This window comes from Nuphar pumila, chromosome 16 (assembly GCF_984573655.1).
Source record: "Nuphar pumila chromosome 16, dmNupPumi1.hap1.1, whole genome shotgun sequence".
Classification (NCBI taxonomy): Eukaryota; Viridiplantae; Streptophyta; class Magnoliopsida; order Nymphaeales; family Nymphaeaceae; genus Nuphar; species Nuphar pumila.
The window spans coordinates 63,874,579-63,945,837 of record NC_143264.1 but is presented as its reverse complement, the minus strand read 5'-3'; the positions used below and the strand labels follow the sequence as shown (position 1 = coordinate 63,945,837).

The 71,259-nt window shown below is 38.0% G+C and overlaps 2 protein-coding genes across 2 annotated transcripts; both read right to left on the bottom strand.

The window, feature by feature from the left end:
• Positions 1–25,599: 25,599 nt before the first annotated feature.
• LOC149813367 (uncharacterized) lies at positions 25,600–30,541 on the bottom strand. The gene is made up of 8 exons (XM_089990777.1): positions 30,452–30,541; positions 28,911–29,452; positions 27,313–27,442; positions 26,976–27,220; positions 26,685–26,888; positions 26,497–26,589; positions 26,283–26,390; positions 25,600–26,183 (listed from the first exon to the last, which is right to left on the bottom strand). The coding sequence occupies exons 2-8, from the start codon at positions 29,442–29,444 to the stop codon at positions 25,836–25,838; spliced, it is 1,662 nt and encodes a 553-aa protein (XP_089846903.1). The 5' UTR covers positions 29,445–29,452; positions 30,452–30,541; the 3' UTR covers positions 25,600–25,835.
• Positions 30,542–32,702: 2,161 nt separating this feature from the next.
• LOC149813366 (uncharacterized) lies at positions 32,703–70,613 on the bottom strand. Its single transcript, XM_089991261.1, has 8 exons — positions 70,485–70,613; positions 69,112–69,641; positions 34,581–34,713; positions 34,263–34,507; positions 33,968–34,171; positions 33,783–33,875; positions 33,569–33,676; positions 32,703–33,475 (listed from the first exon to the last, which is right to left on the bottom strand). Exons 2-8 carry the CDS (start codon positions 69,631–69,633, stop codon positions 33,029–33,031), a joined length of 1,752 nt encoding a protein of 583 aa, XP_089847387.1. The 5' UTR covers positions 69,634–69,641; positions 70,485–70,613; the 3' UTR covers positions 32,703–33,028.
• Positions 70,614–71,259: the final 646 nt, after the last annotated feature.

The window sequence follows — 71,259 nt, the reverse complement described above, 5'->3', positions numbered from 1 at the left end:
AAGTTAATGACCCATATTTATTTATTTTTTTTGTAGGCAAGCTGGAGTTAGGCAGACCCCCAATAGTTATACAACCATACTATTGGGTTTTGAACTTGCAACGTCCCAAAACGTGCACTAGCTGCTCCTACCAGACAAGTGGAGTCCCCCCTCCCCCTCCGAACTCTCTCTCCTTCTCTCTTTCTAACGAAGCCAACCCTTCTACTGGGGATAATGCCTCCCTCCAGCTAAAAGGAAAACCCCAAAAGCAAAGCTTTGGAGCTGCCCAACAGTACCGATGCCCATGGCTTTTTTTACTGTGGCTAACCATCTCAGGTCGGACCGCTCTTGGGCATAGTGGAGGGCTCTGGTCGTCCAAAAGAACCCTCTAGCTGGGCATCAATGTTACATGTCAGACCAATGGGGGCTCCATGTGGTTGGTAGGCGTTGTCAGTGCCTGTTTCCTTGTGGTGGGACATTGCAGGTTCAAAGCCCAGTGGTACGTTGAATGGTTCGGTCACCTTTCAAAAAAAAAATGTTACAATCCCGCATATACATCCCCGGGAAAAGCTATGAGCAACTACTCCTATAACGCCCCAAAAATTCAAACTTATAAACCTTTTCAAAAAGGTTAAAAGATTAAAAAAATCTTATTTTGTCATAGTTTTTAACAAATCAGCAGGAACATTTTTTTTTGAATAGAAGAGGCAAGTTGATAACTTTGAGCGCGTTAGCGTAAAAATCCATATTCACCAAACAAAAATAACTTGCAACCATTATAATAAGCCATTTGTATTAGAAATAACTTTAAAGTTGTACAAAATTAGGATTTCCAGAGGAAACCCTTGCCCAAAAACCTAAAAATTCAAAACGCGAGTTGCTAAAAGAAACAATGTGATCCTGAGATCATCTTGCAATCGTGTCATCGCCTGTCTCGCAACCGATTTATCACCTGTGCCCATAAAATGAGTCAGTTTCACGAAAAACTGGTAGGTGCATAAGTGAGACGACAGGAAACCGAATTAAGTGTTACGACAATGAAGCCATACAAGATACTTCAAGTACAAGGTTTTGATGACGAGCAAGTGGAATCAACTGCATTTCAGCTAAGGCTATGAAGAAATTGAAGAATTCGGTGAAGAATCTTTGAAGACTAGTATGCAAATGTTTAATTCATTAAAAGTCTTAGATTCTTGTAAGAGCCTTACTTAGAGTGCATATTTAGGTTGCATTTCACCTTAAAAGTTTTTAGAAAAACTTTTCTAAAAAGAACCCTTATGAAAATCTTTTTAGAAAACTCTTTTCTTAAATTTTCATGTTTATTAGTCGACCAATAGACTTACCAGTCGACTAATCCTTTCACGTCATATTTTCTAAAAAGTCATTTTTGTCAAATTAGTCGACCGAAGGTTTTATCAGTCGACTGGACAGAATGTCTGTTTTCTGGAAAATTAGCAGCAGTCGACTAATGGTTTTATCAGTCGACTGAACAGAACATGTGTTTTCTGAAAATTTAGCAGCAGTCGACTAATGCTTTTTATCAGTCGACCGAACAGAATGTTTATTTTTCAGAAGATTTTAGCAGCAGTCGACTAAAAGGTTTTTCAGTCTACTGATGATATTATCAGTCGACTAACTTTTCTCAAGTCGACTAAGTTTCAAAAGTTTAGATTTTCAAACGGCTCGATTAACAGATCAGTCGACCGACGATAACTGTCAGTTTACTAATAACTAACTATTAGTCGACTAACTGATGTTTCAGTCGACTAATTTTGTCGTTTTTCTGAAACTTCAAAAAAGGCGTATCTTTTCATTTTTCAAACGGTTTGATCGTTCGAAATGAACAGTTTTGATCAAGGTTGTTAAATGCGATGAGGCGAAGCGAGGCGTTGAGCCTGCGCTTCGCCTCTGAGGCGTACGCCTCTCACAACTGGAATGGAAGTGAAGCGGTGGGAGGGGAGGCAGTAAGAGAAGGAGCACCCGCTCAGCTGGTATGGAAGCGAGGGATATGCCGGTCGTCTGGTGGTCGGAGAAGACTGAGCAGCAGCTGCAGCACAGCAACTCCGGTGGTCGGTGGTCACAACTGGTCGGAGGTTGATGAGGGGCGCATCACAGCAACGCCTCAGTACCTTGAGCGTGCGCCTCGCCTCTGAGGCGTACGCTTCAGGTACTGAGGCGTACGCCTCTCACAACACTAGTTTTGATACCCTTTCATACCCTCAACGTATGAAAAACTTTAACTATAAATATGAGTGCATTGTACACTAAAAAACAACAAGAATTCAATCGATTTGAATCATTTACTTATTGATTTTCACTCCTATTCATTCAAGTATTTGTTTTCTCACTCACGTGATATTTTCACTTCAGTTTTTCACTCAAATCACTTTGAGAGATAGTGAATTCGTGAGTAGAGTATTTCAACAACCTCAAAAGCCAATTGCATCACATTTGCATTCAAAAGGAAGGCTCATAGGTTGTTTTGTAAGTTGTTACTTATTTTCTGTAAAAAGGACTCCTTGGTGTGATGGAGTTGTTTGCTTTCAGTAGGGTTGTTACTGAAAGTGGGACCAGTTTTGGTCTGTGTGATCTTGTAGTTTACAAGGTTGATAGTGGAAATCTCAAGCAGGTTTTGCTTGGGGACTAGATGTAGGTCGGGTTAGACCGAACCAGGATAAAATCTTGTGTTCTTTGTGTGTTTGCTTTGAGATTTGCAAAATCCTTCTATATTCCGCAGACAATTTTTAAAAGCACTATTCACCCCCCCTCTAGTGCTCGTTGCCTCGATCCTAGTGCACTTTCATTTGGTATCAGAGCACAAGTTTGTTATTACTTTGATTTGACCATCATCTAGCATGACAACTACAATATCTCAGCACAAAGAAGGAAGCTCCTCTGTTCGTCCTCCTCTCTTCGACGGAACAAACTATGGATACTGGAAAGTAAGAATGACAATATTCTTGCAATCCATGGATCTCGATATTTGGAGAGTTGTTTCAGAAAAGTACCAAACTCTATCAACGAATTTCAGCCGATGGACCGATGATGAAAAGAAGACTGCTTCACTGAATGCCAAAGCCATGAATGCATTATATTGTGGCGTTGACAAGGTAGAATTCAATCGCATCTCTCAATGCTCTACAGCAAATGAAATTTGGCATACTCTTCTAGTAACTCACGAAGGTACGTCAAAGGTAAAGGAATCTAAAATTGCTTCTTTAGTTCATAAATTTGAATTGTTCAAAATGAAGCAAAATGAATCTATATCGGACATGGTAACTAGAATGACCGATATAACTAACACTTTGAAATCTCTTGGAAAAGAATATTCACAAGTGAATTTAGTCAGAAAGATTCTAAGGTGTTTAACTCCTGAATGTGAGAGAAAAACCACTGCTATTGAAGAAGCAAATGATCTCAATACTCTCACTCTTGAAGACTTAGTTGGTAACCTAATGGCATATGAGGTCCAACTTCAAGACAGACAAGAAGAAGAGCCTAAAAAGAAATCTCTTGCTTTTAAGGCTACTTCTGACTCAGAAAATTCAAAAGAAAATGAAGATGAAGATATTGCCCTCATCACAAGGCAATTCAGAAGATTCATCAAAAAGAAAAGATTTCAAAGAAAGGTAAAGAAAACAGATTCTTCCATTCCCAATGAAGTCAAGTGCTTTAACTGCAAAAAAGGCATAACATATCAAGAAAGATTGTCCTCTTCTCAAAATCAAGCCCAAGGACCAATTCAAGAAGAAAAAGGCATTTCAAGCATGTTGGGATGATAGTGACTCCTCTTCCGATGAAGAATCAAATAAAGAAGTCGCCAACATGTGTTTTGTAGCACAAGAAGATTCGGTAAGTCAATTTGACTATGATGAGTTATTTGAAGCATTTAATGATTTATATGCTAAATTTAAGAGTCTTAGTTCTAAAAATAAAGAGTTAAAAACTGAAAATTTAACTCTTGACTCTCAAAATAAAGTGTTACTTCAAGAAATAGAAGATCTCAAGAAGGAAAATTCTTGCCAAGCACTTGAGATAAAAGAAATTGGAGTTAGAACCAATCTCTTACAAAAAGAAATATCTAGTCTTAAAGAAAAGTCAAATGATCTTCTTTCTATAGTGACCAAATTCACAAATGGTCAAGAGAATCTAGAAAAACTTCTTGGTTCTCAAAGATGCTCGGTTAATAAAACCGGATTGGGATATAGCTTCTTTGATACTCAAAATAGACCAAACTATGTGGTGAAAAATCAAAGACATTATTCCCAACCTTTTGTTCATAGAACTAAACTGTCTAGTTCTAATAGAAATGCATCTAGATATGATTATTCTAGACATGTTTATTCTAAATCCTTTTATAAAAAGAATATTTATTATGAAAGGAAACCAAAATCCAAATGGATATGGGTTCCTAAGACTAACTCTCATGGACCCGAAAATAGAAAGGGGTCAAATGCTCTTTTTTCTGATTTTGTTGTAGGTACACAACATAAGGAGCAAATGGATATTGGACAACGGCTGTTCCAAACATATGACTGGAAGGCCGGAGTTATTTTCCACCCTCCAAAATAAGGATGGAGGAACCGTCACCTTTGGTGACAATAACAAGGGAAAAGTGATAGGTATTGGTAATATTGGTAATCCAAAATTTTCCTTGATAGAAAATGTTCTTTTAGTATATGGTTTAATGCATAATTTAATATCTATCAGTCAATTATGTGATAAAGGTTTTCATGTTTCTTTTGAAAATGATTTATGCTTAATTTCTGATTTTCAATCTAAAAAGATCTTTTTTTAAAGGTAAAAAAAGAAACAATGCGTATGAACTATATCTAGATGAATTACCCTATTTTAATGAAAAATGTCTTATTGTTTCAAATGAAATTCAATGGTTATGGCACAAGAGACTTGGACATGTTAACTTTAAAATTATTTCAAAGTTATCCAAGAATGATCTTGTAAGAGGCCTACCTATAATACATATAAAAAGGATCACTTATGTGATGCTTGTCAAAGGGGTAAACAAATCAAGAGTTCTTTTAAAGCAAAAGATACAGTTTCAACAAAACGTCCTCTTGAACTTTTACATTTAGATCTATTTGGACCATCTAGAATTCAAAGTTTGAATGGTAGCAAGTATGCTTTTGTTATAGTAGATGATTATTCTCGGTTTACATGGGTGATTTTTCTAAAAAGAAAAAATGATGTTTTTTCAGAATTTTCTAAACTTTGTAGAAGAATTACAAATGAAAAATCTACATCTATTATTAAAATTCGTAGTGATCATGGTGGTGAATTTGAAAATGAATCTTTTCTAAAGTTTTGTGATTTACATGGTATATCTCACAACTTTGCTTTTCCTAGAGTGGCTCCACAAAATGGAGTTGTTGAAAGAAAGAATAGAACTTTGCAAGAATGTGCTAGAACCATGCTTCAAGATAAAAATTTACCAAAACACTTTTGGGCTGAAGCAATTAATACCGCATGTTATGTCTTAAATCGTGTTCTTATTCGAACAATTTTACATAAAACATGTTTTGAATTGTATTATGATCGTATACCAAAGATCTCATATTTCAAAATTTTTGGTAGTAAATGTTTCTTGTTAAATACCAAAGATAATCTTGATAAGTTTGATTCAAAATCAGATGAATCAATATTTCTTGGATATTCTTCTAGAAGTAAAGCATATCGTATTTTCAATAAAAGAACATCTTGTATTGAAGAATCTTTACATGTTGCATTTGATGAGAATTGTGAGCAGGTTATACCTCTAAGCGAAGGAGAAGAAGTAATACTTCAAGAAGAACCCTTGATAGAGAGTACTTCTCAAGAAAATATTCATCTTCAACCAGTTTGGAAAGTAGTTCCTAATCATCCACATGAACAAGTTATTGGTGAAATAAAGAGTGGTGTCCAAACTAGAAGGCAGTTAGAAAAAATATATTGCAAATGTTGCTTTCATATCTAAATTAGAACCAAAGAATATCAATGAGGCTTGTGTTGATGAATTTTGGCTTTTGGCCATGTCTGAAGAACTTAACCAATTTACTAGGAATGATGTTTGGGATCTAGTTGATAGACCAAAGGATCATCCGGTAATTGGAACAAGATGAGTCTTCCGAAATAAGCTGGATGAAAATGGTGAAGTCATTCGTAACAAAGCAAGGCTAGTGGCACAAGGTTATAATCAAGAAGAAGGCATAGATTTTGATGAAACCTATGCACCAGTGGCTCGATTAGAGTCAATTCGAATGATGCTTGCTTTTGCTAGTTACATGAACTTCAAGTTATATCAAATTGATGTTAAGAGTGCATTCTTAAATGGACACATCAATGAAGAAGTTTATGTAGAGCAACCTCCAGGCTTTGAAAATGAGAAATATCCAGAAAAAGTTTACAAATTGAAAAGAGCTTTGTATGGACTCAAACAAGCACCAAGAGCGTGGTATGAAAGACTACGAAATTTTCTAGAACAATCTGGTTTTTCCATTGGTCGGGTAGACTCCACTTTATTTATTAAAAATCTTAATTCAGATATTCTTATTGTGCAAATTTATGTTGATGACATAATATTTGGTTCTACTAATGATTCTCTCTGTAAAGAATTTGCTAAAGCTATGCAGGAAGAGTTTGAAATGAGCTTGATGGGCGAATTAAACTACTTCCTTGGACTTCAAATAAAGCAAACTAAAGAAGGAATCTTCATCAATCAGGCTAAGTATACAAAAGAACTTCTCAAGAGATTTGGGATGGACTCATCGAAATCAAGAATGAATCCTATGAGTACAACTACTTCTCTTGATAAAGATGAAAATGGTAAAAGTGTAGATACTAAGCTCTACAGAGGTATGATCGGATCTCTATTATACTTAACTGCTAGTCGACCTGATATTATGTTTAGTGTTTGTATATGTGCAAGATTTCAAGCTAATCCAAAGGAATCTCATTTAACTGCAGTAAAACAAATTCTTCGTTATTTGAAAGATACTTCAGATTTCGGTTTGTTTTACCCAAAATCATCTTCCTTTGATTTAGTTTTATATAGTGATGCAGATTTTGCAGGAAGTAAATCTGATCGCAAGAGTACTAGTGGAACTTGTCATTTCTTAGGAAATTCCTTAGTCTCTTGGTTTAGTAAAAAACAAAATTCAGTATCACTCTCAACAACTGAAGCAGAATATATAGCAGCTAGTTTAGCATGTTCACAAGTACTATGGATGAAACAAACCTTAAAAGATTTCGGTTTGAATTACTCCACAACAACTATTTATTGTGATAACACTAGTGCTATAAATCTTTCAAAAAATCCTATTCAGCACTCAAGAACTAAGCATATTGAAGTTATACATCATTTTTTAAGAGATCATGTGTTAAAAGGAGATATTTCGTTAAATTTTATTTCCACTAAAGAACAACATGCCGATATCTTCACTAAACCTCTTAAAAATGAAGATTTTATGAGAATTAGGAGAGAACTAGGTATTTGCTCGTTTTTGAATTTATAAAAATGCTGATTTTTGAATAAAATCTCAAAATCGCACTATATTAGTCGACCGATAAAATTCTAGTCGACTGGTGTTTTAAATTTTGGAATGTATCGCACCATATTAGTCGACCGATATATTTCTAGTCGACTGATGATATTTTTAGAATGAGTAGCACATTCCTAGTCGACCGATAAAGATTTAGTCGACTAAATTTTTTTAAATTTTTAAATGAAGGGACCCGATACCCCTTGGATTTTTAAAACACCCGTTCTTTTTAAAATAAGCATCGTTTCACTTCGTTTTCGTATCTTTTCGTTTTTCTTAAAAACGAAACCCTTAAAAACGAAAACCCCTTTTGGTCTCTTTCCTCTCTCTCTTCCGAAAAACCCTCGGAGTGCCGTTCGATCCCATTTTCGCTGGGATTTTTCTTGCCGTGACAAGGAGACGCCGGAGTCTTCTGGTTGTGATCTTGAAACGCCGGAATCCTCCTGCAGTAACTGGCGCATCTTCAAAACACGCCGGAACCCTCTTGTGTGACAGTGCATTGCCGGAATCCCCTTGTGGCCGACTTCTCACTCACCGTCAGCCATTGTATCCTCCTCTGGTTCTGTTTCACATCGCAGGACATCGTTCTACTTCTGCCGAAAATCATTTGGAAGCAGTTATTGTTTTTGGTAACTCTATTTTTTTTAACCATGCCTCGTACGAAGTCTGCATCTGCAAAAGGTTTAGGTTCTCATCCTCCTACACCTTCTTCAAGACATGGTTGTAATATTTTAAACTTGTATCTCTATTTTGCTTATGCTATTTCTGCCCTTACTCTTTTTTATTCTGACAAAGGGGGAGAAAAAGATGATAGCAATTACATTGCAGGAGATCTTGCATGAGAAATGCAAAATTAAGAGAAAAAGAAAGCTTTGAATGAATGTATTTCTAAATGCATGAAGAAATGATGAATGGAAATGCAAACCAATCAATATGTGATATATGTGCTTTAAATGTGCTAACTTTTAATGTTTTGCAGCATATTGATAGGGGGAGTAAAATCTCCATCTATGCATCTAAATGCTTCATCTTTGATTAAGTTTGTCATCATCAAAAAGGGGGAGATTGTTACGACAATGAAGCCATACATGATACTTCAAGTACAAGGTTTTGATGATGAGCAAGTGGAATCAACTGCATTTCAGCTAAGGCTATGAAGAAATTGAAGAATTCAGTGAAGAATCTTTAAAGACTAGTGTGCAAATGTTTAATTCATTAAAAGTCTTAGATTCTTGTAAGAGCCTTACTTAGAGTGCATATTTAGGTTGCATTTCACCTTAAAAGTCTTTATAAAAACTTTTCTAAAAAGAACCCTCATGAAAATCTTTTTAGAAAACTCTTTTCTTAAATTTTCATGTTTATTAGTCGACTAATAGACTTACCAGTCGACTAATCCTTTCGCGCCATATTTTCTAAAAAGTCATTTTTGTCAAATTAGTCGACCGAAGGTTTTATCAGTCGACTGGACAAAATGTCTGTTTTCTGGAAAATTAGCAGCAGTCGACTAATGGTTTTATCAGTCGACTGAACAAAACATGTGTTTTCTAAAAATTTAGCAGCAGTCGACTAATGCTTTTTATCAGTCGACCGAACAGAATGTTTGTTTTTCAGAAGATTTTAGCAGCAGTCGACTAAAAGTTTTTTCAGTCTACTGATGATATTATCAGTCGACTAACTTTTCTCAAGTCGACTAAGTTTCAAAAGTTCAGATTTTCAAACGGCTCGATTAACAGATCAGTCGACCGACGATAACTGTCAGTTTACTAATAACTAACTATTAGTCGACTAACTGATTTTTCAGTCGACTAATTTTGCCATTTTTCTGAAACTTCAAAAAAGGCGTATCTTTTCATTTTTTAAACGTTTTGATCGTTCGAAATGGACAATTTTGATACCCTTTCATACCCTCAACGTATGGAAAACTTTAACTATAAATATGAGTGCATTGTACACTAAAAAACAACAAGAATTCAATCGATTTGAATCATTTACTTATTGCTTTTCACTCCTATTCATTCAAGTATTTGTTTTCTCACTCACGTGATATTTTCACTTCAGTTTTTCGCTCAAATCACTTTGAGAGATAGTGAATTCGTGAGTAGAGTATTTCAACAACCTCAAAAGCCAATTGCATCACATTTGCATTCAAAAGGAAGGCTCATAGGTTGTTTTGTAAGTTGTTACTTATTTTCTGTAAAAAGGACTCCTTGGTGTGATGGAGTTGTTTGCTTTCAGTAGGGTTGTTACTGAAAGTGAGACCGGTTTTGGTCTGTGTGATCTTGTAGTTTACAAGGTTGATAGTGGAAATCTCAAGCAGGTTTTGCTTGGGGACTGGATGTAGGTCGGGTTAGACCGAACCAGGATAAAATCTTGTGTTCTTTGTGTGTTTGCTTTGAGATTTGCAAAATCCTTCTATATTCCGCAGACAATTTTTAAAAGCACTATTCACCCCCCCTCTAGTGCTCGTTGCCTCGATCCTAGTGCACTTTCATTAAGTACATTTGATTCAGCATGCTAAGCAGTTTAAAGCAGATAAGCAGTGTAACTGTCAAATATATCATAACGATTCATTCAATCATAAGTTGTGAACTACCAAGCAACTAGCAAGTCTTATGACCCATCAACTAGTATGGACAGAATTATGTTTCAATATTAACTAGCCTGCGGGTATGCGCAGACGCGAATCGTAGAAACAACTGAGACTAGTTCGGGCGTTTGTTATTCTATGTATTTTCAATAACCCGAATAGCTAGTTGAGTCCGCTTCTAAGGGGACTGCTTTTGACCAAGAGAGGATTTTTCAAAGGCAGTTACTTAGCAACGGATGCATCCAACTTCTACAGAAGTCCATGTGATCTACCACCTAGGATAATGTCTAGTAGTCCCATCCCCTAACTCCAATGACTAGGGAGGCCAAATGTATCTCTTCAACCAGAAACTTGGACAGTGACGTCAACCCCTCATCTGGGCATGTGGCCTCTAGATTTGCAGCGAAAACTTGAAGCATGTTTAGCAAGTGAGCGGTGCAGTGTAAGGAGGCATCTTCTGGGAACTCCTAAAACTCTCCCTTCACAAGGATCTTCTCTAGCGATTCCTTCACTGTGTTGATGATTTGAGTGAATTCGATCAATGCCTCAGACGTTGAACTCAGGCTCTTCGGCATCTCGTTCAATTCGGATAATTTCTCGCTGGGCTTGTCCCCGATCTTGGATATGATCTCTGGCAAGCATTTGCTTATCTGAGTTAATTGCCCGTTGTGTTTGTGAGAGAAGTGTGGGATTACGTAGAGGAAGTGGTAAACCGATTGTTGATGCTACACTTCAGCTTCTATCCCCATATGCAGCCACAGATCAAAAAGGGCATCCACAATCTCATCACCAAGATGAGCATACTATCAGCTGAGAGCGTGAGAGAGATGGTTGAGATTGAGAGGCTCACAGACTATACATACAATCCTGTCTACCCCAAGATGTTGGCTGAGTTGATGACTGAATGTGATGGATTCACAGAAGTGTTGATGGACTAAGCAGGAGATGAAGTGAGCATCAAAGGTTATGGGAGAGTTGAGGTTGGGCATCTTAGGGAGCGTCCTCGCCCACTTGTGGAGCAAGCCTTTGCAGTCAAGATGAGATTGGTTGCTTACTGGAGACAGTTACCCTGATGATAGTTGATGATTTGGCCCTTCACGTTAACTACAACATGAGGAAGCAGAAGCGGACCAGGTCATGCTGAACATGAACGTTTTTGCTCATGCTGACATTGTGGCCATCCGATTTGCATTTTAAAAAGCTCAGAAGTCAACAAAACCACGTGACATTCATCCAAAATGTGAACAGACGGCCACGATGTTAGCATGAGCAAAAACGCTCATGTCCAACATGAGCTGATCTGCGTCGTAAGGAAGCTGGTGAAAAGTGAATTTAAGGATATCATGAATGAGGTTCCGGGGAAAGATTTGGAGGGCATCCAGAGGATGTTGGAAGAGCCAGCTTCAAGAGGAAACTGTTTGGACATAATAAGTTTGGGTCCAACCCACAGGGTGACCCTGTTTGACAGCCATTAGTGGGCCACATAATGGGGTTAGTGGGTGGGAGTTACTTGAATGTGAAGAGACCACATTCACGTAATTGTCCATTTCTCCCATTATATAAGGGGTTAAGCTGCTACAAAGATGATGAGAGATTCGTAGTTGTAAGCCTACCCAAATTTCATATCCAATTTACGTGGTACAGGGTCCTGCTCACCGTCGACCTAAGGTCTGAGCTCATCGTGGGCGTCGACCGACTGAGGAGAACGTCGAATACCCTACACGCGCTCTATGGTGAATACAGGTACACTTTCTGTGTTTGTTTTACAAAAATCGCCAACATTGGGTTATGGGCCCACCATGCTTCCGCTGCGCATGCGGGGTGTGGGGCATTCCGACGTATTGCTGCGATTGTCACTGCAGGGCGACTATAACAGATTGAGCATGTCTGGCTCATCTGTATTCAGTACACGATCGCTGGTGACTGCTGCCATGGGGCACTGTCGCCGTGGGGCGACAACATTTTTTGGCATCACATCCATAAAAACCTCTATCGTTGGGCGATGGGGTTCTTCGCCGACGAAGTTGCCGTGGGGCGACAATCATCGTCGGCGATGGTCGTCGTGGGGGTGATAAACATCCCCGGTGGCAGATCAGATCCATATATAAAAAAAAGGAAGAATCGTTGTATTACATGTGAGCGTTGGACTGCAGGGAGGTTCTGCTAGCGTCAGAATCGCTGGAGGATGCGTCGCCGGTGGGAGGGTGTGATCGTCGGAGTGCCAGTGACAGAAAATTCGGAAAGGGGTCTGAAACCCCCCTTTTTTCCTTTTCTGGTTCCCATGGTCGTCGAGCTGAGGTTTCGGCCGATGGTTTCTCTCAGGGAAGAAGAGAACGCTGTGGATGACGGCGGCCTTGTCGGCGCCGCTGGATACCCGATGGCATCTCCAGTTTACCGACAGCTTCAACGGCTGTTATAAAAAAAAATCAAACCCTTACCTGTTTTCAGGGTGTCGTCGGAGGTGCGTCATTGGAGGAGGTGACCGTTGTCCGCTGGGCACTGACGTCAGTCATCGTAGGATGACGTGGGTCACCGTGGGGTGACAAAAAGGGGAGATGCTTTGCTTCTTCAGTCGATCGGGGATGATGGCGGTTCCGCCATGGTCGTCGGTAGGTAGGGTGTCGTTAGAGGTGCATCATCGGGGGAGGTGACTATCATCGGTTGGGCACTGGCGTCGGTCGTCGTACAACGACATGGGTCATTGTGGGGCGACGAAAAAAAAAGGAGAAACCCTTCGGTTTCTCAGTAAAACGCAAACAGAAACCCTCAGATTTCTGTTTCATTTTAATAAAGTTAGCAGGATCGGGTCCAGCTTTTTAACCCGGTAACAGGCCCGATCCAAACCCTTTTCAGGGTGGATCGGGTCTGCTATTTTTATTGGATCGGACCCAGACCCATAATGGTTCTGGGTCTGATCCAGGCCGGACCCAGGTCCACTTTGGACCGAGTGAGACCTGGGTCCATTTCGGACCGGGTTAGACCCAGATCCTATTTGGACCAGATTGGATCAATACTACTATAGGATTCAGGCACTATTTGGCCTGAACCGGATCAGGAACTGATTCAGCCCTTTTCAGGACCAGTTCAAAGCCATTTTGACCAATTCATTCCAGCTTTTCATCGATTCCGAGATGCTAAGACCATGTTTTCATAAATATAAGAAGATACAGGGATTTTGGCATACCGTTATATGGTTTTATGAACTTTTGTTCATATTTGGTACCGATTCATAGGGTTCAAAACCAGTTCAGATCCTTGGATGACCGGTTCGGAGCCGTTTCAGACTGGTTTGGGGTATTTTCTGACTGGTTCCTACATAAGGACCTCAAGTTTTACCCATATGAGCATGCTTTTGTTATTTTTTATGCTTTATAAAGTGTTTATTTTATATAATGCATGACTTATGCATGTTAATTCATGTGTTTTGTGTTTGGTTAAGTTGTACATGATGGTTTTAAGCATGAATTATGACTAAATTCATGATAGTTAGTTTATGTATACTAGTTGAAGCATGAACTTGTATTATGTCATGAATATACATGCATTAAAATGTGTGCATGGGCGTGCTCCATAATACGAATAGGTTTTTGGTAAAAGATCTTGATTGACCGATTCATGTAATCACCAAAGTGATCTGAGTCATGTTGATTAAGGATTCTTTGGACCGTATTAAGATTCATTATTATGATTGTATATGAATTTATGAAACATCGATTCTACCCAAAGGTTGGTTGTTGTATTCCAAATTTACATAGGGTGTGATAGTAGATGTATATTTCAGCCCATGAAGCATGTTCGTACCCAAAGGTACAATGCTGAATTGCCTCTGGTTACATGATCTATTAGTTTCACCAATTGAAGTCAATTCTTTGTGAATTGAAGAGACAAAGCAACTATGAGTATTGTCGTTTCCACCAAAGTGGATCGATAATGACTCAACTATGCTTGTCTCAGAAAAGGTGAAAATAAAGGGTCTCACTTTTACCTTTTCAACTTGAGTCTTAACTGAACAATAATAGTAATGACTTTTCATTTTCGTTCCTTGTTGTATCAGGTTCCTTCCTTATCGGCGTTTCTAGTAATATCTCCCTTTTAGACGGATCTAACTTTTCAGATTGAAAAGAAATTGTCTTATTCACGTTGAGTTATATGAATTTAGATCTGGCTCTTAGAATTGATGAACCTCTCACTCTTACAGAGCAGAGTACAACCGATCAAACGGCTGCCTCTGAGAAGTGAGAGCGCTTGAACAGACTTAGCATGTTGCTTTTACAATCTCGGGTGGCTAAGAATATTCGAGGTGTCATTTCTCACTATAGGACAGTGAAAGAATTTTTATGAGCCATTGAGGCTCAATTCATTACTTCTAATAAGACAAGGGCCAATACGCTCATGTCCAAATTAGTGTCTATGAAATATACTGGTGACAGTCACATCCGACAACACATTTTGAAAATAAGGAATATTGTGACTCCATTGAATGACATGAAGTTTATTATCTCTGACTTTTTATTGGTCCACCTAATCTTAACCTCATTACCAATTGAGTATGGACCCTTCAAAATCTCCTACAACACACATAATGATGAGTGGTCTTTTAATGATCTATTGGCCAAGTGTGTTGAAGAGGATGAGAGATTGAAGGGTGAAAGGGTGCCAAGTGCACATATGACCTCTCATAAGAATAAACAGAGGTCGAGGCCAAAGAAAAGCTCATTTAGGAAGAAGAATCAGAAGAAAGTCACTGAGGAGAATTCAAACTTTCAGGCGAAAGCTAAATCTCAGTCAGGAGGCTCTTCTATCAAATGTTTCTTTTGCAAAAGGAAGGGGCATAAGAAGGTGGATTGTTTGAAGTATAAGAAGTGACTAAAAAATAAAGGTAATAAGTCATTCATTTCTCATGAGTGCAATTTAATTCATATTCTATTACATAGTTGGTGGATTAATTCTGGTGCCACAGTACACATTGCCAACTCTTTGTAGGCATTTTTGAATAAGAGGGAACCAACAGAGTATGAGAGAAGCATCTTTTCTGAAAATAGGATGTGTTCGCATGTCAAGAACGTTGGGACCTACAAGATTGTGTTGGAGTCAGGATTCATATTGGATTTGGTCGATACATTTTATGTTTTATCCTATAGTCGGAACCTGATTTCAATTTCAAAACTTGATAAGTTTGATTTTGTATTTAAATTTAAAAATTCTAAACTTATTATTATGAAAAAATTCAATGAATATAGGTTTTGCATATATGTGTGATGGTTTGTATCGATTAAGAACCAAATTCCAAATTCAGAAATCTTACGCCATTGAAAACACAATGATTGGCAATAAACGTGGCCTAAAAGATGATCAATCATATATGCTTTGGCATCAAAGGTTAGGACATATCTCGAAAGAGAGTCTAAAGACTCGTGAAAGAGAAAATTCTTGGATCCCTTGATTTTACAAATATAGAGCCATGTGTTGACTGCATAAAGGCTAAGCAATCTAACATGTATAAGAAAGATGTCAAATACAATAATGGAAAGTTAGAAATAGTGCATACGGATGTGTGCGACCCTTTTTTACTATGTTATACGGGTGAAAAGTATTTTGTCACCTTTATAGATGATTACTCACGGTATATATATCTCTACTTATTATTTAAAAAATCAGAAGTCTTTTAGGCTTTTAAGGACTTCAAGAAAGAAGTGGAGAAACAGACTGATGCAGTTATTAAGGTTGTCAAGTCTGATAGAGGTGACGAATATTATGGTCGTTTTATTGAGATTGGACAAAAGGAAGGGTCATTAGCGTGATTTTTAAAAGAGAAAGGCATTGTACCTCAGTATACCATGCCTGGTAGTGCTTACCAGAATGGTGTAGCTGAAAGGAGAAACCGTACGATTAAAGAAATGGTTTGAGCGATGTTGAATCACTCAAATCTTATTTTGACCTTATGAGGTGAAGCTCATATGACAACAATGCATATTTTGAATAAGGTTTCTACAAAGACTGTTCAAAAGACTCCTTACGAGTTATGGACAGATAAAAAACCTTCTTTGTCATATATGCGCATATGGGGATGTCCGACAGAAGCTAAATTATATAACCCACATATAAAAGCCTTTGATCCTAGAACAACTAGTGGTTTCTTCATTGGTTATCCAGTGAGGTCAAAGGGCTTTAGGTTTTATTGTCCATCTCATATACCATAGATAGTGGAAACAGATAAAGCAAGATTTCTTGAAAATGATTCTGTTGGAATAGATGCGTATCAAAATATTGATTTTGAGAAAATACAAGATTCAGGTTTCACACCTGCTAAGGATAAAAACCCAATTTTTTCTATCATTATCCCTTCAGATAATGTAAGAGAAAGTCTGGTCAATGAACATCAATACCAACTAGATCCGGTTGTTGATGAGGATATACAACAACAACATGATACAGAGGCTCATTTTGAATCACCTGTATGGAGGTTCACCAGAATCAGAAAATCTGCTATCCATCTGAACTATGTGGTGTATTTACAAGATTCAAATGATTTCATAAACATTGATGAAGATCCCTTTACATTTACAAAAGTCATTGAAAGTGAAAGATTAACACATTAGATCAATGTCATGAAAGAAGAGCTTGCCTCTATGACAAAGAACCAAGTGTGAGATCTTATACCTCGACCTGATGGAGTTAGACCTGTTGGTTGTAAATGGGTCTATAAGACCAAAACAGACTCTAAAGATCATGTGGAGAGGTACAAGGCTAGGCTTGTTGCAAAATATTCTACACAGATAGAAGGCATTGATTATAATGAGACTTTTTCTCTTGTCTCAACTAAGGAATCATTGAGGATAATCATGATCCTCATAGCTCATTTTGATTTAGAGCTACATCAGATGGATGTGAAAACTGCCTTCCTGAATAGGGATCTGGATGAGGAGGTATACATGCAACAACCTCCTGGTTTCAGTATAGATGACTCGAATAACTTAGTTTGCAAATTGAATAAGTCAATTTAGCCAGTGATATAAGAAGTTCAATCAGGTAATTATGAATTTTGGATTCACTGAAAACATTGTTGATCAATGTATTTACATTAAGACTAGTGTGAGTAAGTTCATAATTTTTGTTTTATATGTTGACGATATTCTTCTTGCAACTAATGATTTGAGTCTATTACATTAAATAAAAGATTTTCTTTTCTCTCATTTCGATATAAAGGACATAGATGAGGCCACTTATGTCCTTGGAATCAAGATCCGTCGTAACAAAACTAAGGGTGTACTTGGCCTCTCTCAGAAATCCTATATCATTAAGGTTCTTAAAAGATATGGGATAAAGATTTGTTCTCCTGGTTCGACACCTATAGTGAAAAGGAATAAATTGAGCTTAAAGGACTGTCCTCAAGATGATATTGCAAAGGCTCAGATGAATGATATTCCATATGCTTCGGCAGTTCGGAGTTTGCAGTATGCGCAGACCTGCACTCGACCTAATATAACATTTGTTGTGAAAATGCTTGGTAGATATCAATCAAATCCAGGCATTGGGCACTGAAAGGCAGCAAAGAAGGTCATGCACTATTTACAATGAACAAAAGACTATATGTTGACCTACAGAAAAACTGACCACCTAGAGGTCGTTGGATACTATGATGTGAACTTAGGAGGGTATATTGATAGTAGAAAATCCACTACTGTATATATTTTCCTACTAGCGGGTGGTGCTGTCTCATGGAGAAGTGAAAAGCAGTCTACCACTGTTGCTCATACCATAGAGGCAGAATTTATTGCTCTATACGAGACTTCATCACAGGCCATTTAGATAAGAAACTTCATTATAGGTCTTGGTATTGTAGACTCTATTGAGAGACCACTAAAGATCTTTTGTGATAATGAAGCAGCCGTATCCTTTTCGAATAACAACAAGAGCTCAACATCGTGTCGACACATAGAGTTAAAATATTTTATTGTTAAAGAAAAGACTGAGAATCATCTGGTATGTATTGATACAATTGAGATGAAGGAAATGAATGTGGATCCTCTTACTAAAGGGCTAGCATCGGGATTATATTCTCAACATGTAAAGGGGATGGGTCTTTTTATTCCTTCTGATGTATGACAATATATTTTATGATCACATTTGTGTGTATTTGATTCTCTATAACTTTGCAGATTATTGATTTTGCATAAAAGATCTCTCATATGGGTTAGAGAGAATAACAAAATAACAATATTAAAGGACCAATAGAATAGGTAAGAGACCAACCTATTCATAAATGTAATTTCTACATGCCTAAACACTGAAGGTGAATTATAGTATAGTACATGAGAATATGACATTTCATAAAGGAGTGTTCATCTCCATGACTCATATGATTCATCCTTGTGATAAAGGGTGGCATGTGAACCCACATGAAGGATTAAATCGAGATAATAGTATACACCTCGATTTAGTACACTTTTGGTATCAACAGGTCAAGTAGGAGAATGTTGGACATAATAAGTTTGGGTCCAACCCATAGGGTGACCCGGTTTGACAGCCATTAGTGGGCTACATTAGTGGGTCACATAATAGGGTTAGTGGGTGGGAGTTACGTGAATGTGGAGAGACCATATTCACGTAACTGTCTATTTCTCTCATTATATAAGGGGGTAGGCTGCTACAAAGATGATGAGAGATTTGTAGTTGTAAGCCTACTCAAATTCCACATCCAGTTTACGTGGTACAGAGTCCTGCTCACCGTCGACCTAAGGCCTGAGCTCATCGTGGGCATCGACCGGCTGAGGAGAACGCTGAATACCCTGCATACGCTCTATGGCGAATACAAGTACGCTTTTTGTGTTTGTTTTACATAAATCGCCAACAGAAACATCTCAGTGAAAGCATTGAGCTCTTGAAGGAGGACAAGAATGTTGTCTCCACCATTGGTTGTCAGCCCAGTGATTGGACAACAAAGAGCACAAGCTGAGCCATCAATGACAGCCTGGTCTGCTTGGTTGATGATTTATTTCTTTGGAATCTGTTGCCTGATATTTATGTGCTCTCATTTGGTTGCCCATTGTATTATTGCTAATTTCTCATGTTTCTAGGGCTTGCATGATTGTTTAAGATAATTACCTGTACTTGTCATTGCATTTGGAAGTCTAAAAAAAATTAATATATATACTATAATGATCTGTATGAAATTATATGGATCTAATTTTTAAAAACTCACAGATGATCCTAGCATAAACTTAAAAGATCTAGATATTGAAACATCACTAAGATATTGTAGATTCACTTATCAGTACAATCATGTTTGCTACTTTTTAGACAATTAATGATCTCGAGTAGTTTCAATGACAAAGACGCAGAAAGTTTGATATTAGCATTGTCCCCAAGATACAATCAAACTACAATCCAGATGAGTTGCACTTCATTTTGTGTTCAAGATGACTTAAACCTTAACTGACTTTTTAGAGAAACTTCTTTTTGAACCGAGCCTACTTGATCCTATAAAAGAAATGGTTTAAAACCAATAGATCCAAATGGTTTTAATAAGAACTGGTTCTTGCTCGAGAAGACCATTGATTCAAAGAGAAACCTTGATTGAAACCAATAGTTTAAAAATAAGTTCAGGTCAAAACCAAAAAAGATGCAGGCAACATGTGCATTACCTAGACCTATCTAGTTGCAAATTTAGATTTTCAATTTGTATTATTTTATATCAATATACCTTTCTAATTTTGAGAAATTCTTGGTACAGTGAATCTATTACTATTGAGTTACAAGAACATATTAATCATTTGACTCACTCTTATTCCCAGAAAACTTTTTGTGTTCCTTTAACGAGATGGGTACCTATTATTGACAATTGTCATCTGAAAATTGTTCATTGAAAGTTTTATCATCTATCCCAATTTGATGGAGAAGCATATAAACATCTGAAAATTGTTCATTGCTAATCTTATACAATGTTTGTGAGAAACCTTACATTTCCAGCATCTTGTACAAAGTACTTTTCAAGTCCTTTATGTGTCTCTTTAGATGATTTTCATGTCCAGTGAACGCCAGATATTCAACTTATTATTACCTTCACATTTGAGAGGATTCAACTGATCGATGGTGACTAGGTTAGACTCGTCAAAAAAATCAAAAGTTCAACGATCTTGGATTTTCATCTTGATAGTATTAATCGACTTGGCCATAAAAAATCTTAGGGTTTTTTCCAAATCCATCCCTGCCTTATAAGCTAAAGGCAAATCGGTCCCTGCCTTATGGCTATTCTCAAAATAGTCCCCATCTTTCAAAAAGTTATGACATATTCAACCTTCCGTCATGTACCATCCATTTAACTGCGGTAAATGGTTGACCACAGTGGGTTAAGGCCAAAAAATTACTAAAACACCCTTAACTTTGCTTTTCTCCTATGTAGTTGCCACTCCATTGCCTCTCGCCCATTACCTGTCGTTCTCGGATGCAGTTACAACTTCTCCAGTTAAATATTTTCATTGCCATTTAACTGCTTCTCACAGGATTTTTGGGCATCTTCTCTAGCATTTGTATTTCTCCCCTTTGCCATTGTTTTTTAGTTTCTATAGCTGCACTATCAATCTTAAAATTTTGCTATCAGATTGGCAGCAAAGGAATTAAGATATACAACTAAGCGAGCGTGTTCTATTTAAAATCCCTTTTCCTTCACTGTTTGAAATCTATCTTACGACATGCGTTTGAAATTTAGATTCATTTCAAAATATGAACATCTTCAACTGCACAGCAGATTTTCTGCAAAGTCAAGAAAATCTCAGGTCTATTGTTCATTATGACGGAGTATCAATGCCAAATAAATCAGAATGTGGTTTCCCGACACTCCCCAATTCGTTTTTGAGTTCCTACAACCACCTGCAATCCAAAACATTAACTAAAAGGGCAAGGCTTGGGAAGTGCGAAGGTTGGGATATTGAGAACTTGTAGAATACAGTCCAAATTCAATCCTAATTTGGAGCAAGTCTGAATCTGAACAAGATTTGGTGTAGAACTTAATTTTGAATCTGAACAACAAATAATAGTAATGAGGATCAACAGAGAATGAAAAGGTTCTCCATTATTATTTTTACTTTAAGGGTAAAATAGGGATTCAGACAGACCTTAAAAACTTTCTATCACCTACATTAACCATGGTTAACCTCAAGGATCATACTTTAAACATAGGGAATCTACAAGGATGAGGGTCAACAACGACAACTCTTTAATGATGACATAAAAAGATGCCACTATTGACTGAGCAATAATGGTGACTTTAAATATCCCCGCAAATACCTTGGCCTCAAACAAATGTCGTCGTTATGGACATGCCTATAATGATGCCTTAAGATATAACTATTATAAGTATGTTTATAACAATGACATTATATGGCCGTTAACTATGTCACTGTTATAAACATACCTATATTGGTGACCTTAGCTATCACCGTTAGTGTGTTTATAATGATGATATTATATGGCCACTACGAGGATGATGGTCAAAAGTGGCGACACTTTAATGACGAAAATAAAAGTCACCGCTATTGATCAACTATGGCACACATGTTGTCGTTATAAACATACATATAACAACAACTTTATATATCTCGTTAAATATATGTCTTTAACAATGACATTATTTGGTTGTTAAATATTGATGTTAAAAACACTTTAACAACAATATTTAACGGTGGATAATCTCACCGTTAAAGATCAATAGCAATGATATAAATGTCGCTGTTATAAGGTTTTACTCTATAATGATGACCTTATATACCATCGTTATATAGTATACTTATAGACTCTATAACGACAACATTTATGTCGCATTATAGAGTAGATTACTCTATAACAACATCATCAATGTCACTGTTATTAAGTTTATAATTAGGGCTTGACGGGCCCTTTTGAATTTTCTTTTCGGTCTCTCTCTCTCTCTCTCTTGCTCTTCGACCTCCCTTATCGTTGCTCGGGTGATGACGTCGAACCACGGCCTCCCTCCTCCTTGCTCGGGTGATGCTGTTGGACCCCGAGCTCCCTCTTGAAGGTATCTCTCTCTCTTCTTCCTCCTCCTCTTCTTCCTTTTCTTCTCATTGCCGCATGTGTCAAACCTAGTGCTAGTTGGGTTCGACTCTGCAAGAGGAGGGAGATGGTAGATTGTTTGATGCATCTGAAGTATACTATTGTGATTTTTAACTAATTTTTGCTAAATATTTCTAAAACTAAGTTTGATTTGATCTTGAATATTTATATTTTAGGATTTAGTATGATAATGATGTGTATTACTTCACTATTTTCTCTTCTTCTTGGTTAGCATTACTTTTTTCATTTTCTTTGTAATTTTTATCCTTAGTTGATTTGATCGAAGTTTCAGGTTATCTACTTAGGTGAGTTAGTTTTTATTGCATTGATATGGTCGATTTGTTAACATTAGTTAGATCTTTATTTTTATGAATTTAAGGCACCATGATAGCTCCATATTATTAGATGAGATTTGATTATATGAATTTAGGGTACCAGAAGATGTAGTCGAAGCTTCAACAATTAAGAGAACAACTAGAGCGAGAAAAAGAAGACTGAGAGCGAGAGATAAAAGAAAATAGGAAGTTCAGAGAGTAGATGCAGACTTTCATAGATTCTCTCGGACAGAACCCCCATCCAAGATTTCTCTTATTTTCTTGTAGATAAGAACGCTAGATGTATATTTATTAGATGAACATGTCATAGTTTTTTATGTCATGTTATGTTTCAAGAACACATATTTGTTTATAGTTTCTTTTTTTGTTTGGCCTGTATTAAATCTTTTTATGTTGTAGTTAGTGTAAAACTAATTATATATATATATTAAATTGAAGTTGATATCCTCTTGAATGTGAAAAGATATTTTGTTAATATTATCTTTATGCTTTTTCAAATTCTCATATAAGTATAAGAAAAGACGAAAGCATTATCGTGCCTTCAATCGTATTGTGATTAAAATATTTGTAAATTGTCATACTGAATTCTTATACTGCTATTATCATCATTAATATTGTCATAATTGAATTGTTAGATTTGTAGTCATTCTTGAAATGTGTTTGTCGTACGTTTAGAGATGATGTAAGGAGGCATTTGAAGATGATGTATGTTTGTTTTTGAAGTGTATGTTTATATTGGAATATATATTTGAAGTTGAATGTTTGAGGGGGTTGGAGAGGATGAATGTTTGTGAAGGTTGGAAAAGTGTGTTTATTTTTTAAAGTGTATGTTTATATTTGAATGTATGTTTGAAGTTGAATGTTTGAGAAAGTTTGAGAGGATGAATGTTTGAGGAGGTTGGAGAAGTGTGTTTGTATTTTGAAGTGTATGTTTATATTTGAATGTATATTTGAAGTTCAATGTTTGAGGGGGTTGAAGAGCCTGAATGTTTGAGGAGGTTGGAGAAGTGTGTTTATTTTTTGAAGTGTATGTTTATATTTGAATGTATGTTTGACGACGTTGAATGCATGAAAGGGTTGGAGAAGATGAATATTTGAGGAGATTGAAAAAATGTGTTTGTTTTTTTGAAGTGTATCTTTATATTTGAATGTTTTGAGGAGGTTAGAGAAGTATATGTTTATATTTCAATGAATGCATGTTTGAGGATGTTTGAAGTGTATATTTGAATTGTATTTTCACTTTTTTTTAATGTAATGTAAAAAAAAAAAAACTAATATAAAATTTTATTTTTGCAAGTTTAATGCCTATTACGATGATATTTTTGTGTCACAGTTATAGGCTTTAACACTGTCACCGTTACAACCTATAACAACGACGTAATGGACACTGTCATAGCCTAAAACGATGATTTCTTGCCGTTATAAACTATAACAGTGAATTGATTCTCCCAATTACATGCTATAATGACAACACAAAAATATCACTATTGTAGATAAGGCATCGTTATAGGGTGAGTCACCGCTAATGGTGTTACCAGTTCCGGTGAGATTCGTTGCCAGTGTTGAGTCACATGTTAACGACAACCTATAAATGTCTTTGTTATTACTCAACTAAGGCCAAAAATTGACGGCCATTATTTGTCGTCGTTATATACCTATAGCGGCAAGAAACATCGCCGTTATTGACCCCTCATCCTTGTAGTGAATCTTTTGGAATTAGCCATAAAGCAAGGACAGAGTTGCCTTTAGCTTATAAGGGAGGGATGGATTTGGAAAAAACCCAAAATCTTAATACATTTAACTATCAAGTATTCTTGGCAGATAAACTAAGAACATGTGATCCAAACAATGTATGAAAATATCAAAGCAAATCATGATTTAAAGGATCTAAGTATTACAGAAAAAGATTTCAAATATCTTAATTTAATACGATCTTAAAATATGTAGACATTGGAAGGTCTCCAAAATCTCCTTGTAAGGCATGATCTTCATAATTGCCTTTATAAAAGTTAATGCCACCCGCCCATTTTTGGCCAAGTCACAATCCACACTTAACCAGTTTCTTGGACAGCCACGTTTTTTAAAAACCACAAAGCGTTGTGGTTTTTTAAAAACCACAAAGTCCGCTTAGCCATCTCAGGAACTCTTGAAAAGCAACGTTGCAACAGACCTATGTATTAAATGATAGTCGATCAAGATGTACTTTAAGACCTACTCTCAAGCATTAATTCTGGTGGTAGTTTAATTAAGAGCGAATGTGACCCTCTTTCAGTCTCCCTTACTCGCACATGTATACCACGCTCTGGCTTTAATCAGGATAGCAATCACACAAATCCATGGAATATAAGTTGCAGAAGAAAATGTGAGACTAAGGTCAGATGCATACCCTCAATAGAATAACCATTTATTAGTTTGTCTTTCTAGATGCTATCAGATAAGATAAAAGATGACATGGAAAAAAACAGAAACCAATAGTACTTTGACGTTGTTTGACATGGAAAGTATGAATCTAGAGCAAGTTTTGGAGGCCAGATCAGGTGCAATCACATTGCACATTTTTTATGTGCTGCTGCACCTGAACAGCCTCCATCTTTCCAGTATGGCTTCTGAGCTGTGGGCCCCAACAGCAGATGGTGAGTGTTCAATTCATAGTTAGGATTCAAGAGATGAACTCTTGATCTACACCGTTGTCCAATCAATTGCACTAAGGACCATAAAGATTCTAGTCTTAAATTCAAACACAACAAATGGTTTTTCACAAGATTAAGTAAAAAATGTACTAACAATAATGTTTGGGAAGAAAAAAGAAACGTCAAGACAGTTTCACCAGACACTTTATTTCTAAAACCAGAAACATAAATCTGAATGTTTTATACCACAAGTTTTACTAAACAGACAATGAAAGGAAGGTTTCACCAGACTAACACTTTAACTAAAATCAACAACAAAATCAAGGGGAAATGACAAGAAAAATGCCTTTAGAAGAGGATTTGAAAGACTTTAGACCTATGAAGGATTTTCAGACACGCGAACACAGTAAAATACACATGTATACAACCACTAACGAAAATACAGGGAACCCCAAGAATAGGTTCCATAGTCAATTGCAATATATGAAAAAACTAAATATCTACATAATAAAATATACAAAAGCACGATAAAATATAGATTGGTAATGGCTCAATAACTGGAATAATCCTGAACAGCAAGCATCCATACCCCAAAACAAACAAACAACCAATGAGTTATACCACAACCATGTCTGATCATTTGGTATTCTCATATACATATATTTTGCAAGTTTACCTTTTAAGCAAAGCGGCTGCCTTACAGGGCATTCGTCAAGATATCCATCATCTTTTGTATCTGCTGTTTCATTTTTTCATTCTCTTGCCGCAGCTGTTGGTTTTCTTGCCACATTTCTTTCATCTGCCTCTGTAGATCATTTATCCGTTGTTCTGCAATAGCTGCTCTTATTGCAGACCTAGCAGCTTCCCTTGCAGATTCAGCATGGCTTGGGGTTTGACCCCGAAAATCAGATGGGACAGGACCCAGTCCATATGTTAGTACACGGCCACGCTGATCTCCTCCCATAACTTCAGAGAAGATGTTTTCATGGGCTGTCTTGTCCTGTGATCCCACTGGAAGCTCAGACAACAGTTTGTTGAACTCAGCCTGCGGATAAGGTCAAGCCTTAATTTAAAAATATGAACTGCAACTAAAGTTTATAACAAATAAAAAAGGAGATGAGAAACACAGGGTCATAAAGCTTACAATTATTTCACTTGTCCTAGCATTCACAAATTCTCCACTCTTCTTCTTATGGGTCTTTATGAAAAACTCAACTTTGCTAGGCTCTGATCCGTCTCCTATTTGAGCCTTCTATCCTCATGAAAGAAAGTAAAAATTGATTAGTTTCATCTTCACCATTTAGTGGAATGAAATTACATGCAATGCTAACAAAATATGAGAACGAACCATTAGTTACCTCCTCCTCACGTATACGTGCATAGCTCTTTGTGCCTGTAGTGTGAAGACAAATTTGCTTTGCACGATTGGCCTTGTTTCTCTTGCTCAGCTTCTAAAATGTGGAACAAACACAAACTATCATACCTCCAAGCATGTGAAAATTACATCAAAACTTACCATTTCAACTAAAATATTCTCAGCACATACCACTCCCTCATCAGAGCTCCAAAAGCGTACGAGGGCCTCCCATTGGTACGGCAAAACCCGTTCATCACAGTCTGCCAATCGCTGCTCATCCGTCTCATGATTGTCATAATGCTCTTTCTTAAGTTTAGACTTCCAATTTTTCCATTTTGTTGACAAAGACATCATAACCCAACGCCTCATACAATAGTCAATTTCAAACTTTTCCTGCATTAAATGAAACTCAAAATCATGCATAATCATATGATAAAAAAAAAAGGTTAAAACTGAAGACAAAAAGCTTGCTATCTATACCAGAATAGCTTGCCACATCTCATTCTTATATATTTGTGGCATCATCCTCCAATCTTTGTAATTAAGTGGAGAAATGCACCCATTACGTGCTAATGTGCCCATGAAACTTGATAGTTTATTTGCATTATCACCAACTGCTTGCCCAAGTTTGTTGCATATTATTTTAATCTTTTGACCTTTTGGTAACATCAGTACATCCAAGGCTCGAGTAGGGCCTCGCTTCCTTCGTGGATTAAAAGCCAAATCTATTCATGAAAAAACATAAATTAAAAAACAAAACTATAAATAAGCATAGAAACATGCACTGCAAATGTGAGACATGGCATCTAAACTATACCTTTAGAATGTGCCTGCAATTTATCAGCTGACAAGGGTGTTACTGTTTGGGACAAGTGGAGTGGACTAGGTTGAGATTCCTCCACCAAGTTAGTGTTATCAGAAATCACATTGGACGCCTCTAGAACTGTCTGTTTGAGAGCCATTTAGTCAGTAATTCAAACAACAAATGTTTGAAATGCCAAGTACATATATACATAAAATTAGGTATACAAGATGCTTTAAGTCAATATATTTAAATAATACCATGTATTTCAGAAAAAGACGAGGATATTTCAGATAGCATTTAACTGTAAATAAGTCGCGATAAACCCATGCATATGGTAAGACCTACTTGAGACTGTGCATGCACTAGTTTAAATTATACACATATTAGCACCAAACTAATACACACTTACATACACATATACTAATAATTTGCTTTCTACAATTTAATAATTATAATAGTAGATCAGGCTCATTTTAATCCAAAAGCCATCACAATAATGACCAGAACTGAAAAATGTCTTCCTCTCCAATAACGTAGGTGAGTGGTAGAAGTATGATAATTATTGTTCCAATTCCAAGCATATCAATCCAAAGCAATATAGCTTGTTTATCACCATAAGGATAACCTAGCTTGTTTATCTCAATAAATGTCAATATTGTAACTTGGTAATCCTCAGCAGGTATTTCCTTGTGTGTGTGTGTGTGTGTAAATAAATAATTTGCATGTGGTACACACATGCATGTATCAAACATCCTCAGAAAGGAGGTGCATCTTTGAAGGGTCTGTTTGTGATGGCAGATACCAATTTTTTTTATACATTTAATAAGTTTCATGTTTACCAAAGCAATACAATGTAGTTATAATTTTTTTTATTATCTACTAACTGGTAGTGAAAGCAGATTGGCTACTTCAAGGCAAAAGCCCACCCTAAAAGATGATCATGAAGAACCTCAAGGATGTCAAATTTAACAAGAAACATTACAAGGCACGATCTGTACTCATTAGAATTTTTATGGTTAAGATAAAGCTAGGTTTCACCAATGGTACAATGACAAGAATGAACCAACATCACCCAAAGTTTTTAGATTTTGAAAGGAAAAAACTACATAACCATGGCTTCAATGCTTCATCCTACGAAGCAAGAGACTAATTCAACATTTGTGAACCTTGTGGACAAGTAGACTTGTATAATGTTGTGTCCAGTGCAGACTTGCAAATGAAAAGTATGTCCAAGAAATATGACAACAACAACAACAACTACGCCTTTATCCCAAAACAATTGGGGTCGGCGATATGAACCAAAAAAGAAAATCATTATGGGTCTTCCACATGAATCCTTCTCCTCCAATCATTTCTATCCAATGCCATGTCCTCGGTGAGGTTCAAAGCATTCATATCCTCTAAACTCTAACGACTTAACAATAGATATGGTTTTTATAAAGCACTTTTAAAATCCAACGTAAATTTTTTTCAGCATTAATAGCAGCAGTTTCAGAAAAGCATCCTTTTTTACGTACACATAGTGGCTCGTTGACTTGATAGAAGCAACAGAATGCCACTAAACGACTTCTTTGTTCTAGTGTTGGATGGAAAAGCAAGCAAGGTGTTACCATTTTACTCATTGTTGAAGGCTCTTGGCGGGTAGGGAAAGCAATCGATAAAGCATCAGCATTATCCTCATTACCACAGTAATTACTATCGTTGCCATCAGAACTGGCCTTGCTATCATCATTAACATCATCATCATGATCAGCCACATCAACAACACTATCATCACCACCAGCTTCCACACTGTGACCATAAGAGGGCCCACCAGATGAGCTTGAGGTAGCATCTACGGACCGAGTTTCATGTGTCAATGTTTCATCCATGACCTTGGTCCTCATAGCATCTCCAGCGATCTCCGATCTAATGCAGTCCTCACTTCCTTTTGCACTTGGGAGGGGGAAAGGACCTGCCTCCGCACGACCCTTCTTCCTAGGCGGCATGCTATCAGTCAAGAAGCATGGCTCAACATGCCCTACTGCATTGGCACGTGATTGTGCTCTGGTAACCCTGCTCTGGTAGCTGGATTTAGGACAAGGAACTGTGCAAGCGCCAGCACTCAAAGGTGAGGTTTGTAGGCAGCGCTTCTTACGGGCCATCAGACCACCTAAAACTAAAATGCTGCAGTTAGTAATCATATAAAAAGAAAAACTGAAATGCAAAATGAACTCTATCTACTTCATAAGCACATAAGTTATTGCACAAAAAGGTTCATGGATGAGGGACTTGTGAAGAAGCAGTAGAAACTGGTTCGTCTCAGAACTCGTGAGGATTAGAACATTGAAATATAACATAATTTGACATTCAATCGAATCTAAAAGTAGACATCGAAATTATCGAAATCAAACACCCCGATACGCGTTCATAACGAAGATCATCATCGAACTCTCATAAGCAAGTCGACCAGCTCTCGTAACAGAACAACCATACTATTGTACCAATCAAAGGCTACGTGTATCAAAAGTAGTAGCAAAATATCCCTGAAGAGAGTATCGACTGACTTGGGATTAACGCACAAAGACGGCGCATGTACAGGGAGATGTAGAGGCATTTAGCACAATAGAAATACTACACAAACAAATAACTTATCGTTGATAACTGATCCTTTTAGACAAAAGTTATCAACGATAACTAAGCCTATTATTTCTCCTACAGAACGACGTTCAATTCTTGTGAAGAAAAAGAAAAAGGGCAATGTGAATATGAAGAAATCTAATCAGAAATTAAGAAATAGAAGGGTGTTGGGGACCGATATTGGGATAAGGACGAAGGGTTCAGCATGACTAACACAGTATAACGATACCTGCCACGTGGTTCCTGGGAAAATGGATTAGTAACAAGTACCCGTCTTTCATTTGTAGGAAATCGAAAACCATGAACAGCAAGAGAGAGAGAGAGAGAGAGAGAGAGAGAGAGAGAGAGAGAGAGAGAGAGAGAGAGATCATCACCAACACGAACTGTACCCAAAACCATATTTCTTCCTCAAAACGACGGATCCCCAACAACTCGATTTACAGAAAAACACCCACTTTGGAGAGGAGGAAAACCCACAAAAACTGCAGAGGATAAGAAAGAAAGAAAGTGGGGAGGGGGAAATCGAGAAAACCTGCAAAACGGGCGGCGGGGAGAGTGCAGATCTGCAGCTCCCAAAGAGAGAGCGCTGCTCCCTTTTGGTGGGATTGCGGGAAAAGGGAGAAGCAGCGACGGAAGAGGGGTTTCGCTGCGATGGGCCGCTTCCCCGCTTCTTACTTTTTTGGGTTTTTCCAAAATCATCCCTATCTTTTTTAGTCAAAACAAAAAGGATCCCTCCTCCGGGTCCTCCCTTCTTCGGTGTTTCCAAAATCGTCCCTCTTTCTCCTTTAACCCTTCCACGTACATTCTACCGGTCAACACCATAATAACAATGGGTCGGGTTTAACCTGAAATCGACCCCTACCAAATCCTATAATGAGGTTCGCTTAGAATCCGGGTCAGAATCAAAGGGTCCAATTAATATATAGAGCCGAGTATGGTTTGTGAATTTTCATGCCAGACCCCGGCCCGACCTGAGTTCCGACTAAGATACATATCTTTTCAACGTAAAAAAGGATAAAAAAATATTATTTGACTAAGTGTGGTCCACGTCTGTGATTCACATAATCGTTATAGGATTCGGGTATGGTTTTTCTTATAGTGGGTCCGATTGGGCCAGGGTCCGAACCTGGTACCAGCATCTCAAATCAGATCTGGGTTCGGTCCCATGACACCCCTGCTGACAACTAGTGTGACTGTCCCGGCGTTGATTGGATATGTTCCAGATCCTGCCTGATCTGAATTTAAAACAGAAATTCAGAATTTTGTGCACATGATCCGAATCTAAAAAGACCCAAAAATCTAATATTGAATCAAGATCCGAATTGTATGTAGAAGTCCTAGATCAGATAAAAGCATATCAAAAGCATGTTTATTACATGTAAAAAAGCACAATTGGATCAGATTTTTTATCTGAATCCAAATTAGCTCCAACCTAAAATGCAGATGTGAATCTAGAAACAACCCATTTAAGCAAATCCCTGTCGGACCCAAATGCACATTCAGATCTTACTTGAAGGATCGAAAATAATAAGCCAGAATCAAATCGGATACCATACCGAGACATTTGCACCCTTAGAGTGAAGCAATGATCAACAAATTACTTAAAATATGTTCAATATGGATTAATCTAGTGGGATATGGACTTTGACATACGTCAGTATGCAAGACCTTATGTTCATTTAGTCAAAACCAACTTGGTTTCAGTTCAATATGCATGGTTGTCCACGGATCTGATATCTGACCCGCTTAGGTACACCCTGAAACCCACTAAACAAACATGTGCTCAGGTGCAGGTCATACAAGGAAAAGAAATGACATTATGAAACAAATCATATCTGACCCAATGCAAATGATATGGATCTATAACCGGGAACCTAAGGCAACGTGATCTTTTCATGTAGTCAGACCTAGCACAACCCATTTAGTGGAACAGGTTTGGTTTGGTTTAGGCCAATTAGATTTGACAGACCCGGGTCTTAGTTTTGGATGGGCCTATGAGTTGGTTTTAGATCGGGTCAGGTCAAGCTCATGAGAAAGCACTTATTTCCGTAATAACGTGAATCACTTTCTCACCATCCAAACGTGCCCCCATTGAATTTGAAAGTCAAGTTCTATCATGTAGAACAGCCAAATTATGGGTAAATTGGATTAAAGAAAAGAGAAGGATTAGACGGAGATAACTTGCATGATTTACTGGTTGGAGGAGAGATTTATTAGGCTTTATTTTAACAAGACATTATCGGATCGATAATCATCTTCAATTTGCAGATATTTTATCATTAACTTTCTATATTTAAAAGCTTATTGTCACCTTTTTTTATAACAAAGGAAGACACCATGGAGGGTAATTGAGGATGGATTCACGGACGTGTTCCACTTATAGACCTGAAACCATTCTCTCACCAACCGCTCTTTGAAGATGTAAAACATCCGAGTACCCCACCCCTGCCCACCAGGAACATCTCCCACCTGCTTTAACCAAGTGAATAAAGGGCCATAAATTGGATTCTAGACTTCAATTCAGTTACCAAAAAAAAAACTGTTCTTTGCAAAATTAAGCAAAAAATACTAACAATAATCATTTAGAAGAAAAAGAAAAATCAAAATCAAAATAGAAAATATCACCAGACAAAGTTTATTTCTAAAACCAACATATATTTGAATCTTTTATACCACAAGTTTTATTAAATAGACTGTTACAGCAGAGAAATGAGATAGCCGATGTGCAACAAGAAGATCCAAGATCAAGGGAAATGGCAAAGAGAAATGCTTCTAGAAGAGGATTTCCAAACAAATCAAAGATTCTAGATGTTTTATTCGACATACCAACACAGTATATTAACACGCCTATACACCCACTAATGCAAATAGAGAGAAACCCAAAACTAGTTTCTGCAATCAATAGAAATACGTGAGAAAACTACACCAGTCAATAACTGGTAGGCTGGTAGTGTGATCAATAACTGGAATATATCCTCGATTACACCAGTCATCCATTCCCCAAAACAAATAAGCAAGAAACAAGTTATACAGCAAGCATGTCTGATCAGTCGATATTCAAATATACATGTATTTTGTGAATTTACCTTTTAAGCGTGGGGCTGCCATATTAGGCATTCCTCAAAATATCCATCATCTTTTGCAACTGCTGTTTCATTTTTTCATTCTCTTTCCACAACCGTTGATTCTCTTCCCACATTTCTTCCATCTGCCTTTGTAGAATACTTGTCTTTTTTTCTGCATGCTGTTTCATTTTTTCATTCTCTTGCCACAACCGTTGATTCTCTTCCCACATTTCTTCCATCTGCCTTTGTAGAATACTTGTCTTTTGTTCTGCAATTGCTGCTCTTATAGCAGATCTAGCAGCTTCCCTTGCAGATTCAGCCCGGTCTGGGGTCAGAGTTGAATCCCCAAAATCAGATGGGACAGGACCCAGTCCATAAGTTCGTACACGGCCATGTCGATCTACTCCCATGACTTGGGAAAAGATGTCATCTTGGCTTGTCTTGTCCCATGATCCCACTGGGAGTTCAGACGACAGTTTGTTGAACTCAGCCTGCACATAAGCCCAAGTCTTAATTTATAAATATAAAAATCATCATAACTAAAACGTATAATGACTTAAAAAACTTGGGGTCATAAAGCTTACAATTATTTCACTTGCCCTAGCATTCACAAATCCTCCACTCTTCTTCTTATGGGTCTTTATGAAAAAGTCAACTCTGCTAGGCTCTAATCCATCTCCTATTCGGTATATCTATCCTCATGAAAGAAGGTAAAATTGATCAGCATAGCTTCATTTTGACCATTTATCGAGTCAAGTTTAAATGCAATGCTACCCAAAAAAGAGAACCATTAGTTACCTCCTCCTCACGTATACGTGCAAAGCTCTTTGTGCCTGTAGTATGAATACAAATTTGCCTTGCACGATTGGCCTTGTTTCTATTGCTCAGCTTCTAAAATGTGGAACAAACACAACTCATATCTCAAGTATCAAAAAAATTGCATCAAAGCTTACTATTTCATCTTCAATATTCTGAACACGTACCATTCCCTCTTCGGAGCTCCAAAAGCGTACAAGGACAGCCCATTGGTCAGGCAAAATCCGTTCATCACAGTCTGCCAATCGCTGCTCATCTGTCTCATGATTGTCGTAATGCTCTTTCTTAAGTGTCGACTTCCAATTTTTCCATTTCTTTGACAAAGACATCATGACCCAACGCCTCATACAACTGTCAATTTCAAATTTGTCCTGCAATACATGAAACTCACAAGCATGTTGCAATCACATAAGCAAAAACAAGAAAAGTTAAAAGTAGAGACAAAAAACTTGTTATCTATACCAAAACACTATGCCACATTTCATCCTTATGTTTCTGCGGCATCATCCGCCAATCTTTGAACGTAAGAGGTGCAATGTGCCCATTGCGCGCTAATGTGCCCATGAAACTTGATAGTTTATTTGCATTATCACCAACTGCTTGCCCATGCTTGTTGCAAAGTATTTTAATCTTTTGACCTTTCAGCAACATCAATACATCCAAGGCTCGAGTAGGTCCCCGTTTCTTTCGCAGATGAGGCACCAAACCTATTGATGAAACACACTACAAATAAGCACAGTAACATGGATTGCAAATGTGCTATATAGCATCTTAACTGACATTTAGAATGTGGATGCAACTTATCAGCTGACAAGGATGTCCCTGATTGGGATGAGTAGGATGGATTGGGTTGAGATTCCGCCACCAAGCTAGTGCTACTGAACATGGCATTTCTCACCTTCTGAATTGCCTGCTTAATAGCCATCGAGTTGTAAATCCAAACAGCAAATGTTCAAAATGCAAAGCACACACACACACACACATATAAGAGGAACTATCTGCCTAAGAGCCATCTACAGTCCTATATCCAAATAGCAAATGTTACAATTACCAAGGAGAGAGAGAGAGAGAGAATAGTTGAACATTGTCTCCAAAAATGTACAAAGGTTAAGAAAAAACATTATTACCCATAGATAAGGTCATAAAATGGGTTTAACATGGTTCATTAATCATGAATGATGCTTAGATCAATAAATTAAATATTACTATATATTTCAGAACCAGATAAAATAGGATGTTCTAGATTGCACTAAAATGTAAATAAGCCGTGATAAACCTATACATATGGTATGACCTACTTGAAAATGTTCACGTACTATGTTACATTTTAGCAGCAGAGTTGTACGCACATGCATACATATATAATAAATTAGTAACAAAATTGCATTCTACATTTTATTCTGATAGTATATCAGGCTCCATTTCGGTCCCAAATCCATTACAATCATGATCAGAACTGAAAACATAGTTGTCATCCTTTCCTATCACTTAAGTTGTAGATAGGGATGTAAACGGCTTGGGTTTGGATTTGGGTTGGATATCTGACTGACCCAAATCCGTTTACTCGGGTTTGGTAGAAAATCCAATTCGATTAGAAAATCTAATCGGACTCGGTTTGGAATCCGATCAGATTCTGAGTCGGATTCAGGATCACAAGAGAATCGAGTCGGATTTTAGTTACTGCATCAAAAAGTTACTCAGAATTGGGTTTGAAAATGAGATGCCTCAGCACAACACATAAACAGCTAGTGCTAACCACTCAACCGCTTGCAACCTATGTCACATAAGTGTGGGTGTGAAGAGTGTGATCCCCACTAAATAAAACACGTAGATCACATCTATGGTGCCAGATTGAGTCAAAACAACTTGCGCCTGAGTTTTGTCTCACTGATACCATATGGTGTGTGTACCACAGGCTTATCCTATATATATATATATATATATATATATATATATATATATATATATATATATATATATATATATATATATATATATATGTGTGTGTGTGTGTGTGTGTGTGGATATGTATGTGTGTACATATTTATAAATATAATATTAAATAAAACTGAGCTCGGTTAGGGAAAACCAAGTCCAGTTTCAGACAGAAATGGACCTTGGTGCAGCTGACCGCACCTGACACTGGAATTCGTCCAAGTATCACACCCACACCGATGCGGGTGTGATGCAGGTGCAACAAGGGTGCACTGCCCTTTTGGAAGTTTCCATGCTTTGTTTGTACAGTGAAAATATAATTTTGATAAACACAAATCCCACCGAAACTGCCTCTTGAAGCGGGATTCTGGTTATTATTTCAAGAGTCAGATTCGGATTCAGTTTGTGTTTTTCTATTTATAGTATGATACTGAAGATGGATGGATTTTTTGAGATGTATTGGTTGGTGGCAGCCATGAAAGATGTCCTAAACCTCTAAAACTGTATGTGGTTAAGGCCCTAAGTATGTACCAGTGCTATAGATACATGTATAGGTATCAAATATAGTTGAAAAGGGGTGAGAAGATAGTGGCTAACCTAAGATGACTAATCCGGGTGAGAAAGGAAGTGTTAATGTAGAGGAATCATCGAGTGGGCATAAATCCTCAAGTGGAGGGCTATCTACCTAGGTATGGTCGTGAAGATGTCAATTGGTGCAAGGAAGAAATTAGGCTTCATCAATGGAGGGGTGAAGAAGCCTTTGGATAGTGATCCTAGTTTTGCTTATTGTGAAAGTGAATTATTTCTTTGAAGACTCAAACTTCTTCACTAAAGCTCTTCGTCTGATTTTCCTACTTCGCAAACTTTCGGTCATCTCCCCGTAAAGTTTGAGGGGGGGTGTTAATATATATATATATATATATATATATATATATATATATACCCGAGAGGGGTATTTTTGTCATTTTACATAGTTGTTTTTAGAAACAACTATTTTATTTAAATAATTCTTTTTGGTACTTTTATTTTGTTTTTTCTTTTGAATAGGGATTCACGCATAAGGGGCCCCACATAGAGTCGTTGGGGGCTCCCAACGTCTCTATGGGGAGCCCCCAATGGCTCCCCTTTTTCAGCCCTCATTTCTTGTATAAATAGGGGTCTCTACCCTATGTATTTTTAAGGCTTTTCAAGCTCTCATTCAATAAAGTTCATATATTTTTTATGTGTTGCCTCTTTGAAGGCTTCTTGTATTGTCCCTTAGTGGACTATTTCTATATTCTCAATTGTGGGTTTGTGCTTGTCCATTCATTGGACCATATGAATGCATTAAGCATTCTTGTTATACCTTTCCGCACACTTTCTAACACAAGACTGGAGTTAATATGTTCAAACTCTCCATCCAAGCCCATAAAGAAGTCTAATACTCTTTCTTCTAATTCTTCTTTTCTTTCCTTCATACATACAACACATTGAACCTTCACAAAGAAGCCAAGTTCATCCCATAACTTTCTTAGCTCATTGTAGTAGACACTAAGGAGTATTCCTTCTTGTTTACGTCTCCGAATATTTTCTTTGATATCATACTTCTTGGCCACGTTCGATTTCTTGGAGTAGGCATCACGTACTGCCTCCCAAGCCTCTTGTGCAGTGTTAAAATTCACAAATGTTTCAGCAATCGATGGCTCCATTGATTGGAGTCAAGCCATCAGTGATGGTAGTAGTTTTCATGGCTTGATATTCAGCTTCAGTTGAGAAAATACACTTTTTGTTGCTTCTTACATCTCCATGAAATTAGCGAGTCTCCTAAAAACACACAAAAAACAGTAGTGGAGTGACAGTTATTTGAGTCACCTCCCCAATCAGAGTCAGTATAACCAATTAATTTTAATTAAGAAGAAGAAGATAGGAATACTCCCTTATTTAGTGTACCCTTTATGTATCTTATGATCCGCAAGATGACACTCATGTGAACTGATGTTGGTGTATGTTGGAACTGACTTGCAGTATGGACTGCATGAAAGATATCTGGTCTAGTAATACTGAGATACATCAATGATCCCACAAGCTGCCTGTAAGGGGTGAGATCAGAAAGAGGGATGCCATCATCAATCTTCATTTTGGCTCCTACTATAGCAGAAGTTTTAAAAATCTTATCATCCGTAATACCTGACCTGTTAATAATCTTAGAGGCAATCTTAGTTTGAGATAAAAAATACCCTCTATGAGAGTATGCTACTTCAATACCCAAAAAATAAGTTAGAAATCCCAAATCAGACATCTCGAATCTATCCTTTAAAATTGATTTTATGCTTCTAACACCTTTAGTATCACTTCCGGTTATTAGCATATCATCTACATACTGAAGAAGAATAATAATCCTTGCATTGGTTTTTCTAACGAATAAAGCAGTGTCAGTGAAATAGGATGAGAAACCATTTTCTAACATTACAGAATTAAATCTATCGTACCAAGCCTTGGGGGCTTGCTTTAAACCATAAAGTGTTTTTCGAAGACGAAACACTTTTTCTTTGGGAGTCTCCATTTCTGGCGGAGCATCCATATATACCTCTTCATTTAAATCACCATTTGAAAAGGCGTTTTTAACATCCATTTGATAGATGTTCCATTTGTTAATTGAGGCAACAGTGATGAGACATCAGACAGTGACCATGCGGGCCACAAGAGCAAACATTTTTTCATAGTCAATCTCGTATTCTTGACTATATTCCTTTGCAACCAACCGAGCTTTATATCTCTCAAGAGATCCATCGTTCTTAGTTTTCACCTTAAATACTCATCTACACCCTATTGCTTTCTTACCCTTAGGGAGATCTTGAAATTCCCAAGTTTTTGCCTTGTTGAGAGCTGAAAGCTCACATTCCATTGCTTTCAGTCATTCATCATTCTTTTTGGCTTCTTCGAAGTTTCTGGGTTCTATATAGAAATGAATGGCGCTAAGACAAGCTCTATGTTTAGGTGTAAAGGAATCATATGAGATGAACCTAGAGGGCATCTTTATACTTCTCTCAATTCTCCGTAGGTTTTCATCATTTGTTGAATTGGAGCTACTAGGTCCACTGTATTTTTCAATTGCATTCTAAAATTGTTTCTATCTCTATGGGTATATGTTAGAGGATCTCTTGATGCCCCTTCATCACTAGATTGGAAGATAGGTGGATGGGAGGAAATATTTTCTTCATCTTCTTTATCATTAGCATCATTATGAGTGAGTTCATCATCACCATCATCATCTTGTGCTAACAACTCAAATAAAAAGGAGTAATCCATATTTTCTTTATAAGGTTCACTTCTCTCAAAACCGCTAATATTTTCCAGAAAACTCATATTTCTGGAATCATATAACTTATCATTCTTGATATCATAACATTGAAACCCTTTTTGGGTTTCGGAATATCCAAGAAAGGCACATGCAATGGCTTTTGGTGAAAGCTTGTTGTTCTTGTCAGTAAGGACAAAACATTTACAACCAAAAATTCTCGACCGACTATAGTCGGGTTCTTTGGTATACAACATTTCAAAAGGCGAGATATTATTCAAATTTTTAGAAGGTAGCCGATTTATCAGATAGATAGACGCTAAGGCAACTTCGGCCCAAAAACTTTTTGGGATGTTTTGAGAAATAAGTAGAGTTCGAGTGGTCTCTATTATGTGTCTATGCTTTCTTTCGGTTAATTCATTTTGTTGAGGGGTTTTTGGACAGGATCTTTGGTGGAGAATACTATGACTTTCAAGATAATTTTTTAATTCACTTGAAAGGTATTCTCCACCAGAGTCTGTTCTAAAAAATTTTAGATTTCCATTAAATTGATTTTTAATCATCGTATGATAGGTTTTAAAAGTCAAAAAAACTTCATATTTGTGCTTAAGAAAAAATATCCAGCATTATCTCGTGTAGTCGTCAACAAAAATGACATAATATGCAAAATCCCCTTTTAATAAAACAGGTGTCGATCCCCATACATCTGAATATATAATTTCAAAATGTCTTGTTCTAAACATAGATCTTTGACCAAAAGGTAATTTTTTCATTTTCCAAAAAGTACAATCATTACAAGTGAAATCACTTTTACATAGATTTTTAACAAAAGGTAAATGAGAAATTTTTACAACATTTGGATGTCCAAGTCTCTTGTGCCATACACTAATATCTTTTTGTTGGACAACATTACAAAATGAGTTCTTTGGAATTTGAAGGGAATCGATATAGTAAAGATCACCTTTCCTAGAGCCTTCCCCAATCAACCTCCCGGTGTAACGCCCCAAAATTTCAAACTTGCGAACCTTTCAGAAAACAAGCAAGAGAGTAGAAAAAATCTCTTTCCTTTCAGAGTTTGCTTATAAAATCAGCAGAAGACTATTGTTTTGTCAAATTCAGAAAGGCAAGCTGACAACTTTGAGCCCGTTAGCCAAAAGAACCAAAACTCACAATCCATGTTACTTGCAAAACACTTGGAAAAACCACTTTCATTAAAAGAAGTTTTCAAATAGTACAAAATTCGGATATCCCAAGGAAAATCCGTTATAAAACACAAAAACATCCAGAACGCGAGCTAAGAGCAGAAAAAGAAAGTCTTGAAGCCATATTGCAATCGCGACATCACCCGTGGTATACCTAATCATCACCTGTACCCATAGAATGAGTTAGTTTCGTGAAAAACTAGTAGGTGCACAAGAGAGACTACAGGAAACTGAATTAAGTACATTTAATTCATATGCAGTTAAACATGTAAGCAGTTCAAAACAAGTAAGCAGTTCAAAGCAGGTAAGCAGTGCAACTGTCAAAATGCAGCATGATGATTCATTTGATCGTAAGTTGTGAACTATGTCACATGGGTGCGGGTGCGGGGATGCGGCACTTCCAAAAAACATGGGTGCGGGGGTGCGGTAAAAAAAAAACATATATATATATATATATATATATATATATATATATATATATATATATATATATATATATATATATATATATAGTCCTTCAGATCTTGGGTGCGACACACTAACATCCGTGTTTTACCAACCAAAGGCCAGTCAATTTGGGGTTAATGATGGGAGGGGGGTTTCCTCCTGATCCAATTAGCTTAAAATCCGATACTTAAGGGTTTTGATCGAATTTTGGATTCGGGTATGAATGCAAAACTAAATACCGAACGCCAATCCGATCATTAATTGGATCCGATTCTGGCTACCGAACCCGATTAATCGGTTTCGGATGTCGGGGGCGGAATGTTCTATACGTGTATGTACTACGGTACCCACCCAGAACACCACCCACCGCCAACCGGGGATAGCCGGTGGGCATCTGTTTTAGGGTTACGGGTCGAGCCGGTCAGGCAGTATAAATACAAAGCCTTGGGAAGATAGTAAACCCCTCTCTCTCTCTCTCCCACGTCTCTCTCTCTCTTATACCGAACAAACAAAACCCTCTCTCTCTCTCTCTTGTATATATAAGTGATCGTCTTCCCTCGCTCTCCCTCTATAAAACCCATCGAATTCAAATTTTTCCCTCCTCGATCTCGAACTATCCCACGAATTTCCCGTCGTCGGACGAATCTTTTTCACCGGAATCGTTCGTCGATGAGGAGAAATTGGGGATCCTTATTTCTTGGGTTTTCTTTGGGTGCGATCGGCGGTTGATGAGCAGAGAGTGGGTGATCTGAGGTCGGGGAAGATGTCCGATCAGGAACTAGAAGGTAGCCAGCCGGTCGATCTCTCTAAGCATCCCTCTGGCATAGTACCGACCCTACAGTAAGTTCTTGGTTCCCGATCCGTGAGTTTTTTCTATTGTTTTTTGTGTCGTATCGACGGATTGGTCGTCGATGGGGCTCTTTTTTGTTTCTTCTCTTTCTTGGGTTTGGGCAATCCGTTTGGTGAATGTTTTCTCTTTCTTTTTTGTTGGGGTGTGGGTCTCGATTTTTTTTTTGTTCATTAGGGTTTTCTTTGATGAATGTGGTGGTGTTTGTGCACAAGAAGGCGCGTGATTGTTTTGTGGGGAAGGATCTTTTATCTGAAAATTGGATCAAAATGACCCTGGGTACGGTCAACGCACCCAAGGTCGGGTTGACCGCACCCGGTGCCGCACCCGCACCTGCACCCACGTAGCGTCGCGTCGATGCGGGTGCGACACCCTGCTAGCCGAATTCCTGTGACATAGGTTGTGAACTACCACGCAACAAGCAAGTCTCATGACCTATCAACTAGTGTGAACAGACTTTATGTTTCGATATTACTGGCTTGCGGGTACGTGCAGACAAATCGTAGAAACAACTGAGACTAGTTCGGGCGTCTGTTATTCTATGTATTTTCAATAACCCGAATAGCTAGTTGAGTACGCTCCTAAGGGGATGGCTTTAGCCGAGAGAGGATTCTCCAAAGGCAGGTACTTGGCAACGGATACATCCAACTTCTACAGAAGTCCATGGGATCTACCACCTAGGATAATGTCTGGTAGTTCCTTTCCCTAACTCTAATGACTGGGGAGGCCGGATCTTTGCCCGTGGGGTGATTGTTAACAACCTGTCCAATGGAGTTTCGCACTGATCCATCCTCTCTCTTGACAGACTAAAAGAAGTGAATGAGTGCGTCAAGGGTAAATTAATTGACGACTCATTCTATATGTTCTGGTCTTTTGACCAAATGAGCATCTTACCTGTGAAGGCGATCTCATTTTTATGTGTTTACAACATTGTGCATTTAGCACTGTTTGAGGTCGCACGACTGTCTCATCCGATCATCGCAGTACTATCATGTAGTACACGACTACAAGTACTCTAGGATGAAAGGGGTATAGTTGCTCAATAAGAGCCTCAACAAAAGTGTTTCACAAAGATATAATGTTTCTCAAACTTTACTTTTGACATTCTTTATCTTTTGAAACAGCCAACAGCTTGTACCAACATTTGGTATACGATTTTCTAGAATCTCATCCGCTATCGTGGTATCTACATACCTCGCATGACTCGATACCGGCCTCGATAGACAGGATACGGGTTTCTCAACAGAACCCCTCGCTAAGAAGTTCGCTCAAGCCCCAATTCGAGGTTACCCGAGATATGTCGAATAAACGAATAGAACCAGCCAATCACATCCTTCCAAATACTTCGATTTGGGCAGTCTTTGATGCATTTGTGCAGCTCTGTAAATTGTCAAGTCTACTTTGCAAGACTGCTCACTCAAAAAGCCAAGATCCCTGCTAGGGATCCCTCTCCTTAGACGAGGATGTATCGTTAAGCCCCCGACTCAACTTTAATCGCAAGAGGGAGAGCGATAATTTCCCCTTGTATCCTCCACAAGGATGCCTTTATAACATATGCAATGAGCGAAAACCTGAGTGTCATCTGCAATGGCAAGGCAGTAACGAAACATTTGCAAAAGCAGGAGCCTGAGCGCAAAGCGCGACGGCAAAATAAAGACATGACAGAAAGTAAAGGATAAGGATCGTGAAACCGCGTTCTAGAGTTAAATGTGTACTCGTATAAATACATATATGCATATATATTTATTTAATTATCCTTTTTAGTTAATTGAACTCAATTCAATTGTCCAAGTCCTCCGTGCAATCTTCCCCTACCATGGGGAGTTGCGAGCTTGCTGGCGTTTGCGGGTGTAAGCGATTGATGGCTCAGGTCACGGTGCGCGAGCGAGATCCGTCATACGAGCTGCAAAAGCGAGATGTCAACATGCTATCTCAATCAGGAAGGTAAAGAAGACAGGGGCACTGCCTCTGTTCTGTTGTGAAAGAGGCAGAGGCAGCGTGCCTTTGCAAACCTGTTTTAAGTGTAAGAAGCAGGGGCTGTGAGCCCCTACTAACCTGCTGTCAGCAAGAAACAGGGAGGTAGGGGGCTGCACCCCTGCCTGAAGAAGACAACGAGGGAGGCTTCGCCCTGCCTGCCGAAAGAGCAAAGAGGCAGGAGCGAGGCCCTTGCCCGCTAGCCACAAAGGGGGAGGCAGGGGGCTTCGCCCCTGCCTGCCGAATACGCAAATAGGCAGCCTGATGAACACGCAAACAAGCATCCCTCCCCTACGTAGCTCGAAGGTAGGGAGGGCTCGAGCCCTTCCCCACAACAAACAGAGGCAAGGAGGGTTGAACCCTCCCCTGCGTAACAAAAAGGAGACAGGGAGGGCTCGACCCTCCCTGTGAATAAAGAAGAGACAAGGAGGGGTCTCGACCCTCCCTAGTGAAATAAAAAGGGCAAGAAGGGGCCTCAAAACCCCCTTGCCAGAACCCTTTTCACAGATGGCAGGGGTTTTACCCCTGCCGACCTATCGGCAAAGTGGCAGGGGCTAAAGCCCCTGCCAGACGTCCATTCTCTGCCATAAAAGACCGACAAACAGAGGCTTTTGCCCCTGTCAGTCGACGGAAGAAAGAAGAAAAGAAAAGGGGAAGAGGAGGCGGCAGAGGGGTGCGCACCTGGGCTTCCGGATGGGAGGTCGTCGGTGGTGGTGGGTCGTCAGGGGGTCTCCTGCGCCAATCTCGACAACAAGAGAACCGAGAGAGATATAGGGAGGAGACGGAAAAGGGGCGGTGGCGGTAGATCTCCGGCGAGCAGAAACGAGAGGGGGTCGGGGAGAGAAAAAGTGTAGAGAGAGAGAGAGGATGGAAGAACAGAGGGGAAGGAGGTTTTGAGAAACCTCCCCCTTTGCCGTTGCGTGCTTTCATAAGCACGCAGTCGACTAAGCATTCGGGTCCGATAATTTTTTTTTATTCGTGGGTTTTATACCCAGATTGGCGATCATGTATCCAACATTGTTAGATAAAAATTTTATATCACACCCATGATCCGAGAGTTGAGAAACTGAAAGCAAATTCAAGTTTAATTTGGGTATAATTCTAATTTTTGGAACAAAGAACCCTTGTTTTTCAAAATTTCCAATTCCTTTTACTTCAAGAGATGTTCCATCCGCGGTTGAAACAAAGGATGGAAAAAGACTGTTTGAATATTTTGAAAAAGAACTAATACTTGGGGACATGTGAAATGAAGCACCCGAATCTAAAAGCCACGAGGTCTTACCGAGAGAAGAAGAGGTTGACATAGCGGCTCCGAAAATAGCCCCCTTGAGAAGAGGTTGAAGTGCATCCATAATTTGTTGTAGTGAGAGAGCTCCATTAGACGATGATGAGCACTCAGCTAGTTGTCCGGGGTATCAAAATACATAGCATAATAAACCCCCGGGTAGTCTTAGTTGTTTCTACGTTTTTCCTGTATGTACCCTCAGGATAACTAATATAGAAACAAAGTTATCATGTTCATTTTACTTATTTTGACTTGCACACCGCGAAAGGGACAACATATATGTTAGTTTGGTTCTGAATTTTGTTAGCATGATCATTTTGCTTTTTCTAAACTGCATATCAGGAATGAAACTACGCATGTGTTAGTCTTATTATGAATTATTATATCTATGCACCTACTAGATTTTTATCGATCTGACCCTGTTTCATGAGTACCGGTGATGATTAGGTCGGTACAACAAGCGATGGCACGATGGCGTGATGATATCAAGATGAGACTCTTTCCCTAACGTTTCGCTCCTGATGACATTTTTGGTATAAGGGTTTCTTTGAAATTCCACTTTTCATATAAACTATAAAACCTTGTTTTGAATCTATTTGATTTCAATGAATGTACGGAGTTATAAATCTACTGTGTAACGGAAAAGGTTTACCCGTAATGCACCCAAGGTCCGTTGACTTGTTATTTTAAACATCTTTTTTCGTTGAACTGCTATTTTAAACTCTGATAAATGAGTGATTACAAGGCTTTCAAATTTTTCCTAAAAAGTTAGAAGTCTGAGATTTTGGGGGGATTACATATAGGCCATTTCTAATGGATGCTACTACAACTAGAGCCCTAACTGTGGTCATACGGGCTACTAGGGCAAATGTTTTCTCATAATATATTTCATATTCCTGAGAGTATCATTTTGCAACTAATCTTGTTTTATATCTTTTTAGGGATCCGTCACTTTTTGTTTTGATTTTAAAGACCCATCTACACCCCAGAGTCTTCTTTTCCTTGGGGAGAGGTTGAATTGCCCAGGTATGAGCCGTGTGTAATGCATCTAATTTTATTTTCATAGCTTCAACCCACTCTTTTATGTTTTTAGCTTTATTGTAATTGTTGAGAATAGGTGGTTTTAAGTTTAAGCCTTATTAAATTAGAGGTTATTTGAAATTTTATTTAATAATGGACTTAGATGTAATTTCTTCTTTTTGGCTTCTCTCTATTTAACATAGAGAGTAGCTGCCCTAAAGGAATACGAAGTTTACTTTCTGTGCAGCCGTCTCTCTCTCTCTCTCTCTCTCTCTCTCTCTCTCTCTCTCTCTCTCTCTCTCTCTCTCTCTCTCTTCCTCTACCCAAGGTTCGGTGCTTCTCATCCATCCTCCAACATGGTATCAGAGCAGTCGATCGTGGGAGCGTGATCAATCGTCGATCATGGGAGCGTGATCTACGATTGATCTATATTCAAATCAGGTCAGTTTTCTTTTAAGATGTGTCATCAGATCTAAGGGAGCATAGTGGGAGTGTGGCTTCAGATCTGGCAGCCCTTTTCCTTGAGCCATGCCGTGATTGTTGTGTGTGGCAGCTTATAACAGATTGCATGTGCTGCTGCCGTGATTTTGTATCGTGTCCCTTGAAGAAATGATCTTCCTTCTTCATCTGTCGTGATTTCAGCATCTACCGTGATTTCTGCAGGGTCGTGAAATTTTTTTTTTCATGCCGTCGTGAGTTACAACATCTACCTATATGATTTCAGCAGCAACTGTCATGATTTACAGTTGTCGTAAGTTCAGCTTGTGTCGTGATTTCAGCACTTGTCATGATTACCTGCTGGGTCGGAATTTTTTTTTGTGATTTTCTTTGAAAGCTAAGTTAGGCAGACCCTTACCAGTTTTTATTCAGCGTACCTCTGAGTTTTGAACCTGCTAATGTATCACCACAAGGAGACTGCATTGACAGCTCCTACCATCCATGCTGTCATAATTTTTTTTTGTGAAAGAAACATGTTAGTTTTGGTTATGCTCATGTCGTGGAAGCAGCAAGCGTGGGGAGAAAGAATCATATCTGACTGATTTCACATCCAACACGAAAGCAGCATGTTAATAAATTTTTTTTGGAATCAGCAGGCGTGATTCCCTACGGTGTTGAAAAAAAAATATTCAGTTTGTGGGATCCTTGTCTTTTGACGTGGGAGTCTGAGTTGAGTAATGCTACTGGTTGTCGTAGTGGCGGATGTGTGATGGTAACACACGCTAAGTCGTGTTGGATGTGTGATCTTGATTTGCAACCTATAGCCATCCTTGGGTGAGGTGGTAGGTTTTGGTCAAGTTTCTTTAAAATTATATTTGAAGTTTGGATCTGAACAGTCGAAGGTTGTGTTTCTCAGATTTCATTGGTGAAGTCAAAACTTGATATAGTCGGGCTCGTAGTTGATTGTGGGTATGCGCGTGTGGTTGCTCCTGCATTGTGTGAATTAAGCCCATTAGTTTATATTATGGCTCAAGTGGTTAAATCAGATGCAGATTCCTCCAATGATTATGTAACTCTTAGCAGGGCTGAATATGACGAGCTCCTTGCTTTACGATCATCCAATTCGAAGTCTTCTGTTGCGGAGGTTGTGTGCTCGGCAGGTGATGGCTTATCTGGTCAAGGTGGTAGGTGGATTATTGATTCTGGAGCCTCTGGTCACTTGTGCGGAAATTCGAGCAATTTTTTGTGTTTAAAACCTGTGACAGGTCAAAAAGGGGTACATCTTGATGATGGTAGCTCTTCCCCAATTGTAGGGCAGGGAAACATGTCTATTACCCTTACTCTTCAATTGTCGCATGTTCTTCATGCTCCTTCGTTTCCATAAAATTTATTATCCGTCAGTCGAATGACAAAAGAGTTGAATTGTAGAGTGATTTTTGATCCTATGGGATGCACCTTTCAGGACTTGCTAACGGGGAGAAGAATTGGTGGCGGCTATGAGGAAGGTGGTCTGTATTACCTGCACCAACCAGAGATTTTGGCCCATTCTGCTGTTACATCATCCTCAAGTCCTCTATTGTGGCATCATCGTTTGGGTCACCTTCCAGTGACAAAACTTCGTCGTGTCATTCCTCATATACCTCCCTCAGTTTCTTTTCAGTGTGAAACATGTCAATTGGGAAAACATTGTCGAAGCTCTTTTCCCTCCAGTCAGAGTCCATCAAGTCAAGGATTGTTTGATCTTCTTCATGTAGATGTGTGGGGTCCGAGTAGGATTCCGAATAGGTCTCAGTGTCGTTATTATCTAGTTATTGTTGATGACTTCTCGAGACTATCGTGGGTGTTCCTGTTAAAAGATCGGTCTCAAGGTCCTGTCATTCTTAAATCTTTAATTGCAGAGATAAAAACTCAATTTGACATGTGTTAAAATTGTTCGCACTGATAATGCTCTTGAGTTCAAATCCAAAGACTTGAATTCTACTCTGTTAATGGGATTCAACCTCAATTTACATGTCCCCATACCTCCCAGCAAAATGGGGTGGCTGAGAGGAAACATAGACAAATCCTTAATGTTGCTCGGTGCCTTATGATTCAATCCAATATGCCTGCTACATACTGGGGCGATGCGGTTTTGACAGCCGGGTTTCTTATAAATCGCATGCCGTCAAGTTCTGTAGAAGACCAGATCCCTATTCAAATTCTCCATCCAGAGGCTCCTCTCTTTCCTATCCCTCCTAAAGTTTTTGGATGTGTGTGTTTTGTGCATAAGCTGGGTCCTGATCGAGATAAACTTGTTGCACAGTCTATTAAATGTGTTTTCCTTGGGTATCCTAAGAACCAAAAAGGATATCGTTGCTATGACCCTAGATCTCATAAAGAGTATGTCAGTGCGGACGTTACCTTCTTTGAGTCTATTCCTTATTTTTCGAGTACTACTCCAAGGTTACAGAGAGTCAGGGTGATGGCCTTCCTCTGCCAATTCCCCCTTTTCCTTTAGAGTCGTTCACTCCAAAGCCTGTGGCTCCATCCTCTGGAGAGTCTCGATACAGAAACCCTCCTATAGTGTATACTCACAGGTTACCACCTACCTCCATGCCCCCATTATCTCCTTCTCCTGAGGCAAGTATCTCTGAGTATACTGAAGTTTCTGCTCTTGATGAGGATCTTCCTATTGCTCTGCAAAAAGGGAAAAGACAATGCACCCTTCATCCCATTTCTCAGTTTGTTTCTGAAGTTAATCTTGGGGCTTCTATGAAGAATTTTATCTCGGCTTTGTCTGCCTCCTCTGTTCCGCTTCATCACAGTCAGGCTCTATTCAACCCCAAATGGATGAAGGCTATGCAGGATGAGATGGATGCCCTATGTTCTAGGGGCACTTGGGACTTGGTTGATCCTCCTACTGATGCAGATATTGTTGGCTGCAAATGGGTATATACCATTAAATATAACTCAGATGGGTCGATTGAACGGTACAAAGCCCGGTTGGTTGCAAAAGGATATACTCAGACTTATGGTGTTGACTTTTTTTAAACTTTCTCCCCAGTTGCTCGTCTTGGCACTATTCGTCTTGTTCTTTCTGTTGCTGTGCACCATGGATGGCCCTTGTTTCAGTTGGATGTCAAGAATGCCTTTTTGTATGGGGATTTGCATGAAACTGTCTACATGCAACAACCCCCAAGCTTCGAGGTTCAAGGGGAGTGTAAGAAGGTGTGTAAGTTGAAGAAGGCTATTTATGGTCTGAAGCAGAGTCCAAGGGCATGGTTTCACAAATTATTTGAGGTAATGTCGAGTTTTGGCTTTGTCAGGTCAGCTTCAGATCACTCCTTGTTTATCAAGAAAACCAGTGCTGGAGTTGTTATGGTGGTATATGTCGATGACATCATATTAACAGGGAACAGTGCCCAAGATATTTCTGCCACAAAAGATCATCTTCAGAAACACTTTGTTACTAAAGATCTTGGTCACCTTCGATATTTTCTGGGTATCGAAGCTGCAAGAAACAAAGAGGGATTAGTGTTGTCTCAAAGAAAGTATGTGTTGGACTTATTAAAAGAGACTGGAATGCTAGGAGCTAAGCCAGCTAATATTCCAATGGATCCCAAAACTCACATGTTCGATGAGAAGTCTGAGTATGTGGACAGTGCCAGCTTTAGATCCTTGGTGGGTAAGTTGCTATATGTGACTGTTACTAGACCTGACATTTCATTAGCTGTGAGTAAAATCAGTCAGTTCATGGACAAACCTACAAAAGTTCACTGGGATGCAACTATGATGGTTCTTCGGTACTTAAAGGCATCTCATGGTAAAGGTTTGTTGTTTAAACGAAATTCATCTTTGGACGTTGTTGCGTACACTGACGCCGATTATGCAGGATCGGTTGAAGATAGGAAGTCAACATCTGGATTCTGTGTGTTTGTGGGAGGAAATCTTGTTACCTGGAGGAGTAAGAAACAAATCGTTGTAGCCAGGTCGAGTGCTGAATCTGAATACCGAGCAATGGCCCAGACTGCAGCTGAGATTATGTGGGTAAAATCAGTTTTGACCGAGCTTCAGGAGAAAGTATCCCTACTTATGTTGATGATGTGTGACAATAGGGTTGCTACATATATTGCCAACAACCCAGTGTTTCATGAAAGGACTAAAATATTGAAGTTGACTGTCACTATGTACGTGACTTGATTCAGGCTGGTTATATTTGCACAGATCATGTATCTTCCGAAGATCAAGTTGCTGATGTCTTTACCAAGGCCCTTGCGAGGCCTAGTTTCTTCCATTGTTGTGACAAGCTAAGCATGATCGATATCTATGCTCCAGCTTGAGGGAGAGTGTTGAGAATAGGTGGTTTTAAGTTTAAGCCTTATTAAATTAGAGGTTATTTGAAATTTTATTTAATAATGGACTTAGATGTAATTTCTTCTTTTTGGCTTCTCTCTATTTAACATAGAGAGTAGCTGCCCTAAAGGAATACGAAGTTTACTTTCTGTGCAGCCATCTCTCTCTCTCTCTCTCTCTCTCTCTCTCTCTCTCTCTCTATATATATATATATATATATATATATATATATATATATATATATATATATATATACCCAAGGTTCGGTGCTTCTCATCCATCCTCCAACAGTAATTAGATAGTTCATGATATGAATGAATAGCTAGAAGACAAGTCCTTAGTTTGGAGAAAAGGATTCATAAGAGATAAATCTAGTTGGAGGACTATGTATTCGTTCAGATCTTCTAACTCTAGTTTCTTCAATATTTGTTGATTGATTATATCTTTTAAAAGCACATGGATGCTCCTTATTATCTAGTCTAGAGTATTGTAAGAGATTATGAGATGGTTTTCTTTCTTCACTAGAGTCATTAATAGACTCAAAATTACCAATGTCATTATCATCAACAATTTCATTATTTGATTAAGGTAACAAATCAAATAAGAAGGCATACTCGGATTCTTCCTTAGGTTTTTCAAAATCAAATCCATTTTCATTTTCAAGAAAAATAACATTTCTAAAAAACATAAAGTTTATCATTTGTTTGATTATAACATCGATAGCCTTTTTTATTTTCGGCATATCCAAGAAAAACATATTTTATAGCTTTAGGAGAGAGTATATTATATTTTTCAAGAAGCACAAAACATTTACACCCAAATACCCTTAGCCTTTTCAAGTCTGGAGAAATTTTTAAAAGTTTTTCAATAGGAGATTTGTTTTCCAATATTTGAGAAGGCATTTAATTTATTAGATATACTGCGGTGAGGGCGACTTCGGCCCAAAACTTTTTTGAAATTTCTTTTGAAATAAGTAGTCCTAGTAGTTTCAATAATGTGATGATGCTTTCTTTCGAAAATACCATTTTATTGAGGGGTCCTAAGACAAGATCGTTGGTGTATAATACCATGAGTTTTTAAATATAATTGAAATTCATTTAAAATAAACTTTCCCCCTAAGTCAGAGTGGAAGACTTTAATATTTGTTTCAAATTGATTTTTAACAAGATTATGAAAATTTTTAAAATACGAAAAGACTTCAAATTTGAGTTTGGTGAAGTAAATCCAAGTATGTCTACTAAAATCATCTATGAATGTAACATAATATGAATATTCACCTTTTGACATAACGGGAGCAGGACCCATACATCTGAATGCGCTAATTCAAAATTTTCATTAGAGAAGGAGGTTCTAGATCTAAAAGGGATCATTTGCATTTTTTCAAGTATACAATCTTCACATACAAAATCTTTTATTTTTACAAAAAAATTCCAAAAATAGAAAATGAGATAATTTGAATATACTTGGGTGTCCTAATCTTTTATGCCAAAGATCTAAATTAATGTATGACATGATTACAAAAGCACTTTTTGGATAAATATAATGAATCCATATAGTAAAGATCTCCTTGTTAGAAAGTGACTTTGAATATTTTAGGTTCGATAATGAACCCATACACATGCACATTAAGTGCGAATATACCCACTTAAGGGAACAACACAAGCACATCAAGTGTTAATACATAAACCCATAAAAGGGATAAATATGACTTAAAGTCATAAGTTGAATATTATTGAAGAAATAGGAAGAAGAGGGTAAAAACCCTATACAATGGAGCATAAGCTCCTCCAAGGAGTGAAGGAATTACAAGGAGGAGACCCCTATTTATAACACAAGAGAGGAGCCACATAGGGGGCTCCCAAAGGAGTCGTTGGGAGCCCCCAACGGTCACATTTGTGACCGTTGGGGGCTCCCCAACGACTCTTTGAGGAGCCTCCCTAGGTGGCGCAAACCACAAAAAAGAGAAAACTAAAAGGTAAATTACAAAACATATTCCAAATGAAATATGCGTAAAACTATGAAATGTCTAAACTACCCCTATGCCTATAAATAGAGAAATATATATTATATATATATAATTAGGATAATACATATGCATATATACCATATATGAATATGTATTATCCTTTATATATATAAAATATATATAATATTACAAAGGTTGAATGATACATTTTAACACCCCCCCTCAAACTTTGCGTGGGGGAACGAAAAGATTGAAGAAAGCAGGAGGAAGACTCTCAAGGCTTCAAGAGCCTTCCGTACGAATGCCATTGCAAATGTCTTCCTCCAACATCTTTAACGATGAGCACCTTCCATGATCTATAAGGTACTTCTTTTCCTCTTATCTTCAAGATCCTGAGGAACAACAACAAAGAACAAGTAAAAAATATCTTTGCACTTTACTCAAATGGAACATTCCTAACAATGTGCAAAAATTTATGCATAATAGGATAATTACTTTAACATAAAAAGAAAAATTTAGAAAACCAAAGTTTCAAAAATCAAATATTATGTTAAAGAGTCAGCGGAAACGAATTGCAAGAATGCATAATGCATTCATAAGGTCCAATATTGGACAAACACAACCCCATAATGAGAAATAACAAAATGGTCCACTAAGGGACACCACAATAAGCCTACGAAGAGGCATAAGCTACATATGCTTTATTGAATGAGGGCCTAAAATGCCATAATGAGCATATGCATATACTATAATGAAATGAATTAACACTTAAATAAAATCATTAATGAACATGCTCCAAACATACTTTAGTCAAAATGAACACGGATGCAAATGTTCAAAAGCATGATGAATATGAACTTCAAGGGCTTTATAATTTTAACACGCATAGATCAACAATAGAGTTTTTCACATCTTTAGGGAGAAGATCTATGTCAAACAAATGTCATATATAAGAAGCATGATTTGACTAAATATATTAAAGCATCCACCCAAGATTCAAAAATGAATATCATTTGAGACAAAAGACTCATTTTGCATATCAAATACAAAAGATGCCGAAAAACTGTAAGCACTTCATATATAGATTAAATGCTAAAATATCAATTTGATAAAAAACATATCATGGATATAATTCACTTATATCTAAAAACACAAGTTATGAATGAAATTTTGCAATTTTCAATAGTAGTTCATCCACTACAAGCAACTATCCCATTAGTCCTCCAAAACCCATAAGTATGTGTATAAGCTACTAGATCAAGAATATAAATAAAATGCCATTAAAGGCCAAAGACACACACAAAGGTGTGCAAAGGAACCTTTTGTCTACATGTAATAATACTTGAAATGAGTGCATCAACGACAAGAACAAGAGAATACACGCCAACATGGACCAAAAACATCTCTTGTCTACGTAAAAATACACTCAAGACCAAGTATGTTCAGCTACTAGAACAAGAGTATCAAGCCAACCATGGGCAAAAACACAATACATCTCTTGTCTACATAAGATGACACTTGAAATGAGTGAAAGAAGCCAACCATGGGCATACATTTCAGCGACTAGAACAAGGACACAAATGCCAACATGGACTAAAATCACACCATGGTGTGAATCAACGTGCCTTGTCTACATATAATAACACTCAAGACAAGTGTGTTCAGCTACTAGACCAAGAGAATAAAGTCAACAAAGGGCTACCAACACACAAAGGTGCAATAAAATTCTTGTTTACATATGATGACACTTAGATAAGGGTTATAAAAGGAGAAGACTATTGAGACAATAAAACTTGTAATGACAAACATATAAATAAGACCTTGAATCAAAAGAACGATATCCTTCAAAAAGAATACCCATAACAACAATATTTTGAAATAAATGTGTGAATACACACTAAGAACACTTGTGCACAAAAGCACAAAACACAAATGTGCAAATGCACTCATAAGATCCATAAACAATAAAAGGTTGGGCAATAATCCCAAAAACCTTGATTTTAATATACCTTAAAACATTTTAAGGTTTCAAACATCATATATCCATCACATTTATATATAAATAAGAGCATCCATAAGATCAATGGCCAACATTAAACTAATGACACACTCATATACCAAATCATTCTAGAGTCCCAAGGTGCCCATAACTCACCTCAACCACCATCTATAATATGGCAAGTGGACAATCTAAAATGACATAACAAAGAGTGACACACTCATAATTAGAGATCATATACCAAATCATTCTAGAGTCCCAAGGTGCCCATAACTCACCTCAACCACCATCTATAATATGGCAAGTGGACAATCTAAAATGTCATAACACAAGATGCCCATAACTCACCTTAACAACCATCTCTAATATAACAATAAGGCCATAAAAAAAGAATTTGATGCATCATATAACATGTGATGGATAGAAGATAAAATGCCATAAAAAGGCAATGAATTCTTAGGGAAAACATTTTCCAAATATGTGATTTTTACAAAGAGGGCTGATTCAAAGGTCCAACATAATTAATCACAACAATATGCCATATAACAATAATGATGCATCTATACGAAATTATGTTCAATCATGATCATTATACAAAAAAACTTTAATAAACACAACATGAAATATTTAAGCTATGTCATGTGTGAGAAAGGATTTGGAATAATCCAAGAAACAAATCAAGCCTTTATAATTTGCAATTATATGTATACCAAAATGCAAAATGACAATAATCTTAAACGTGCAAATTTAGGACAACATGTACTAAGATATTACGGAAGCATTTTAAAAGAAACAATCTTACAAGTCCATTAAGGGATAAAAACAAACACAAGCCCTAAAGAAGGCAATAAGAACATCTCTTTATTGAAAAGAGATTACTATGTGAAAATGTCTATGAATAGACAATACGCATACAAGCATAAATATTTTATAAAAGAAGTGTACGAAGACACTCTCATAATACTTGAACAAAATACGAAAAAAAAACGTAATAATATCAAACATGCAATAATGCATGTATTTCATAAAAGATGCAAATGCTTGAGACTCTCAAGCTTTAATGCAATTTAAGACAAAGAAGACCATATTATGGCCAATGTAGGCATCCTTAGAGATACAATCAAGAGGTTTTTGAAACCTTATGTGAAAAATACAAACAAATACGTTTGCATCATTAGAAGAAAATAAAAAAATAAATGAAATCTTTTATACCAAAGGATGCAATAGATACACTATGCATTCTATATAGTGTGGGAAATTCTTTTAAAAGATCTTTTACAATGGTTCGAACAACCTATTTATCACAAACAATTTTTCAAAAATCCTTTAAATAAACCAAAAACATTGAAACATCTTTAGGAGTTCTCATAAATAGTTATCTTTAACAAGAACTACTTATGATTCATAACAAAGATAAAGATGTGAGAGATTCTTATATAAGAATTATATCAAGATTTTCAAAAAAACATGCACTAAAATCCATAAACAAGAGAGGAACTCAAAACAAATTAGACTTTATATGAGAGAAACAACGATCATTAATCAAGACATCATATATAATTTTTAAAAGGTAATTTATAGGTCAATCATGAAATACTCATGTAAACATCATAAATCCCACATAATTGAAGACAATTTTAACAACATAAATTACTATTATATGTGATGAGGAATCGATAGCCAAGAATTATGTATTTAAACAATAAACAAGTTCACCAAATTTAAAAATAGATATTTTAAAATATACGAACACACGAAATGTGAAAGGAAATGATTCAACTATCAAAAAACACTAAATGTGCAAGAAAAATAGTTTCATAATGCATAATATGTTAAGAAAAGAGATACATACCGAAAACTTCTAAAAAAGAGAAGGAACAATGAATACTTCACCATTTTTTGAGCACCACGCTTTCCGTTGCGCCAAGAGACAACCCCATCGTAACCGGGCTCTGATACCATGTTAGAAAGTGACTTTGAATATTTTAGGTTCGATAATGAACCCATACACATGCACATTAAGTGCGAATATACCCACTTAAGGGAACAACACAAGCACATCAAGTGCTAATACATAAACCCATAAAAGGGATAAATATGACTTAAAGTCATAAGTTGAATATTATTGAAGAAATAGGAAGAAGAGGGTAAAAACCCTATACAATGGAGCATAAGCTCCTCCAAGGAGTGAAGGAATTACAAGGGGGAGATGTTAATATATATATATATATATATATACTTATATATATACATCCGTATATATATAAGTATATATATATATACATATATGTATATATATACTATTTCTCATTTAGATAAATACCCGATAGGGGTATTCTTGTAAAACCACATATGTATCTTTTTCCTTTTTTATTTTTTCTCTTTTTCCCTTTTTCCTTTTTCTTTTTTCTTTATTTTTTCCTTTTTGTAATGACCACAAGGGGCCCCCACACTTGTAGTCGTTGGGGCTCCAACGGTCAGATTTCTGACCGTTGGGGCTCCCAACGACTACAAGGGAGCCCCCCTTGTGGTTCCTTTTAGTGCTTCCCTCCTCTATAAATAGAGGAGGTCTTCCCCTCTTAAATGTATGGGTTTTTACACCCTTCTCTCCCTTTCTTCAATAAATCCAACTTATGACTTTAAGTCATTTCCTATATTTGTGAGTTTTTGTGTGTGCACATTTGGTGTTTGTGTTCTTGGCTCTTGTAGTCACTCTTAAGGAGTGACTTTTGCTCTATTGGTGCTTCCGCCTCTTTTCATTACATGGTATCAAAGCTCGGTTGGTGATTGGGCTTCTCTTTTGACATCTTGGAAAGCGTGCCTCTCAAAGTTTTGAAGAAAGGAAGTATATTTGGTGCCGATGGAACGTGACTCTAAAGTGGAGCTCTCTTTCAAGCTAAATGGGTCCAACTATCTCATGTGGGCCTCCGCTATGGAAAATCATCTAAGAGGTAAGAAACTTTGGGGTTTTGTTATGGGGACTACTCCCGAACCCTCTCTTGTTCTTACCAAAATTGAAAATGAAGTTGAAAAGGCTTTAGATGGCGATGAGCGCATCAAAGCCATTAATGAACATCAATCCAAAATCGAGGATTGGGAAAGCAACCATGCCAAAATCTTGGCATGGTTTATGAACAACGTAGATCTTAAAAATTGTGCCAATATTGCCAAGTTTAGAAGAGCCAATGAGGCTTGGTTTTTTCTTAAGGGTATGTATACCCAAAAGGATCTTGCTCGGCAATTCTTTTGCCAAGAAAAAATTCGTTCCACCAAACAAATGGATATGAGTGTCCGGGACTATTTTAGCTCTCTAACTCCTCTTTGGGATGAGCTTGCCCTTCTTGAGCCCAAATGGGTTGCTCCACAAGACATTGAACTAAGAAGGGAACAAATTGAAAAGGAGCACTTTTTTCAATTCCTTCATGGACTTCGCCCGGAATTTGAACAAGTGAGGGCATCTCTTCTCCATATAAGCAAAGCCCTACCTATTGAAGATGCTCTTGCCGAGGTATGTCAAGAAGAAACTCGACTTGGCTTGAGCATTAGGAATGATGAAGTTTTGGTCGTTAATAGGCCCGGATCAAATGTTAAAGCATATAGACCTCCCCACTTTAACAAAAATATCAATGGGCCTAGAAGGGGAATAATATGCCATTATTGTAATGAACCGGGTCACATTAGACCGGCTTGTCCAAAACTGAAAGGAAAAGTTGCCGTGGTTGGGAAAACTTCTCCAAAGAAGAAAGAAAGTACCAAAGAAGGAGATATCAAAGAAACTCTAAATCACATCTCCGAAGTTCTTCAACATCTTCTCAAGACTTCTCCTTCAACATCTGGGGCCGCCATTGCCTACTCTTCATCTCCTCCAGGTATGTGGATACTAGACTCCGGTGCTTCTTTTCATATGACATCTCATAAAAATTCTCTTTCAAATATTTTTTCCGAACCTATATCTTCTTGTGTTTCAACGGCCGATGGTACATCACTAAAAATTGAAAGTATTGGATCTCTTGATTTCAAAAACTTCTTTGTTCCTAAAGTAAGAATCGTTCCTAAAATAAATTTAAATCTTTTTTCCGTATCTCAAATCACCGATCATGGATGCCAAGTCTCTTTCTCACCTAAGGATTGCACCGTGCAGGATCTCCAGTCAGGGAAGCTGATTGGGCAAGGCCATAGAAGGGGTGACCTCTACTTTATGGATTTTTTGACTCTCCCATCTAAGGCATCATGCAATCTTGTCAAAGACAAAAGTATTGGAATATGGCATGAGAGACTTGGCCATCCAAATTTTGTAAAAATGTCTCTTTTTCTGTTTTTGAACAATACTTGTAAAGACAATCACATGACTTGTAAAGATTGCATTTTTGGGAAATCTAAAGCTATTCCATTTCCACAAAGAAGTTACTTTACCACTCGGCCATTTGAACTTATTCATTCCGATGTGTGGGGACCTTCCCCTATTTTGTCTAAAGGAGGTTTTTCGTATTATGTGGTATTTATTGATGATTTTACTCGATTCACGTGGATTTACTTCCTAAGTCGCAAATCCGAAGTTTTCTCCTTCTTTAAAGAATTTCATGCAATGGTCAAAAACCAATTTTTGGGAAATTTATCTATTCTTAGATCCGATTCAGGAGGCGAATATATGTCCAATGATTTTCAAAACTATTTAAAAGAAAATGGAATTTTCCACCAACGTTCTTGTCCCAACACTCCACAACAAAATGGACTTGCGGAAAGAAAGCATAGGCACATAATAGAGACTACAAGAACGTTATTAATCTCAAGAAACATTCCAAAATCCTTTTGGGCCGAAGCGGTTCTAACCTCTACATATCTTATCAATAGAACCCCTTCGTCTTCTTTAAAAAATCTTTCTCCATTTGAAAAACTTTACAATATGTCTCCCGATTACAAAAGACTAAGAATTTTTGGATGTAAATGTTTTGTTTTAACTCACAAGAATGATAAACTTTCCCCTAGGGCTATTGAATGTATTTTTTTGGGATATGGCGAAAAACAAAAAGGGTATAGATGTTTTGACATACTTAAAAATAAGCTTTATATCTCTAAAGATGTCACATTCCTTGAAGAGGAAAGTGGTTTTTCGCACCAACCGAATGAAAATATTGATTATTCATTCTTATTTGACTTATTGCCTAAAGAAAACATCATAGATGATCATATTGATTCTAATGAATCTCTTAGTGAAGATCTTGTTGAACATCCAAACGATGATCAAAACTTTGAAGAAAATGTTTCAAGACAAATTCAAGTCTACTCTAGAAGGAATGAAAGGAATCCTCCTTATGCCCTTGAAAAATTTTCCCAAAATGAGTTCACCGAAGAGACTTCTCAAAGGAGGTCAAATCGGATTTCCAAAATACCAAATAGATTTGTTTCTTATGATTCTTTTTCGCCTAACTTTCGAGCATGCCTTCTTGCTCTTCACTCTTTTCATGAACCATCTCATTACAATGATGCTAAGCAATATGCTCATTGGAATGAAGCTATGCAACTTGAACTTAATGCTCTTAAAAAGGCACAAACTTGGGAAATCATTGATCCTCCCAATGGCAAGAAACCCATCGGATGTAGATGGGTTTTTAAAGTAAAAACTAAGAGTGATGGTTCATTGGAAAGGTATAAGGCTAGGTTGGTAGCCAAAGGATATGCCAAAGAGTATGGGGTAGATTATGATGAAACCTTTGCCCCCGTTGCTCGAATGACTAGTGTTCGAGCTCTTATTGATATAGCCGCAGTTAAAAAATGGCCAATTTTTCAACTTGATGTTAAAAATGCTTTTTTGAATGGTAATTTAAATGAAGAAGTGTATATGGAACCACCTCCAGGTATGGATTTAAATGGAAAAATTTTGAAATTAAAAAAGGCTTTATATGGTCTTAAGCAAGCACCTAAAGCTTGGTATGATAGGTTTAGTAACGTATTAATAAATTTAGGATTTTCTTCTTGTTATACTGACACTGCTCTTTTTGTGAAAAGAACAGGTGACTCCATTATTATGCTTCTGTTGTATGTTGATGATATGATCATCACTGGGAATGACAAAAAGGGAGTAAATGATGTTAAGTCTATGCTAAAAGATACCTTTGATATGTCTGACCTTGGTTATTTGCGATATTTTTTAGGTATTGAAGTGGCTTATTCCGAACGTGGATACATTTTATCTCAGATGAAGTTAGCTGCTGAAATTTGTACCAAATCAGGAATATCTGATGAAAAGAAAGTTGAGACTCCCGAAGTTATCAATGCAAAACTTAGACTAGAAGATGGTGTTCTTCTTGAAGATCCAACTCCCTACCGTCAATTAATTGGATCCCTCACTTATCTATCCATCACCCGTCCTGACATAGCTCATGCGGTTCATGCAGCAAGCCAGTTCCAGCACGCACCTACCACGGTTCATATGGCGGCCGTAATGAGAATTGTGCGATATATCAAAAACACCATCTCAAAGGGACTCTTCTTATCCTCTTCCTCATCTCTTGAATTGACTGCTTTTACTGATGCTGACTGGGGAGGCAATCCCAATGATCGTATCTCAATTACGGATCTTTGTATCTTTTTAGGTGAATCTCTCATCTCGTGGAGATGCAAGAAGCAGCAGAAAGTCTCCTTATCATCTACCGAAGCTGAGTATCGGGCTATGACGATGACAACTATGGAAATCGTATGGCTCAGAAGTTTCCTTGCTGACATGGGCGTCCTCATTTCCACTCCTACCAAGCTCTGCTGTGATAACAAAAGTGTGATATACATTGCCAGCAATCACACCTTTCATGAACGGACAAAGCATATCGAGATGGATTGCCATTATGTTCGAGACGAATATCTCAGAGGGACTATCTCATTACCATATGTTACTTCAGAATATCAGCTGGCTGACTTCTTTACCAAAGCGCTTCCAACTCCACGATTTATGTTCCTCCTTAGCAAACTTTCGGTCTTCTCCCTGTAAAGTTTGAGGGGGCGTGTTAATATATATATATATATATATATATATATATATATATATATATATATATATACTTATATATATATACATCCGTATATATATAAGTATATATATATACATATATGTATATATATACTATTTCTCATTTAGATAAATACCCGATAGGGGTATTCTTGTAAAACCACATATGTATCTTTTTCCTTTTTTATTTTTTCCCTTTTTCCTTTTTCTTTATTTTTTCCTTTTTGTAATGACCACAAGGGGGCCCCACACTTGTAGTCGTTGGGGCTCCAACGGTCAGATTTCTGACCGTTGGGGCTCCCAACGACTACAAGGGAGCCCCCCTTGTGGTTCCTTTTAGTGCTTCCCTCCTCTATAAATAGAGGAGGTCTTCCCCTCTTAAATGTATGGGTTTTTACACCCTTCTCTCCCTTTCTTCAATAAATCCAACTTATGACTTTAAGTCATTTCCTATATTTGTGAGTTTTTGTGTGTGCACATTTGGTGTTTGTGTTCTTGGCTCTTGTAGTCACTCTTAAGGAGTGACTTTTGCTCTATTGGTGCTTCCGCCTCTTTTCATTACAGGAGACCCCTATTTATAACACAAGAGAGGAGCCACATAGGGGGCTCCCAAAGGAGTCGTTGGGAGCCCCCAACGACTCTTTGGGGAGCCTCTCTAGGTGGCACAAACCACAAAAAAGAGAAAAATAAAAAGAAAAATAAAAGGTAAAATTACAAAACATATTCCAAATGGAATATGCGTAAAATTGTGAAATGTCTAAACTACCCCTATGCCTATAAATAGAGAAATATATATTTTATATATATAATTAGGATAATACATATGCATATATACCATATATGAATATGTATTATCCTTTATATATATATAATATATATAATATATATAATATTACAAAGGTTGAATTATACATTTTAACACTCCTCTTCTATGGCCTTGCCCAATTAGCTTCCCTGACTGAAGATCCTGCACCCAACAAGCCTTGGATGAGAAGAAAACTTTATACCCATAATCGGAAATTTGAGAAACAGAAAAAAGATTTAAGTCTAATTTTGGAATCACCCTCACATTTGGAACAAAAAAGTTTTTAGAGATATTGTTGAGGTTTCCTATACTTTTAACTTTTAAAAAAGTACCATCGGCGGTTGATACACATAAAAAATATAAATTAGTGCAATCGGATAATAGAGATTCATTATGAGCCATATGAAAAGAGGCTCTTGAATCCAAAATCCAAGAAGACTTAGCCGGAGGAGAAGAGGAAGAGATGGTGGTGCCGAATGTAGGAGTGGCTTTGAGAATCTATGAAACAGCCTTCGCTATTTGGGCAATTGTTAAATCATTGAAGTTGCCCCCTTTCTTGGATTCTTGAGGTTCGTTACTTACGACGACCACTTTTTTAAATTTGGAACAATCTAGTCTTATATGCTCTAGTTCCTTACAATGATGTCAAATGATTTTTCCTTTGTATCCTCCTTCATTATGTCATTTCTCATTGAATTTTCTCTCAAAGTGAGGTAGTTTATATGTTTTTACAAAATTTCTGAGTCTTACCCTAGCAAGGACCTCATCATTAGACTTGTGCATTTCAAGTCTTATTTCCTCTTGACAAATTTGAGCAAGAGCCTCAATTCCCATTTTTGGATTCTAAATCCAGAATTCAATTTTGATCTCAATTTAGAACCCAGACTTTGAATTCAAATTCCATCTTGAAATCCAACTTTCAAATCAAGCCCATCTCTCAATTCTATTTAGATTTCTCAAATCTCCTTCTAATTTCAAACTTCAAAGTTAGAATTCAAATTCCATTCCAAATATTCATCCTGATTCAAAATCCTAATTCAAAGCTCATTAAAAACTTTGAATTTTCCTTTCTTCTCCTTTTATCTCAAAACCATTCTTTTGAAGTTCAGATTTATTTTCCCAAAACTCTGATTATTCCAAAAACTTAGAATTTTAAATCTTAAAGTTCTAAGTTATTTCTTCACTCCATTATCAGATTCATCTCAGAAAACACTTGAGAATTTTTCAAATCATTTTTGAAAGAGCATACATCCCTGCATTGCACAAGCATGATTCTTTGTGCATTTAGACTTAGGATAAATTCTTAGATAAATTTCTTAGCAAAGCAAAAAGCACGAATTCGACCCTTGGTTCGATTACCCCTGGTAAAAGCGCCAGGAACGGTCGAATCTCGTACCGACGAGCGGATCCCGTCTCCTAGTTTTCCCGCAAATATTTCAAAAACGGAGGCGAGTTATTTTTAAATATTTTTAAATCAAGGTCAAGTGAGACCCCGCAAAAGAGTTCCTATTCTCTTCTCTTCTTTTATTTTCTCTTCTCTCTTTTTTTTTGTCTTTTATTCTCCCTTCAAAAAAGAGTAAAATAGAGGTTAGAAAAGGAAAAAGAGAAGGAAGAGAGAGAAACCACAAGAGAGGAAAAAATTTGCGATGATCACACTGAGCCCTCCTAGTGCTCCCTGCGGCCAAGGGAGAGGTCGAACCCCCCTCCCTGCACCATCTTTAGTAGGGGAGGGCCCAACCTCCTCCTTGGTTCCTTTTACAGCAAGGGAGGGATCGAGCACCCTCCCTGCTCCCTGTTACAGCAGGGGAGGGATCGAGCCCCTCCTTGCTCCCTGTTACGACAGGGGAGGGGGTCGAGCCCCTCCATGCTCCCTTTTTTTCCAGAATGGGAGGGGTCGAGCCCCCCTCCCTGCACCGCCGTTGTTCAGGGGAGGGGTCGAGCCCCCCTCCCTGCTCGCTCTTCGCTGGCATCAAGCAGGGGCTTCGCCCACTGCCTGTTTGTGTATTCGGCAAGCAGGGGCAAAGCCTCCTGCCTCCCCCTTTGTGCTAACGGGTAGGGGCTTGCCTCTTGCCTCTTTGCTCTTCCAGCAGGCAGGGCGAAGCCCCGACCTCCCTCGTTGCCTTCGTCAGACAGGGGTGCAGCCCCCTGCCTCTCCGTAGTTGCTGACAGCAGGTCAGTAGGGGTTCGCAGCCCCTGCCCCTACTTCTTTCGCATTTGGCAGGTTCGCAGGGGCATGTTTCCCCTGCCTCTGCTTCTTTCACGACAGGGCAACAACAACGTCCCTGTTGTCTCTACCTTTTTTATTGAGATAGCATATTGACATCTTGCTTTTGTAGCTCGTACGATGGATCTCGCTCGCGCCCCGCGACCCGACCCGTTAATCACTTACACCCACAGACGTCAACAAGCTCGCAACTCTCCAAGGTAGTGGAAGATTGCACGGAAGACTTGGACAATGAATTGAGTTTAATTAACTAAAAAGGATAATTAAATAAATATATATGCATATATATATCATATAAATTTATACGAGTACGTATTTAACTCAAGGACGTGGTTTCGCGATCCTTGTCCTTTATTTTCTGTCATGACTTTACTTTGTTGTCGCACTTTGCGTCCGGGCTTTTGCTTTTGCAAATGTTTCGTTATTGCCTTGCCATTGCAGATGACACTCAAGTTTTCGCTTATTGCATGTTCTATTAAAAGCATCCTCCTGGAGGATGAAAGAGGCATTTACCACTCTTCCTCTTGCGACAAGAGTTGAGTTGGGAGCTTAACAAATACATCCTCGTCTAAGGAGAGGGATCCCTAGCAGAGATCGTGGCTTTTCGAGTGAGCAGTCCTGCAAAGTAGACTTGAGAATTTAGGAAGCTGCGCAAAAGCATCAAAGACTGCCCAAATCGAAGTATTTAGAAGGATGTGATTGGCTGGTTTTGTTCGTCTATCTGACATATCTCGGGTAACCCCGAATCGGGGCTTGAGCAAACTTCTTAGTGGGGGTTCTGTTGAGAAACCCGTATCCCGTTTATCGAGGCCAGTATCGAATCATGCGAGGCATGTAGATACCACGATAGCGGATGAGATTCTTGAAAATTGCATGCCAAATGTTGGCACAAGTAGTTGGTTGTTTCAAAAGATAAAGAATGTTAAAAGTAAAGTTTGAGAAACATTACATCTTTGCGAAACACTTTTGTTGAGGCTCTTATTGAGGAACTATACCCCTTTCATCCTAAAATACTTGTAGTCGTGCACTATATGCTAGTACTGCGATGATCGGATGAAACAGTCGTGCGACCTCGAACAGTGTTAAATGCACAATGTTGTAAACACATAAAAATTGGATCGCCTTCACAGGTAAGATGCTTATTTGGTCAAAAGACCAGAGCATATAGAATGAGTCGTCAGTTAACTTACCCCTAACACACCCATTCACTTCTTTTAGTTTGTCAAGGGAGAGGACAGAGCGGTACACACTCCAATGGACAAGTTGTTAACAACTACCCCACGGGCAAAGATCTGACCTCCCCAGTCATTGGAGTTAGGGGAAAGGACTACCAGACATTATCGTATGTGGTAGATCCCATGGACTTCTGCAGAAGTTGGATGCGTCCGTTGCCAAGTACCTGCCTTTGGGGAATCCTCTCTCGGCTAAAGTCATCTCCTTAGAAGCGGACTCAACTAGCTATTCAGGTTATTAAAAATACATAGAATAATAGACGCCCGAACTAGTCTCAGTTGTTTCTACGATTTGTCTGCGCGTACCCGCAGGCCAGTAATATCGAAACATAAAGTCCGTTCACACTGGTTGATGGGTCATAAGACTTTCGTGTGTTTTGGATACATATTTTTCGTCAAGTAAAAGCTTATCGATGAAATTACGTATGACTTTGGTGTCTCCGAGATTCTTATGATTATGATGCTTATGCAGGTAAATGACACCACACGCCTACATAGTTGTATTGCAGAAGATTGCATTATGATTGTTTGTGTGAATATATCATACCTGTATAACATGATTGATAAGTATCATGAATATTTAATTAAAATGTCTTGAAGACATGTGCGTGAGTTACATGCTAGAAAGGTCGAATGCGATGTGCTTTGATATAAAAATTGTGAATGCATATGATGATGCAATAATTTGAATATTTGCACATATAACTTGAATCCTATGTAAATTTATTGAACTACATAGGAGTTACATATGTTGATGTTTAGTTGATTCATATTATGTAATCTGTGTGTTCTCATGTGTATAGAACTCATGCTTTGTTTATGCATGCTTTGAGGTCCTATTTGAGGAATGCAATGTTCCTTGAAGCAATGATACGATGCGTAGTATTATATGCTTTTGTATGATGTGATTGAAATGCCACGTGATAAGAAATGTTGAAAGCATGCGATAAATGTTCATGGTTCATGGAACCTTATTGGAAGAATGTGTGATCTTATGTTTTGATTTACCATGTGAAGTGATACGATGCATATTGCTGGTATACATGTTTGTGCCCATATTGGTGGCTACTGACCCCAAGAGCGATCAATTGTTTGGAGTAGTCAATTGTATTGATGCATGTATCACTGAGTATGGTATCTGTTGAGGACCTGATCTCCAAAGGATTATCTGCGAGGGTGTGTGTATGATCAAGATAGGTGACCCGGCTAGAGCGGTAGAATCTCTTTGAGGATGTATACTGTCCAAGAGCGGGTAGCCGCAAAGACGGTGAACTCCTGTGAGGAAGTGTATTGTCCAAGACCAGGTATACCATCTAGGACAGTAATTCCTTATAAGGTTGTACATTTTCCAGACCAGATGATCCGGCATTGATCTTGTTAATTATATTAGTGGCTATCGACCCTGAGAGCGGTCATTTGTGTTGATGCGTGTATCACAATAATTTTTATTGCATATGGCAGTTGTTGAGGACCGGATTCCCAAAGGATTTTTTGTGAGGGTATGTATGATCAAGATCTTGTAACCGGCTAGAGTGGTAGAATCTCTGTGAGGATGTACACTGTCCAAGAGCGGGTAGCCGCAATGATGGCGAACTCTTGTGAGGAAGTGTATTGTCCAAGATCAGGTATACCATCTAGGGCGGTGATTCCTTGTGAGGTTGTACATTTCCCAGACCAAGCGATCCGACGTGGAACTTGTGAATTTTGATTATTATAAAAAGTTATGGTGAGTTGTGATGATCTTCTGAGATTGATTGAAATAGCCAGTTATGAATCTATAGATTTGGCTTTCTGTTTTGGCATGATTACATGTTGGACTCAGATGTAAGAATCAGATCTTTGTTGATTTTTTATCATGATATAAAATCATGTTTTGGACCTTCTATAGAAGGGCAGGTTTTTATGAGAAAGTATGATGCCTTAAGTGAGTTATAACAGGTGACAGTTGGTCACGTAAGAGCTTGAGAGATGGGAATAAATTAAGGTTGTTCAGGACAAAGAGTTTGTTAGAAATAGTGAGAGCTACAAACGATGACCTGATAATGATTAGATGCAGAGACCCCGTTCAAGGAACAAAAACAAGCTAGAGCAATGTCTCATTGTGTCTCTTCATCTGTGTCGAATCAAGTAGAAGATAGCATTTCTTATAATCTTCTGCTAAACCCTTTTTATGACTCTGTATAAACTCTTGCGAAGATAAAAGTTTAATCACACATACGTTTTGTTCAATCAAGCTTTGAACTACTTACTTGTTTTGAACTGCTTACATGTTTAACTGTTGATCTGCTTAGCATGCTGAATTAAATGCTCTTAATTCAGCAGTCTCTCTTGTGCACCTACCAGTTTTTTGCGAAACTAACCCATTTTATGGGTACAGGTGATGATTAGGTACACCACGGGTGATGGCTCGATGACAAGATGGCTTTAAGATTTTCTTTTTCCTACTCTTAGCTCGCGTCCTGGACGTTTTTGGGTTTTGTCATGGGTTTTCCTTTGGATATCCGAATTTTGTACTTTTTTGTTCTCTTAGTTAACGTGTCCAAAGTTGTCAGCTTGCCTTTCTAAATTCAACAAAAGAATTATCTTCCGCTGATTACATAAACAAACTCTGAAAGGAAAGAGATTTTCTTTTAGTCTCTTGCCTGTTTTCTGAAAGGTTCGAAAGTTTGAAATTTTGGGGCGTTACACTTTGTGATCATGTAAAAGAAAGTAAAAATGCTCAAACTGGTGAAATAGTTAAGGGTTTTGTGATATTTTCATCAGGTGATTAAAAAAGGAAAAAAACACACAAAGCCATCAGCCAATTCTTGTATTTAACCATAAAAACCGACATGCTCATGCTTTCCTAGTTGTTCATGTACTACGCACAATTACAGAGAGAGAGAGAGAGGGCTCTAGTATTGACTTTGGGTGGACTGATGATTAATGGAAGTGGCGAGAACTTAAAGGCAGGAACAAAAAAGCACTTTTTAAGTCAATAATTGATCCCTATCAAAAAAGTCTAGAATGGAGGTGCCATCTCCAGAAAAAACATCAGAGGTGGCTAGTTGACCTCCAAGGACAACAAAATAGCTTGATATAGAAAAATATGACTATGTGATTGAATATGTAATTCAATAAGATTGCCTCTAAACCCCAAGGACTTGACAGTAGAGATGGTTCTTCTAAAGCACCTCTAAAATCCAATAAATTCTAGTAGCAGCAGTTTGAGAAAAATAGCCGCTTTTGCATGAACAGTGGCTCAATGACCAGACCAGGAGCAACAGAGTGACACTAAATGGCCTCTTTGTTCCAGAGGAATTAGAAAGACAAGTTAGCAAGGTGTTACCATTTCCCTCATTGTTGAAGGCTCCTGGCCGGTAGGCCAACCAATCAAGGAAGCATCAATGTTATCACCATTACCAGAAGAATTACTATCGCCATCATCACAACTGGCCTTGCTATCATCTTTACCATTACTATGCTGATCAGTCACCTCAACAACACTATCTTTGTCATCACCACCAGCGTCCTCACTGTGACTGTAAGGGTGCTCGCCGGATGACCTTGAGGTAGCCTCTACGGACTGAGTTGGATGCATAAAGGCGTCTTGCACTAACTCGGTTCTCGTAGTATTTCCAATCATCTCTGATCTCATACACTCCACACTTTCTTTCACATTTGGGAGAGGTGAAGAACCTGCCTCCCCACGACACCTCTTCCTAGGCGGCATGATGTCAGTCAAGGAGCATGGCTCAATATGCCCTACTGCGTTGGCACACGATTGTGCTCTAGTAACCCTGCCCTGGTAGCTGGGCTTAGCGCCAACGGTTGAAGATGAAGTTTGTTGGCTCCGCTTTCTACGGGCCATGAGACTACCTAAAAATTGAAATGTTGCAGTTAGTAATCATCTAAAACATATATAGACATGCAAAATAAACTATATCCACTTTACAATCACACAAGTAATTGCACAAAGAAAGTTCGTAGATAAGCGGCTCGTGAAGAATCAACAGAAACTGGGAATTCGTGCCATAACCCTTGACGACTAGAGCATCGAAAATAAAGCATAACTTGACATTCAATCTAATGCAAAAGTGAGCATCAAAATTATCAAATATAAACATTCTGACCCGCGTTCATAACAAAGATCATTATCCAACTCTCGTAATCTAGTATACATGATTTCATCACAGAGACGACCATCATCCACTCTTGTATCAAGCAAGGATACGTGTATCAAAAGTAGCAGCAAAATATCACTTAAGAGAGCATTGAATGATTTGAAAGTATCGCATAACAACCGAAGTATGTGCGAGGACACGTAGAGGCAAGTAAAACAGTCGGCGGAGGAACTCAATTGGAAAAAAGATCACACGAACAAATAAAAAGTATATCAATGATAATTGAGCCTAGAGAGAGAGAGAGCTATTTTTGCAAGAAGAGTGGTAAAAGTGGGAACAGAGCCATCCCAACAGAAGAAAAGAAAGACTACCACCACCAACGCTTAGGAGCAACAAAAAATCTCGCAGCTGACACATTTCTCCACCAAAAGAAAAACTTAGCAACACAAATTTTAACCAAAAACCATATGTCTTCCTGAAAATTGAATGAAACCTAATAACCCGATTGACGGAAACCCACCAACTTCGGAGAGGAGGGAAAACCATAGAAACTGCAAAGGATGAGAGAGAGAGAGAGAAGGTGGGAAATCGAACACACCTGCAAAATTTGGTGCTGGGGAGAGTGAAGATCTGCAGCTCCCAAAGAGAGAGTGGAAGCAATCGCTGCTCCCCTTTGATGAGGTCAAGCAGAAGAAGGGGGAGAAGCAGCGGCGGTTGAGGGCTGAAGGGTTTCGCTGCGTTTTTGGGGCGACCGCCCCCCTTTCTCTTTATTTTCTGTTTTTCGGTTTTTCCATTTTAGCCCCTGACTCATACGTCAAAGACGACTTCGTCCGTGTGTGTCTTACGTCCACTTTCCAATACATCTTCTAACTTTTTATCATTAACATTTCCCCTTGCTTCTGCTTTTAATATATTGTATGGTGATGTCAACAGGTCTGGTACCAACCTGGATTGAATCTGATATGTAGGGTTGCAAACAGATCGGATCTTGGATCCCAAAATACATTAGAAAGTCGGATTGGTTCGGGATCCAGGATAGCCAAATTTTGCAATTTTGGCTTCCTGAATCCAACCCGTTTGCAACCCTACTGATAGGAACCAGATTTGTCATCAGACCCACAAGGTTTGAGTAGTATATGGACCTGAGTCTGGTTTACCAATTTTCATACCAGACCCATAGTTAGCGACACGTGAAACAGCCAAAGATTGTTAAATACTAAATACACGAGTTAAAAAGTTTTGCATTAAAAGGGAAAATTTTAAAAATGGCACCTAAGTTTTTTCTCATTGTTAAAAGTGCACCTTAACTTTTTTTGTTGATAAAAAACAAACCTTTTTGGTCTGTATTAACCCAAGTTGAGCAACGGTAGAAG

Excerpts from the sequence above, each read along its gene's own strand:
- LOC149813367 (XM_089990777.1), bottom strand. The coding sequence starts at position 29,444 with ATGGCCCGTAAGAAGCGCTGCCTACAAACCTCACCTTTGAGTGCTGGC. Across the intron at positions 27,443-28,910 it reads CTTCAACAATGAGTAAAATG|ACAGTTCTAGAGGCGTCCAA; the intron begins GTAACACCTTGC and ends GCTCTCAAACAG. Across the intron at positions 26,590-26,684 it reads GGAGCTCTGATGAGGGAGTG|AAGCTGAGCAAGAGAAACAA; the intron begins GTATGTGCTGAG and ends TCCACATTTTAG.
- LOC149813366 (XM_089991261.1), bottom strand. The coding sequence starts at position 69,633 with ATGGCCCGTAGAAAGCGGAGCCAACAAACTTCATCTTCAACCGTTGGC. Across the intron at positions 34,714-69,111 it reads CTTCAACAATGAGGGAAATG|CAGGCAATTCAGAAGGTGAG; the intron begins GTAACACCTTGC and ends ATGGCTATTAAG. Across the intron at positions 33,476-33,568 it reads CTAGGGCAAGTGAAATAATT|GCTGAGTTCAACAAACTGTC; the intron begins GTAAGCTTTATG and ends GCTTATGTGCAG.